The sequence below is a fragment of the Neltuma alba genome, unplaced genomic scaffold, assembly GCF_004799145.2.
Source record: "Neltuma alba isolate B1F8T4 unplaced genomic scaffold, ASM479914v2 tig00013568_pilon, whole genome shotgun sequence".
Classification (NCBI taxonomy): Eukaryota; Viridiplantae; Streptophyta; class Magnoliopsida; order Fabales; family Fabaceae; genus Neltuma; species Neltuma alba.
The window spans coordinates 126103-198191 of NW_021637769.1; the positions used below are offsets into that span (position 1 = coordinate 126103).

The following is a 72089-nucleotide window of genomic DNA, read 5'->3' on the forward strand; positions in this document are numbered from 1 at the left end:
ATTGTTAACTCAATTATTTCAGATCTATAACTCTTTTTTCAAAATCTATAATAGCTATGTTAATGATTCTATTCTCTCGCATATTCCGTCATTCTTTTCTTTCTATGTTAGTGCTTGTGCTCAGTAAGATAACGTTCACTAATGGCAATATCATGCTTTATAGAAGGAAGGACTTGCGCAAAATACACAGCATACAATAAGGAGTGGATAAAAAGGAACCCAAAAAAAAAAAAAAATCTCTAAGGACCTGGTTTAAAATTTAGTAAAACTATAAGGATGGAGAGATTAATTTTCTCTTTAGTCAACTTTTTTAATTCATCCAAATTAGTTACATAACTCTTATAACTAACTAAGACATCCAAAAAAAAAAAAAATCACATTGCAGGTAGGTTGTGTACAAGGGCACAGCAAACAGGAGATATCCTCATCAATGGCCGCAAACAAGGACTGGCATATGGAACATCAGTATGAAAAATACCCTTTAATTAGTTCATTTGCAAACAATAAATTCATGAATTAATTTCTAACAAAAATAGATCCCACAATAGAGGTTTTCTTTTTGGCCCCTTCAGGCATATCTGCCGCAAGATGATGCAATATTCACAACCTTAACGGTGGGAGAAGCAGTGCACTACTCAGCTCAATTGCAACTTCCTGATTCAATGACCAAGTCGGAGAAGAGGGAGAGAGCAGACTTCACAATCAGAGAAATGGGTTTACAAGACGCCATTAACACAAGGATTGGAGGTTGTGGAGGTTCTAAAGGAATCAGTGGAGGCCAAAAGAGAAGGGTTAGCATCTGTATTGAGATTCTCACACGGCCTAGCCTTCTGTTCCTTGATGAACCAACCAGTGGACTTGACAGTGCAGCTTCTTATTATGTTATGAGCAGAATTGCAAGCTTGAATCAGAAAGATGGAATTCAAAGGACTATTATTGCAGCAATTCATCAGCCTAGCAGTGAGGTTTTTGAGCTTTTTCATAACCTTTGCCTTCTGTCTTCTGGTCAAGCTGTGTACTTTGGCCCTGCTTCTGCTGCAAAGGAGGTTGGACCCCCCTTTTTTCTTTTTTATTTTGTTTCTTTCGGTCAGTTTTGAGTTTTTGGAAGTGTTCGTATGTTCATCTGATTCTAAAGTTGAATCCCATAATCATTCCGTTTTTCTTTCATCATCTGTCTGCAGTTTTTTGCATCAAATGGTTTTCCTTGCCCTACTCTCAAGAGCCCCTCTGATCATTTTGTAAAGACTATCAACAATGATTTTGATAAGGTAAATACAATTTGTAATTTTTTTTTTCTTTTTAGGGGAAATCGCTATGAAGTCCTAAGGAAGAAGAAAGGTAATTATCAAAAAAATTTGTTAACAAGCAAGCAGCATATAATAACAAGTTTCAATATAGGAAATGATGACAGGTCCACCATACTCACTTGTTATTGGGGTTTTTGTTGATTATATTCTTTCCTTGGGACCTCATGTAGACCTACTTTGTGAAAGCAGCAAAGAGATAGCAGGAAAGACCTGGTTCCCTTGATATATTCCCTATTCAACTGCATTGAAATGTGATTAATTTACCTTTTCTATTCCTAGGAGGACCCAGAGCAAGGATTATCCGAAGGACTAACCACAGAAGAAGCAGTTCATATTCTTGTGGAATCATACAAGTCATCTGCAATCAGTCACCAAGTTCAAGCAGAAGTGGTTACAACAAGAACAAGGGTAGGTGCGCTTGTATCTTTAAAGTGTGAACCCCAAAACACATGTAGACATTACAAAGAGAAATGCATATATATGTTGTGATCAGTTACCAAAAAAATCTCCAATAATAACCAAGCCTTTTGAATGCAGAATTCAAGTGCAATGGAGATGCAAAGCCATGCTTCCTTCTTCAAGCAATGCATCATTCTTACAAGAAGATCATTTTGGAATATGCATCGCGATTTAGGCTACTACTGGTTGCGTCTATTTATCTATGGTGGATTGGCTATAACTCTAGGCACTATCTTCTACAATGTTGGCTCAAGCAAAACAACTCAGGTAATAATACACAGAGAGAGAGAGAGAGAGAGAGAGAGAGTAATGAAGAGGATGATGATTTAGACAAAGTCACAATTCTAGATCATGAATATAGAGTTGCAACCAGAGACAGACTCAAACCTACTTTTTTAATGGTTTCAGGTAAGAGGCTCACTGCTCATGTTTGTGGCCACATTTCTGAGTTTCATAACCATTGCTGGGTTCGCTTCCCTTGTGGAGGACATGAAGGTACAGACTTTTATATGTATGAATATATGATTTTCCCATTTACATTGGCATAATTTATTGTCCCCACCATAAAGAAAAAGAGCATATTTTTTTTATTCTCCAGAAAGAAACTAATACTCCTTTGGTCTTTAATATAAAACCTATTTAACTAATTTGATTATATTAAAAAAATTAGGTAAGTTGGTTTATTATAAAAAAACATTACATGTTTTTTCTAAAACACCATAACCATCTTTGTTAGTATCTTCCCTTCCTTACTTACTTAATTATGATTGAGAGAGTATCTATAAGGGTAATTTAGGAAAAACTGATAAATATGATAAATAGGTTTTATATTTAGGACCAAAATTAACGTAACAATTAGGTCCTATACTAAAGACCGGAGGAGTTTTTTTTTTTTTTCAGGCTTTCAGCTTTCTTTAAGTGCAAGCAACTCCTCTTTTTGGCAAGCAAGAAATCTCTGATCTCTCTCAAGTTTGTTAATGCTGATATATTTTTTTTAGGTGTTTCAAAGAGAAAGACTAAATGGGCATTATGGTGTTGCTGCATACACAATTGGACACACATTATCTTGCATTCCATTCTTGCTACTAATGTCACTGATTCCAGGAGCAATAATTTATTACCTAACCGGACTTCATAGAGGCTATCAGCATTTTCTCTACTTTGCTTCTGTGCTTTTCATCTCAGTAATGTTGGTTGAGAGCTGCATGATGATTGTTGCAAGCATGCTTCCAAATTTCTTGATGGGGATGATCACCGGTGCTGGAATTCTGGGAGTAATGATGTTAACCGGTGGATTCTATCGCCTACCTGCGGAACTTCCTAAATTCTTATGGAGATATCCTTTTTACTACATTTCAATTCACAGGTATGCATGCCATGGATTGTTCAAGAATGAGTTTGAAGGTCTGACATTTACTATCAGTCAAGAGGGGAGGCCTAGGATCTTTAGTGGGGAAGAAATGCTGAGAAATTCATGGCAGATCGACGTGGAAAACTCGAAGAGGATCGATCTTTTGATTCTGGTAGGAATGGCAGTTCTGTACAGAAGTCTGTTCATGGTTATAGTCAAGATCCTTGAGAAGGTGAAGCCTATAGTTGCATCCTTCAACTTCAAGTGAGTTAGCATATTTATATGTAAGATTCTCACATATGAATCAAGGAAATTATATGAAAGAAGCCAAAGTGTGAATGGCTTTGAACAATACTACAATTAACAACAGAAGCTTGCTCAAGTCTGTAAGTAAGGACTTGAACAAGTTTATTCAGAGTTGCTTTTAGAAGGTGGTTTTCTAATTGTATATGTTTTTTAAACGAATAGGTTTTCATATGTTTAAGAATGTGCTTCCTTTAATTTAATTTAATTTTTTCCATTTTATTTTCGTTTTCAGTTATGTCTATTGGTATCTTGGTTTTTGTATAAGTGTTAGGCTGGACTTGAAAACCTAGTTTCTAACGTAAGACCAAATGTACTTTATATTTTGGAATGTCTCTTTGTTGTTGAATGGAACTAAAATAGTAAAATGCTACAAAAGCCTTTACGGAGTAGGGAAAAATACAAGGCTTTGTATTATTGTATTTTTATACTTTCAAATTTAGCAAAGACAATTAAAAAATAACAGTCTTGTATCTAATGCCAAGTCTGTGAACAATACGGCTTTCTATAAAAACATTTTTCTAGCAAACTATTGCATATTGTATAATCATTTTTAATCACTATACTACCTCCGTCTTTAATATAATATTTACTTAATTAATTTAAGTAAATTAAATAAATTAATTTTTTGTCAAAATTGCATGTTAGCTTTTCTAATATATCCTATTAAATTGTTTGCATTGAAACTAACTCTGAACACAAACTCTTTTAACATGTACAACCAATAGTGACAATTTTAGCAAAAAATGATAAGTATTGAAAAAAAATAGATTTATATCTTATATTTGCGATCAAATTCAGCCCCCAACTATTTTTTATATTAGAGATAGGAGGTAGTACTTTAAAATAAATAAATATATTAGTAATTTTATTATACATAATTTCAATAAATTTACTCGTATATTAACTTAGTAAACAGTAAAATTATATTAACAGGTATATTAAATACATAGTTTCTCTCACTCCTTATAATTTTTTAGAGGCTTTGTGTTTAGCAGTCACCAAATTCAAGAGAATGAACCTATTTTGGAATGAAATATGTACAGAAAATAGAGGGAGCAAGTATAACTATTATATGCTATACTATTAGCATCACAACATATCAATTCTACATCAATTATTATAAGATATATTTAATTAAAATAAAATTTGGATTGACACTTGTAACATCCTGCTTTACATAAGAAAAGAGGTTGATACTTCTAAAATATTGTTAATACCCCCATCAAAATATTTTTTAAAAAAATATAAGTATCCTCTTATTGGAGATAATATCAGGTATCAAATATGAGTATAATTTTTTAAAGATAATTTAAATCTTAATTTGTCATGTAATAACCAACTTATTTCATTAAATACAATCCTTCTTAGCCGAAATATAAATGTAAATATACATAGACAAACAAGTAACTCATGGGCTTAGGACTTGGCCCATAGGCTTATTAGGTATTCCAACTAACTTGCAGCCCATTTGGTGGCATGAAGCAACGAATTAATAAATATTTATCAATATATCTAAAATTATAAAATGTTACGCTGTTAATAAATGATAAATAACGTAACATTTTTTTTTTGCCAGAAATCCTATTGCTACCACTCTAATAGAAGGAAAAATATCTTAATAAAAAAAATGGCAGTTTCGGACCATAACCAATCTACTCCCTCAATTTTAAATAAAGGAATTGGTTAGAAGATTCATTTTAATTTAAATATGAAACTTCAATTTACTTTGTTTCTTAAGTTTCTTTTTTTTTTTTTTTACTTATATATGTTATGTTAAATGAGTTTCTATTAAGAGGCGGGTTTAATGAAAATAATTAAAGAAGATATTTTTAAAAAGCCAACACATTTTTAGCAAATAATTAATTTAACTAATTTTTTAAATTTTTATAAATTAATTTTATGCCTCCTATATTAGCTACTTGGGTAGTAATCCTTTCACTCCTAAATATAGAACCTAAATAATTTATTTTTAGAGGTTAAAATTTAATTAAGTTAATTATTTATAAAAAACTGTATGTTGATTTTTCTTAAATACTTTTTTAATTATTTGCACTGAAAACATCTCTTGATAAAAATCTCAATAAATAGGGGTAGTTTGAGAGAAAAATGTTATAGATTTAGAAGACAAGTGAATTAAAATTTTATGTCTAAAAGCAAGATAAATCACCTAATTAACTCCTCAAAGCTCATTAAGAAACATGATAAATGCCAAACTTGAATAATCCATATTATAATCCTTTTTTTAATAATATTCCGTACTATAATTGAATGACCCAAATTTAATGTCATCTTATTTTTATATTTTTAAGCTACAAAGATATGACGTTGAAGGTCAAATAAGGAAACCTTGTTTTGACCATGAAACTTCCTAACCCACCTAAATTTTCATAAACTAAAGAAACCTTCTTTCATTTTTATACGTCACTGGCTATATATTGTCATAATATATAAATTTAAAAATTCAACGTTTATTAAAAAAATTAATGACCAATAGATGAATAGAAAAATCATACCGGCATAAAATGAGGCCCAAATTATTATATAAGCCCTTAATATAAGAGTTAGTTAACTAATTTGAGGAGATTAAGGAAACTAATTAAGTTAATTATTTGTAATAAATAAATATTACTACTATGATCTTAAATATAAGAATTATTTTGTAGTGTATACACTAGAAAAAAGATCTTATATTTAGGAGCGGAGGAGTATCTTTTCTAAAATATTCTTGTTAATCAAGTGCGTTAGCTAGAATTGTTATTATTACAGGGACTACCTTAGGAAAAAATAAATAAATATGAGAGACAAAATGAATTAGGGTCTTATATTTAGGACCAAAATAAAAGTTAAATGAATTTTTATGTTAAGGATAGGATGTAGTAACTAGTTGACTAACTTGAATAGATTAAGAAAATTAGTTAAACTATTATTTGTAGTAAATAAATATTATCTTTTCAAAAATATCCTTGTTAATCAAGTATATTAGCTAGGACTGTTATTATTATGAAGACTATCTTGAGAAAAATAAATAAATATAAGAGACAAAACAGATTAAATATAATATTTAAGACTAAAATAAAAATAAAATAAGTTTTTATATTAAAGATTGGGCGTAGTACTAATCTGAAAAATATGCACATGTTACGTAAACTAATGGGAACACTTCATAGCAGCCTAAAGAATCATCCGTAATTTTCGTTCCCTCGATTTACAGAAACAGGCATTTGCTCAAATGTAAAAAATTATTTAATTATCGCACCCTTGCATGATATATTATTAAAATGCATTACACGTTCATCTTCTGGTTTTATCGCTTATTAAAATCCACATTCTAACTAAAATATTACTCTTTCTATCTTAAATATAAAATCTATTTTATAGTACAATTTATACAACAAAATATGTCTTACACTTAAGACAGGAGGAGTATTAATTTTTTTAATCCTCCAATCTTACAATGCAAATCCGGATAATTATTTATATAGATTAAAAAAATAGTTAAATTAGTTATTTGTAATAAATATATATTAATTTTTAAAAAATATTTATTTAATAATTTGCATCGGTAACTGCCCAAAAGAAAAGCCCCTTTAAGAAGTGCAATTAATTAATAAGAATAATGTGGAGAACAATTATAAATTTAAAAGACAAATTGAATCAAAGTCTTATATTTAAGGACAAAACAACATATCCACTATTTTTATATTTACAATCCAAATAATTTTATTTATTAAAATATTCAATCCGAGACTCCGAGTTATTATCTTTGATCGTTAATATGAGATTTAGTTAACTAATTTGAGAAGATTAAAGATGTTACTAAATTACTTATTTACAATGTATGCTGCATATCTTTCTAAAACACTTATATCAATATATAAGTAAGTTAAATTACTTTAGAGAAAAATAATAAATATAAATATTTTAAAATAATTTAGTAACTTTCTTAATATATCTAAATTAGTTAATTAGGTCTTATATTAAGGGCTAAAAAATAGTATTTTAAATCTAAGATACTCTTTTTGACTCCATGTGGCATGCAGATGAATGTAGATAAACATCATATAAGGAAACCCTTTTTGATTTTGCACGTTACTGACCATTCTCACAACATTGTGGAAAATCTTTTAGTAATGATCCTACGTTAAATCTTATCTTTGGTTTACTGGAAAGCAAAGAATTGGCACAAAAAGACACACAGGAATCTGTGTGGAATCAATCGTCTAAGAGCATTTGGAGGGAAGATTGTCGAAAAGTCCACATCATATTTTCGCTGTATTAGTTTTGCTCCAACGCAGTGACCAAAATTATTTGAGCATTATTGGATTCATCTATTGTTCTTTCAACCAGTAACCTCATCCATGCATCCTTATCATGCACACGTATGCTTGAGTGCTAAAATTACAATAATTGAACCCTGTCTAACACAATCCTGTTCAATGATTTGGTCATCTTACTTCGTGAAGTATGAAGTATGAATGAAACATAGATGAGGAAATATATGACCATAAAATATTTTGAGTTATGATACTGTAAGATTTATATATATGTATATTCCGTTGGTGGTTGGCAGGGACAGTCTTGAGGTAGGTCATCCGCTCAAGTTATGGAAGCAACCTCTTGCAAACCAACAACAACAATAGCCACAAAAAAGGGTTAAGCCTAATAGAATAAGTTAGTCTCTCACATCATGACAAACCAAAGTTCTAATTCTCATTAAAAGAGATATTTATATTTAGTGCTTGACAGTATTTCAAATAAGATTACTTTCAATAGGAAGAAATCTTAGTGTAGCCTAAAAAAAAAAAATAATAGACTTATTCCACTCCATAAGATTGACTACATAGATTGTACATCATGGGATTATGCTTTATCAATCCAAAGTGAATCTGACCCCCTTGCAAAAGTGCAGGGTACAACTGTGCACAATAATGGAGTGCTTTAAAAATGTCAAATGTTTTCTTCCTCATCTTTTATTCTCAACTTAAAATCACTTTTTTTTTAATACAATCGTCATTTTCCGGAGTCGTGTTTTATCATTTCTAGCATAGTTAAATTTGTCAATAAGAAAATCTTATTTTATATAGGCAAGGATGGACCAACAATTACGAGCACCTTAAATGGTCAAACCTTGTGCATCATAGTGGTGCCTCATTGGATGGTCATGCAGGGATGTAGACCTCATATTCATATTTATCCCACTAAGTGTGGTCCAATATATAAATTATATGATGTTATTATGTTCTATCAATTCAAAATGAATCCAACTCTCTTGCTAAAATGCACGGCAAAACTGCGCACAATAGAGAGAGTGGGTCCAACCCTCCTCCCAGGAGCTTTGTGCAACGGGTTGTTCCCCATATACCAATGATGAATGTGCCTAATAGAAGAGACTTGATACCCATGAGGTCTTGAACGTAGGGAGCGGAGAAGAACAAAATTTTAAGCCTGATAATACGGTGACTTTCAATTAGTACTCATCTTTTTTATTAGTGTCAAATTTTTTGAATGTCTTTGGTTCTTTTTATAAATTATGCTGCCATGTGGATGTCTCAACATTTAGTACATTTTTAAATAAGGACTCCAGGGAGTAGTCACCAAATACTCTTCTTGTTCTTAATATAGGATCTAATTGTAAAGCTAATTTTAATTCCAAATGTAAGATCTATTTCTCATATTTATCAATTTTTCCTAAATTATCTCTATAGATACTCCCTCAACCATAATCAAGTAAGGGAGGAAGGATATTAAGAAATATAATTATGATGTTTTAGAAAAAACGAGTTATATTTCTTATAATTAAATAAGTTACTTAATTTCTATAATCTAATCAAATTACTTAAAGAGGTCTTATATTAAGGATACTAGATATTTACATCAAAAGAAAAATGTCTTAATATTGTTAATCAAATAATTCCCAAGAGGTTGGATATATTATGAGAGAGTAGCTACGTGTGACCTGCCAAAGGAGACTATTCATAGTAAAAGAAGATATTTAGAGGGTAAGAAGGAGACTGGTCAATGCATCATATCCTTGATCTGTATCAATGGGAAAGACTTTAGCTTTGGGTGAAACTCTTCGCAGTTTTACTTTTCTTTGCTTTTTATTTTGTACTTTACCAGTTTTGTCAAATTTGTTTGGGCATTGATCGGACTTGGCTGTTGCATATCTTCAATTTCTATGCAGTTATGTAGAATAGGAATATGCCACGTGTTCATTAACTGTTCTGGTTCTCCCTCTCTTGTGATTGGTGTGATTTTTCTTTGTTTGGCAGTTACCAGGTGATTATATTTGACTGGGTACAGGAAATAATCATGCCGTTAAATCTGGGTACCATTTCGTCTCAGAGAGCTTTCACGTGTGTCAGAATGATTAAAGATTTATTCTATATCTTTTAAGGAGAAAAGGATCATATATGAAATTAGATCCTACCAAGCTTATTATAACCAGAGTAAGGCTCACGGCTCAATAATGTTGGATGCTTATACTGCCTTAGTTCTTTAATATAAAACCTCATTAACTGATTTAGAGAGATTAAAAAAGTTACTAAATTATTTTAAGATATTTATATTTATCATTTTTCTCTAAACTAATTTATCTTACTTAATACTCCTCTGATCCTTAATGTAGGACTCAATTCATGAGTTGGTTTTGATCCTAAATATAAGACCCATTTTTTATATTTATCAATTTTCTCTAAATTACCCCTATGAATACTCCCTTAACCATAATCAAGTAAAAGAGGGAGAGGGGTATTAAGAAAGATGATTATGGTGTTTTAGGATAAACGTGTCACTTTTCTTATAATTAACTAACTTACCTAACTTTCTTAATCTAATCAAATTAGTTAAATGGGTCTTATATTAAGGACCGGAGGAGTATATAATCTAATAATACATATAAGTATTTTAGAGAGATCATGTAACATATACTATAATTGAGTAATTTATTAACTTAATCTTCTCAAATTAGTCAACTAGGTCTTATATCAAGAACAATAAGTAATGAACTCGAAAATAGGCCTAGACTTGTGTATGGTTTGAACAAACACACCATGCCAAAACTAAATGAGGAAATTAAACTAAAGTACAATTTTTTTCCCTAAAACTAATATATGTACACACTCATTTTATATACATCTTTTCCTTTTAATATGTATGCATCCTTTCATATCTCATGCATCACACAACTTGTTAATAATTGCAGTTTGGGAATTATTGGATTCACAAGGCTGTTCTTGTAGAAGGCCAATCAAGAACACAGTCTCATTCAAGATTTGTAGCAGACCATCATGGAGTGAAATTGCTTTATCATTGTGCAACTGAGCCTGAAGCTCAGATGAAAACGATTGAGGAGGGTGAGGATCCATATATGTCATTCCTTTGGAAAAAAAAAATGATATTAATCTCTTTTGAGTTAAGCTAATAATATTAAACCTTGCTAACTTATAAAGTTAAACATGAGTCCTTTAAGAAAATTTCAAGCAAAAACACAAGCAAAAAAACACCTAACGAACAAGTTTACCAAAAGAATATTTAGCACTTGGCCAAGTCAATATAGATAGATCTAAGCCAAAAAGTATCATTGGAATTCATTTTACTGTTAAGTTTAATTGATTTTCATTTTTTAAACCTGTTTTTTTTTTTGGGCACAGGTTTTGTTGTTTGCAAGCTATTTCTGTTGAAATGGATTTCATCCAGGATCTTAGTTTTAGTAACCATAATTTTGCAACCAAAAGATGATACTGTGATTTGGCAACCAAAAATGGAATCTCAAGCTAAAGAGCCACACAAGTTCTTGAGGAAATCTATCTTACCAAGTAAAATAAATTTATAATAAATGTGTTACACATCTTGTCTGTCTTGACGAGTTGTTCTTACTTCTTAGTCGACACAACCGTTCCTATATATTCATCCTCTGCATTCAAGTCAGCCAAGCTCTCTTCCACCTTCCTCCCTTATATTACAGACACACAGAAAATAGAAAGTATTCCATGGCTTCCCTTCTTCATCAGCCTGTAGCACCAGAAAATAACTCTAAAGTTGTAGAACTACAAACCAGTCTAGACTTTATTACTACATTTGAGAACACGGGGATCCAGCCAACAGATAGAAGCAAAGGCACTCAGAGGGATGATGAGGCGGTTTTCATGACATGGGAAGACTTGTGGGTGATTGTTGGAAGTGGAAAGAATAAAAAACCAATATTGCAGGGTCTGACTGGGTATGCCAAGCCAGGACAGCTTTTGGCCATAATGGGTCCTTCAGGATGCGGGAAAACCACACTCCTTGATGCTTTGGCAGGTTCCACTTTTTTATGACACATCTCTATATGAACTTCAAAGTAAATAATATGCTGGATGATGCTGTTCTTGTATTGCTTCCAATTTCCAAATGACGTTCAAGCATATTTTGGGCATTTTCAGTTTGGAATTTTCTGTATCTTGATGTTCAGTTCTCCTGTTTAGAGTAGTTTGGTAACTGATGTGAAAACTACAAAACGATCCTTCGCAAAAGAAGGACCATGCTATAGACATCAAGTTTGACATCACATGTTTTTTCCCTCTTGACGCTAAGGATTAAGGGAACTTAAGTGGAAGGAAACTAACTTTCTATCATTTGTTGAGTTGATTAATTGGTTTAAGACTTAAGCAGTTGTAACGCATGCTTTTAACTATTATCGCAGGAAGATTAGATTCAAACATGCAGCAAACAGGGAAGATTCTAATCAATGGAAACAGACAAGCACTAGCATATGGAACATCAGTAAGAAAATTACAAAAGCCATGTCCAAAAGGTTTAACAGTGTCACTAACCTCACTCCCTTCCCATGCAAACACAGGCATATGTCACCCAAGATGATGCTATGCTGTCAACTTTAACAGCCGGGGAAGCTTTATATTACTCATGCCAGCTCCAACTTCCAGATTCTATGTCCATTGAAGAGAAGAAGGAGAGAGCGGACTCTACACTCAGAGAAATGGGTCTACAAGATGCCATCAACACCAGGATTGGAGGGTGGACTTCAAGAGGCCTTAGCAGTGGACAAAAGAGAAGACTTAGCATTTGCATTGAGACTATAACACGCCCGAAACTTCTCTTCCTTGATGAACCAACTAGTGGTCTTGATAGTGCAGCTTCTTATTATGTTATGAGCAGAATTGCCAGTCTAAACATAAGGGATGGCATTGAAAGAACAATTGTAGCATCTATCCATCAGCCTAGCAGTGAAGTTTTTCAACTTTTCCACAATCTCTGCCTTCTGTCTTCTGGTGAAACAGTATATTTTGGCCCTGCATCTGAGGCAAATGAGGTCAGGAGCTAGAATCCTTATTTACATCATTAAATATTTCCAAAAAAGCACAAGAAAAGCTGATTTTAAATTGACTTCCGAAGCTCTGCTTTGATTTATTGTAGTTCTTCGCTTCAAATGGTTTTCCTTGCCCAAGCCTCTACAATCCTTCTGATCATTTCTTAAAGATCATAAACAAGGATTTTGAGCAGGTAAGCTAAGTTTTTTTTTACCCTTGCCTGAATTTACAATGAACCTACAGCACTACAGCACACTCAAGCCTTTTGTTTAATGCTAGAGAAACTTTTAATTTACTTTTATCATTTCCAGGATCCTGAAGAAGGGTTTGGTAAAAGAGTAACCACAGAAGAAGCGATTAATATCCTTGTGGAGTCCTACAAGTCATTTGAAATTCGCCAACAAATTCTGAAGGAAGTGGGAGAAATAAGCGAAAGTGTAAGTTTAGTGTTACATTCATAGCAAAAACCATAACGCAGCAAGGATGCACAATTTTTCAAAATTCAACCATCAACAAGACTGAAATCCAAGAACTACTAACTCCTAAATGAACCACAGGATTCTGATGCATTTGGGAAAAAGAGAACCCATGCTGCACTCGTTACTCAGTGCCTTGTTCTTATAAGAAGATCTTCCCTGCATATGTATCGTGACATAAGCAATTACTGGTTACGTCTTGCTGTGTATGTTGCAATAGCTATAAGTCTGGGTACCATATTCTATAACGTGGGCTCAAGTATTGAATCTATTCAGGTAAGAGAAGTAAAGCAACATTTATGTGTGGCTCTTAATGCACAAAGTTTGCTATTAATATCTTCCAGTAAACTGCAGGCTAGAGGATCGCTGCTCACATTTTTTACTTCAGTCCTTACTTTCATAACCCTTATCGGTGGATTCCCTCCATTTTTAGAGGAAATGAAGGTAAGTTTTGTTCTCATTGTCTAATTTTCAAAAGAAAAACATGTCTTAGTTTCAAAGCATTGCACTTTAAGCAGGTGAGTTAGTCTGCTTTCTAAGAAAGGTGGTATTTTCTCTTAATATTAACCTTAGTTTGACTCTTCAAAAAATAAAAAGAAAATCCTGAAGTACCAAAGTACCCTATAATCAACTGAAGAATAGATTTAATCCAGAGCAAAAGGCAAAGATTCAAATGCCAACAAAAAACAAAAGCAGTACACTTTTGCATTTGAGCTTCTATTACATGACCCTAATTACATTATCCTATAATGTGTTGTACTCACTTTATCACTTCTTCTTGTCGTCAAGTCAGGTCTTTAAACGAGAGAGGTTGAATGGACACTATGGTGTTACTGCTTTTCTGATTGGCAACACATTATCTGCTATTCCATACATGCTACTGATATCTCTGATACCTGGAGGAATAGTTTATTGCCTTTCTGGCCTGCACAAAGGACTGGAGCAATTTTTGTACCTGACGTCTGTGTTGTTTGCCACTGTTATGTCTGTTGAGAGCCTCATGATGGTTGTTGGGAGCTTCTTCCCCAATTTCATAATGGGGATGATCATTGTTGGTGGAATTCAAGGAGTCATGATATTACTTGGTGGTTTCTATAGATTGCCAAACGATCTCCCCAAGCCATTTTGGAGATACCCTTTATATTATGCTTCATTCCACAAGTATGCCTTCCAAGGATTGTTCAAGAATGAGTTTGAAGGTTTAACATTTGCCACTGATCATGATGGAGGCAGCAAAACCACTAGTGGCAGAGAAATTCTGACAAACACGTGGCAAGTGGAAATGGGCTACTCTAAGTGGGTTGATCTTGCAATCCTGCTTGGAATGATTGTTCTATATCGGCTTCTGTTCTTGGCCATCACTAAGACCAAGGAGAATGCAAAGCCTATGGTTGCAGCTATCTGTTGTTCCCCAAGCAAAATCATGGTGACCCGAAGAAATTAGCACAAGAAGACATCCAATGTCACATTTTAAGGTAAAAAAACAATAGGTTGGTCAGAGGTAGCGCATGTGTTTCGGTTTGATTCTTCCTAAATTATGTAAGATATTGTTTGGACATGTCAAATTCCTACTGCAAGGGAGCATACAACCAAGAACTCATCAAGCAGTCACAATTTGTAATTATTGATATGGGCAAATTAATTACAAGTCAAGACAAGTGTGTCAAAGATATCTGACATACTTATATGTCTATGTATAAATACCTTGATCAACATTTTTTTTTTATATATATTTGTCCAAACCCATACGAGAATTTCTTCCATGAAACCCAACCCAGGCCTCATTCTTCAATCAATCGGCACCCAGTGTAGCAGTTGGAAGACATACATTCGAACACCGTTTTTAACATTTCTATTTCCTACTTCCCAAATCGCTACCACTATATGGAGACAATGGATATTTGACATGGACCGCATTTAATTTAAACCTAACTAATAAGCACGTTTTCCAAATTTTAAAAATAAGAAATAATAACATTTAATAAGCGGTATATATGTCCAATTTTTAACTTGACAACCCTTATAAGGTTAGTAGGTTACTTTACCCATCTTTGAAATTTGTTTTTTTGGGAGGAGGGGGGATTTTCATTTCATATAGGCATCTTGAGCCTGTGATACTTATTCATTACGAATAACTAATTTTTTTAATCTTTTCAAATTAGTCAATTAAGTCTTATATTATATTTAATTAAAATAAAATTTGGATTGACGCTTGTAACACACTGCATTACATAAGAAAAGAGGATGATACTTCTAAATATTGTTAATTACCCCCCCAAAACTATTTTTTTCATTGACACTAGTATCCTTTTATTAGAGGCATTGTTGGATATTAAATATGTACATTTTTTTTAGAGCGGATTTAAACCTTAGCATGTTATGTCATAAGAAACTAATTTATTCCGCTAGACTAAAGATTTGTTGGTCTAAATATATATAAATATACATAGACACACAACTAAATCATGGGCTTAGGACAAGGCCCATGGGCTCATTAGGTATTCCAGCAACCAACACATGAATCAACGAATTAATAAGGAAGTCTTTGGATAAAATCAAGATCATGATCTTAAAAGTACTTTTACGATATACGAAGTAAATATGTAGATGAATTTATCTCGATTTGTGAAAATGTACTTTTTAAGGAAGCCAAACACCCCTTAAATGTTTATCAATATATCTAAAATGATAAAATGTTACACTGTTAATAAATCATAAATAATATAATATATCTAAAGTTCCATGTAAATAGTGGGACTCCAATTAAGTTATAATGACCTTATCAATATAATTTGAGTAATCCAATGCTACCATTTTTGTGTGTGCCAGAAATGCTATTGCTACCACTCTAATAGGAGGCAAAATATGTTGATCAAAACGAGGGAGTTTTGGACCATAACCAATTACTTCTTTAATTCTTAATATAAAACCTATTTAACTAATTTGATTAGATTAAGAAAGTTAGATAAGGTAGTTAATTATAAGAAATATGACATGTTTTTCTTAAAATACCAAAATCATTTTTTTTAATATCTCATCTCCCTTTTCTATTTATTATGGTTGAGGGAATATCTATAGAAATAATTTAGAAAAAATTGATAAATATGAGAAGTAGCTCTTATTATTAGGACCAAAATTAATTCAACAATTAGGTTTTATATTAAGAACCGGATGAGTATTGCCTATTAACACGAAGATGTTCAATATTGAAATGATTAGATATTCCCTCTATTATGCTAAACGTTTCTGCCAACAATAATTGACTTAATTAATACCTCTTCCGATTTTAAATATAGGAGTCAATTAGTAGGTTTATTTTGATTTTAAATATAAAATTTTAATTTATCTTGTCTCTCAAGTTTCTAATTTGTTTTTAAAATTATACATATTAAATGCATATGTTAAAGGAGTTTCTATATTAAGAGGTGAGTTTAATGCAAATAATTAAGAAAAGGTATTCTCAAAAACTCAACACACATTTTTCAATGAATAATTAATTTAAATAATTTTTTTAATCTCTGTAAATTAATTTCATACCTCCTATACTAGGGACAGGAGAGTACTCCTTTCACTCCTGAAGATGGAAACTAAGTACTCTTTTAGTTTTATTCATAAGGTACTTCCAACATATTTTACACAGATTAAGAAAAATATTAAATTACATTAATTCTTCATTAAAATATAGTAACTTTTTAACTTTACCCCTATTTAATATATATACTTTTAAAAAAAAACTATCTACACTATAATAAATGAAGAACAATATTATACATTCATGGTAAAAATATAATAAAATGACTTATAAATAGGATAAAAAAAAAAACTTTTCCCTTTACCCTATAAATAGGACCAGAGGAGTAACTAATTTTTAGAGGTTAAAAAATTAATTAAGTTAGTTATGTATAAAAAGTTGTACGTTAATTTTTGAAAAAAAAAATACTTTTTTTAAGTATTTACATTAGAACTATCTCTTAATGAAAATATTAATGAATAGGGATAGCATGAGAAAAAAAATTATATATTTAGAAGATAAGTGAATTGAAATCTTATATTTAGAAGTAAAATAAACCTCCTAATTAACTCTTACATTTAGAATCTCATTATAAAACATGATAGATGCCGAACTTGAATAATCCATATTATAATCTCTCTCTCTCTTCTTTTTTTTTTTTTTTGCTATAATCGTCCATACTATAATTGAATGACCAAAATTTATTGTTATTTTATTTTTATTTTTTTAACCTACAAAGATATGATGTTGAAAGTCAAATAATGAAACCTTATCTAACCCACCTAAACGTTCATAAATTAAAGAAACCCTCTCTCATATTTATACGTCACTCGTAGATATTGTCATAATATACAAATTTTGAAGATTCAGCATTTCTATTTCTAAGAAAAATTAATGACCAATAGATGAATAGAAAAATCGTAACATCATAAAATGAGGCCCAAATTATTATATAATACCAATCTGAAAAATATGCAAGTTAACAACTTAAGAATAAATTATACTCGTAGTTAATTTCATTGCAGCCTAAAGAAGAGAAAATGACACAAAAATAATACTTAAACTTGGAAATGTCAAAATAGTCACCTGAATTTGCAAAATTCCAATTTAGTCACAAGTGAACAATTGGGCATTTACAAATTTACTGAAATGACCATATTGTCCTTTATTTTATTTATTGTTTTTAAAAAACCAAAATCCCCATTAGCCGGCCAGTCACTGGAGGTCCGAAGCTAGCAACGGAGGCTATCACCGGAGCTCCGGTGACTGGCCAACAATTGGTCATCGTAGCTTCGGTGGCCAGAAACAAATTTTTTTAAAATTTTTTTATAATTTCGGTATAACGGTTAACAATTTTTGTAATGTTATTAACAATTTCAGTATAGCAGTTAATAATAGATTTTTCAGACAATTCAACAATAGGTTGCCAGAGCTTTAGCGATTGATAAACCATATTTTTAATATGTTTAAAATGTGCATTTTGGGCTATTTTAGGGAATTGATTAGATAATATTTGCATTATTGCTGAAATAATATGTTAATACACATGGATTGAGAATATGATCAAATATAATATTTTATTAGTGTTTTGAATGAATTTTCAGATTGGAAATTATTTTCTGGATTTTATTTGAATTAATTACGGGGGCAAAATGGGAAAGAGATTTAATTCTGGGACTGAAGAAATGGCAAGATGATTTTGGGCCAGGAACAACAGATATAAGCTCAGGCCCAGCCCAAGTGAAAGAGAAGGGAATTCTTGAATAATGAAGTGCTGCATTTTGAAGGAATCAAAGAAAAAGGAAATTCTGTCAAGGACCGTTAGAAGAGGCTGGGGAAAAGGGAGCTCATCGTCATTTTCACCATAGATTGAGTACCCTAGAAGCACAGCGAGATCTCTCTCAATTCTTGACAGCTTCGTCTGGATTTCACCGTCTCTCTCTCCATCTCATTTTCTCCCTTTGAACTCTCGCCATCACAATCATTCATTTTCATTCCTCTGCATCACTGATTCAATGGCCGACCACCCTATGGAGCTCAGTAGAGTCCCTGTGATGATGAGAGGCTAATCATTGTGATTCTCCTAGAAGTCAAACCGAGGTAGAGTCTTTGCATCTAACAGGGAGTTTCTCTAAGATTCGTTGTTCTGTTTTGCTTTATATACTTGGATTGTATCAGTGTATTCATTCGGATTGTGGCTCCGAGATTGCTATAGCAGTGCTATGGTTTAGAACATTGATTTGAGAACTAAATTTAGCAATTCCATTTGTAATAGTTCTGTTGAACGATTGTATTCTCTGATTAAGACTAAGAGTGATCTTGGTTGCTGAGTCGAGTTGAGTTAGTTTTTGTGATTAATCTAATTTACATTCAAGGTAATGTGCAATTGCAATTGCTAAAGAGAATTTGGTTTTGCTAAGCTATTCTGTTCTACCAAATGAGTAACCTACTAGTAGACTGTTAAAACCTTGTCTCGGTCGAGTGGTTTAAAAGTCTAATTGTAAGAGAATTAAGCAGTGGTTGGGTTCGCACAATGACTTTGGCTGAGGAACTTAATGATCATAATTGGACTAGGAAGGCGAGGCATAGCTTCCAGGGAAAACACTTCATTCGTATTTGATATCCTATCACTCATTTTTCATCATCTCATCCAGATAAATCGGGAATTCATAAAGATCTATTCTGCAATTTTAAACCAAAAGATTAAACTGAATGATTGTCCTTTTGCTTGCAACTTCAATTTGTTAATTGGTGGATTACTTGGGAATTAAGAAATAAAAAGGCTTCTTCGTGAATCGACCTAGGTTAGGCTACTATTCTATATTTTAGCTTAATTTTAGTTTCTTTGAAGAGCCCCTATGGCAAGGCTTTTTTAGTAGTTGGAACCAATTTTTTTTAAAAAAATTTTCAACTTTAGTATAACAGTTAATAACTTTTGTAATGTTATTAACAACTTTAGTATAGCAATTAACAATAGGTTTTTGAATTTATTAACAGCATTACTGAAGCTGTAAAAATGTTATTTTTTAAATTTTCTGGAAAATCTGTTGTTAACTGCTATAATGAAGTTGTTAATAGCGTTACAAAAGTTGTTAACCGTTATACTGAAATTGTAAAAATTTTCAAAAAAATTGTTTCCTGCCACCGGAGCTCCAGCAACCAATTGTTGAATTTCCCAAAAAACCTGTTATTAACTGCTGTACTGAAGTTGTTAATACCGTTACAAAAGTTGTTAAATGTTATACTGAAGTTGTAAAAATTTTCAAAAAATTTGTTTATGACCATTGAAGCTCCGGTGACCAATTGTCGGCTAGTCACTAGAGCTCCGGTGATGGCTATCGCCGCAGGTGCCGAAGCTCCGACGATAGGCCGACAATTGGTCGCTGGAGCTCCGGTGACAGGAAACAATTTGGTTTTTTAAAAATAATAAATAAAATAAAGGGCAATATGATCATTTCAGCAAATTTATAAAATGCCAAATTGTTCACTTGTGACTAAATTGAGATCTTGAAAATTCATGTGACCATTTTGATATTTCTAAGTTCAAGTATAATTTTTGTGTCATTTTCCCCCTAAAAAATTATTGTTCCTTCAGTTTACAGAAACAGGCATTAATTAATTTTATTTTTCGCAAGATAATAACTTAAGAATATATTATAAGTATAACTATATTAAAAAAAATTTTGATCCTTTAAATTTGTCCTTATTTTGTTCAAATGTAAAAAAAAATTACTTAATTATCGTGCCCTTGTATAAGATACTCATGTTCTGGTTTTATCTCTTGTTAAAATCCCTCATTCCAACCAAAATATTATTCAAGTCAAAAAAACGAAAATATTATTAATCATTTAATCCTCCAATCTTAAAATGTAAAAACCAAATAATTAAATTATAAAAATTAGTTATTTATAAAAACAATATGGTAATTTTTTGAAATATTTATTTAATAATTTGCATTAGTAACTGCCCATAAAACAACTCTATAAGAAGTGCAACTAATAAGAATAATGTGGAGAACAAATGAACAATTAGAAATTTAAAAGACAAATTCAATTGAAACCTTACATTTAAGAACAAAGCAAACAAGTCCCATTATTTTTATACTTAGGATCGAAAGAATATTATTTATCCAAAATATTCCATTTGAATTACTGCTCTTGGTTTTTAATATAAGATTTAGTTGATTAATTGGGAGAGATTAAGAAATTGATTAAATTACTTGAAAATAACATATGCTGTATGATCTCTCTAAAATACTTATATGTATTATTAGATTATATATCAATTTATAAGTGAATCAAATTAATTTAAAGAAAAACGATAAATATAAATACTTTAAAACAATTTAGTAACTTTTTTAATCTTCATAAACTACTACTAATCATCTGGGCTTTATATTAAGTATTAGTATTTCAAATCTAAGATACTCTGCTTGACTCCATGTGGCATGTAGATGAATACAGACAAACATCGTATGAGGAAACCCTTTTTGATTCTACGAGACACTGAGTATTCTCAGAACATATATCTGCAAGTTTTTTAAAAGGGAGAATCAATCCACTCTGAGAATTCAACAGTAGAAAATCTTTGAGTGATGATCCTAAGTTAAATGTTTCGTTTACTGGAAAACAAAGAATTGGCACAAAAAGACATAAGAGGGATCTGCATGGGGTCTATCATTTAGGAGCATTTGGATGGGAAGATTGTTGAGAAGTCCACATCATATTTTTGTTGTGTTGGTCTTGCACCAACACTGTGTCCAAAAGTATTTGAGCATCATTATTGGACTCATCCATTGCTGTTCTTTCAAGTTGTAGCCTCATGCATGCATCCTATCACACACACACGCATGCTTGAGTACTAAAATTACAATAACTGAACCCTGTCTAACACAATCCTGTTCAATGATTTGAGTCATCTTACTCTGTGAAGTTTAAAGTATGAATGAAACATAGAGGAGGAAATATATGACAATGAAATCTTTAGAGTTATACTATTGGAATATTTGTATTCCATTGGTGTTTGGGAGAGTCTTGAGGTAGGTCATCTGCTAAAGTTGTGGAAGCAACTTCTTGCAAAACAACAACAATAATAGCCACTAGTTGTGGTTGGATCTAACGAAGTGGGCTAATCTCGTATATTGTGACTAATTAAGGTTCAATTCTCAAGAAAAAATATTCAAATTTAGTGATTGATAGTGTTTCAAATAAGATTACCTCAAATATGAGGATATCTAAATATAGCAACAACAACAAAAAACAATAGCTTTACTCCACTCGATGAGATTGACTACATAAACCTTACATGACGCTTTTGTGTCCTATCAATCCAGAGTGAATATGACAATCTTGCAAGAGTGCATGGTAAAACCGTGGACAATAATGAGGTGTTTACAAAATGTCAAATATTTTCATTCTCATCTCAATGTAAAATCACTTTTTTTTTCTCAATACAATTGTCAGTTTCAGGAGTCATGTTTTAAATGGAAAAATCATAAAAAAGACCGTCAAAATAGAAAAATTACAAATAAGGACCTGTTACAATATTAATGTGTTTTGACAATAACAGTATATGTTTTAACAACTTTTGTGAACGGTCCTTGTGTGCAATTTTTTAATTTTGCTGGTCATTTTTTGCAATTTTCCCTACTTTAAATGGCCAAACCTTGTGCATCATAGTGATGCTCCATTAGGTGGCCATGCAAGGATGTAGACTTCAAATTTCATAGTTAAGCCAGATAAAGCCATGACTTTCAATTAGTAATCTCTCATGTCCTTTTTATAAGTTCCAATCTTTTTTTTTTTTAATGTGCCTGGTTCTTTCTATAAACTATGCTACATAGATGTCTCAACATTTAATGCATTTTATAATAAGAACCGGAGGGAGTGGCCACCAAATACTAGATATTTATATCAAAAGAAAGATGTCTTAATATTGTTGATCAGATAATTCCCAAGAGGCTGAATGTATCATGAGAGAGTAGCCACGTGTGACATACCAAAAGAGACTCTTAATAGTACAAGAAGATTTTTTAGACGGTAAGAAGGAGAGTGGTCAATGCATCATATCCTCGATCTGTATCAATGGGAAAGACTTCAGTTTTGAGTGAAACTCTTCGTAGTTGTGCTTTTATTTTGTACTTTACCAACGTTGTCAAAATTTGGTTTAGGCATCTGTTGGGACTTGGTTGTTGCATATCTTCAATTTCGTTATGCAGTTACGTGGAATAGGAACATGTTACGTGTTCAGTAACTGTTCCGGTTTTCCCCCTCTTGTGATTGGTGTGATTTTTCCTTGTTTGGCAGTTACCAGGTGGCTATATCTGACTGGGAACAAGGAATAATCATGCCGTCAAATCTGGGTACCATTTCATCTCACGGAGCTTTCATATATATCAGAATGATTAAAGATTTATTCAAGGAGAAAAAAAAAATCATATATGAAATTAGATCCCAACAAGCTTATTAGAACTAGAGTAAGGCTCAGGGCTCAATAATGTTGTATGCTTATCAGCTTATACCACCTCAAGTGTTTAATATAAGAACCAGTTAACTAATTTGGAAAAATTAAGGAAGCTGCTAAATTACTTTAAAATATTTATATTCATTGTTCTTTTCCAAACTACTTTGTCTCACTTATAAATTGATATATAATCTAATTTTACAAAGATCATGTAATATATGCTATATTTAAGTAATTTATTAACTTCTTTAATCTTCCCAAATTAGTCAATTGGGTCTTATATTAAAAACCGAAAGTAGTATTTATTTATCTATCAACAAAATGTTTCCATATCACTTTAAAGATCATTAGTCACTCCAAAGCAAACTATTAGAATTGGGATTTTTTTGCTTGGACATCACACCATTCCAAGCCAGCCTTATAAAGCTATTCTCAACTTGAAAATAGACCTAGACGCGTGTATGGTTTGAGCAAAGCCACCACGCCAAACCAAAAAGTATAATTGTTTTTTTAAAAAAACTAAACACACACACACACACATATATACTCATTTTATATACATATTTTCTCTTTAATATGTGTACATCCTTTCCTATCTCATGCATCATACAACTTGTAGTTAATAATGCAGTTTGGGAATTATTGGAATCACAAGGCTATTCTTGTACAAGGCGAATCATGAACACTGTCTCATTCAATATATGTGATAGGCCATTATGGAGTGAACTTGCTTTATCATTATGCATCTCAGCTTTGTCCGACATCAGATCCTGAAGCTCAGATGAAAACGATTGAGGAGGGTGAGGGTCCATATATATCATTCCTTCTTTTAAAAAAATGATATTCATCTCTTTAAAGTTAAGCTAATAATATTAAATCTTACTAACTTACAAAATTAAAAATAAATCTTTTAAGAAAATTCCAAGCAAGAACACAAGCAACAAAACAACTAACGCACAAGTTTACCAAAAGAAGTTTTAGCACATGACCCAAGTCAATATAGATAGATCTAAGCTAAACAGTATCATTGGATTTCCTTTTACTGTTAATTTTAATTGATTTTCATTTTTTAAACTTGTTTTTGGGCACAGGTTATGTTGTTTGCAAGATATTTCTGTCGAAATGGATTTCATCCAGGATCTTGGTTCTGGTAATCATAATTTTGCAATAAAAAGATGATAATATGATTTAGCAACCAAAAATGGAATCTCAAAATAAAGAGACACAAGTTCTCGAGGAAATCTATCTTATCAAGTAAAATAAATTTATAATAGATGTGTTACACATCTTGTCCATCTTGACTAGTTGTTCTTAGTCGACACAACTGTTCCTATAAATTCATCCTCTGCAATTCAAGTCGGCCAAGTTCTCTTCCACCTTCCTCCCTTATTACAGACACAGAAAATAGAAAATATTCCATGGCTTCCCTTCTTCATCCACCTGTAGCACCAGATAATAACTCTAAAGTTGTAGAACTACAAACCAGTCTAGAGTTTATTACTACATTTGAGAACATGGTGATCCAGCCAACAGATAGAAGCAAAGGTACTCAGAGAGAGGATGAGGGGGTTTTCACGACATGGGAAGACTTGTGGGTGACTGTTGGAAGCGGAAAGAGTAAAAAACCAATATTGCAGGGTTTGACTGGGTATGCCAAGCCAGGACAGCTTTTGGCCGTAATGGGTCCTTCAGGATGCGGCAAAACCACACTCCTTGATGCTTTAGCAGGTTCCACTTTTTTATGACACACCCCTATATGAATCTCAAAGTAAATAATATACTGGATGATACTGTTTTTGTATTGCTTCCAATTTCCAAATGACGTTCAAGCATATTTTGGGCATTTTCAGTTTGGAATTATCTTTATCTTGATGTTCAGTTCTCCTGTTTAGAGTAGTTTGATAACTGATGTGAAAACTACAAAATAATCCTGCGCAAAAGATGGACCATGCTATAGAGATCAAGTTTGAAGGTGTTTATTAGTATCACATGTTTTTTCTCTTGATACTAAGGATTAAAGGGAAATTAAGTGTAAGGGAACTAACTTTCTGTCATTTGCTGAGTTGATTAATTGGCTTAAGACTTGAGCAGTTGTAATGCATGCTATTAACCATTATCGCAGGAAGATTAGATTCAAACATGCAGCAAACAGGGAAGATTCTAATCAATGGACACAGACAAGCACTCGCATATGGAACATCAGTAAGAAAATTCCGAAAGCTATGTCCAAAAGATTTAAGTAAGAGTGTCACTGACCTCACTCCCTCCCCCTGCAAAAACAGGCATATGTCACCCAAGATGATGCTATGTTGTCAACTTTAACAGCCGGGGAAGCTTTATATTATTCATGCCAGCTCCAACTTCCAGATTCAATGTCCATGGAAGAGAAGAAGGAGAGAGCGGATTCTACACTCAGAGAAATGGGTCTCCAAGATGCCATCAACACAAGGATTGGAAGGGGGACTTCAAAAGGCCTTAGCAGTGGACAAAAGAGAAGACTTAGCATTTGCATTGAGATTATAACACGCCCGAAACTTCTATTCCTCGATGAACCAACTAGTGGTCTTGATAGTGCAGCTTCTTATTATGTTATGAGCAGAATTGCCAGTCTAAACATAAGGGATGGCATTGAAAGAACAATTGTAGCATCTATCCATCAGCCTAGCAGTGAAGTTTTTCAACTTTTCCATAATCTCTGCCTTCTGTCTTCTGGTGAAACAGTATATTTTGGCCCTGCATCTGAGGCAAATGAGGTCAGAAACTAGAATCCTTATTTACATCATTAAATATTTCCAAATAAGCACGAGAAAAGCTAATTTTGAGTTAACTTCCGAAACTCTGCTTGATTTATTGTAGTTTTTTGCTTCAAATGGTTTTGCTTGCCCAAGTCTCTACAACCCTTCTGATCATTTCTTAAAGATCATAAACAAGGATTTTGAGCAGGTAAGCTTTCTACCCTTGCTTGAATTTAAAATGAAACCTACAGCAGCACACTCAAACCTTTTGGATGATGCTAGAGAAAACATGAATTTACTTTTATCATTTCCAGGATCCTGAAGAAGGGTTTGGTAAAAGAGTAACCACAGAAGAAGCGATTAATATCCTTGTGGAGTCCTACAAGTCATTTGAAATTCGCAAACAAATTCTGAAGGAAGTGGAAGACATAAGCAAAAGTGTAAGTTTAGTGTTACATTCATAGCAAAAACCATCAAACAGCAAGGATGCATAATTTTTCAAAATTCAACCACCAACAAGACTGAAATCCAAGAAATACTAACTTCTAAATAAACTACAGGATTCTGATGCAATTGGGAAAAAGAGAACCCACGCTGCATTCGTTACCCAGTGCCTTGTTCTTATAAGAAGATCTTCCCTGCATATGTACCGGGACATAAGCAATTACTGGTTACGTCTTGCTGTGTATGTTGCAATAGCTACAAGTCTGGGTACTATATTCTATAACGTGGGCTCAAGTATTGAATCTATTCAGGTTAGAGAAGTAAAGCAATACATTTATGTGTGGCTCTTAATGCACAAAGTTTGCTATTAATATCTTCCAATGCACTCCAGGCTAGAGGATCGCTGCTCACATTTTTTATTTCAGTCCTCACTTTCATAACCCTTATCGGTGGATTCCCTCCATTTTTAGAGGAAATGAAGGTAATGTTTTGTTCTCATTAATCTTTGAAAGAAAAAATTAAACGTGTCTTAGTTTCAAAGCATTGCACTTTAACCAGATGAGTTAGTCTGCTTTCTAAGAAAGGTGGTATTTTCTCTTAATATTAACCTCAGTTTGACTCATCAAAAAAAAAAAAAAAAATCCTAAAGTATCCTATAATCAACTGAAGAAGAGATTTAATCCAGAGCAAAAGGCAAAGATCCAAATGCCAACAAAAACCAAAAGCAGTACACTTTTGCATTTGAGCTTCTATTACATGACCGTAAATACATTATCCTATAAGTGTTGTACTCACTTTATCACTTCTTCTCGTCGTCGTGTCAGGTATTTAAACGAGAGAGGTTGGACGGACACTATGGTGTTACTGGTTTTCTGATTGGCAACACATTATCTGCTATTCCATACATGCTACTGATATCTCTGATACCTGGAGGAATAGTTTATTGCCTTTCTGGCCTGCACAAAGGACTTGAACACTTTTTGTACCTGACTTCTGTGTTGTTTGCCACTGTTATGTCTGTTGAGAGCCTCATGATGGTTGTTGGGAGCTTCTTATCCAATTTCATAATGGGGATGATCATTGTTGGTGGAGTTCAAGGAGTCATGATATTACTTGGTGGTTTCTATAGACTGCCAAACAAACTCCCCAAACCATTTTGGAGATACCCTTTATATTATGTTTCATTCCACAAGTATGCCGTCCAAGGGTTGTTCAAGAATGAATTTGAAGGTTTAACATTTGCCAATGATCATGATGGAGACAGCAAAACCACTACTGGCAGGGAAATTCTGACAAACACATGGCAAGTGGAAATGGGCTACTCTAAGTGGGTTGATCTTGCAATCCTGCTTGGAATGATTGTTCTATATCGGCTTCTATTCCTGGCCATCACTAAGACCAAGGAGAATGCAAAGCCTATGGTTGCAGCTATTGGTTGTCCCCCAAGCAAAATCATGGTGACCCGCAGAGATTAGCAATTAGACACCCAATGTCACATTTTAAGGTAAAAAACAATAGGTTGGTCAGGGGTAGCGCGTGTGTTAGTGTTATTTTCTTCCTAAATTATCTAAGATATTGTTTGGACATGTCAAATTCCAACTGCAAGGGAGCAAACAACCAAGAAATTCTCAAGCAGTCACAATTTGTAAATATCTATGGGGAAAGTTAACTATAAGTCAACATTAGTGTGTCAAAAACTTCTGATATACTTATATGTCTATATATAAATACCTTGATCAACATTTTGTTTTATATATATTCTCCAAACCTGTATGAGAATTTCTTCCATAAAACCCACCCCAGCCGGCATTCTCCAATCAATCAGCACTCAGTGTAGCAGTTAGAAGACATACATTCAAACACCGTTATTAACATTTCGATTTCCTACTTCCCAAATCGCAACCATTGCCTATAACTTGATAAAACCCGCAGTTACTGTCAAGGAGTTGGACAAAACACAACTTCATAACTATTTGCAAATTACAAATAACAAATGACGATAGCCAATGAGAATACAATATAGCGAATTTATAACAATCTCATCATTAATGCATTATTTATTCTTTTACTAGCAACACAACAACTTTTAGAAGAAGACAAGATCATGAAGCGGAACTCACACTTGAGGGAACGGCATGGAATGGCCAACTCAAATGCTGCATTCCGTTGTCTGGGTAACGAGCTGTTGGGTTCTACCCTTAAACTAGGGGCAAGGAAGAAGGAACCAGAACTGCCAGTGAAGAATGTCATCAAATTATGCCTGATACTTCAATTCTTTATTTCCGTTTTTACATAATATTATGATTATGATATGATAAACAGTCTTCAAACTAATTAAACTAATCAGAAAATTAATTAAAATTCATACAAAATTATATATAGCTGGACGCAAATTGGATACATTGACCTTATGTGCTTTTCCTTTTCCTTCACTTTCGCATGGCCGGTTACGGTCAGATGCAGATGGCAATCAAGGCACCAAGACGCCGAACACGCGCGGCGCAGAACCTCTCCATTGAAACTCCTCTCCACTTACCCTCCATTTAATTAAATCGCAGCGTTTAGGATGAAAAACAGACAGGGCAATTTTCTCTTTTCAATCTAGAGTCGTGCGTTGCAAATTAATTTCAATCTCCCCGTATTTTTCCAGGTGAGCGGGAAATTCATAGTTTTGCCTCCGAAAACCTTCGCAGGTCGTACGTGGGAAGAAATTGTCGAAGGAAGAAGGGCGTTTGCTGGTTCTCACTTGTATTCGTTGGCTGCTTTCTTCACTGGGCATATACCTCTGTTTTATACGTCGCACTTTAAACAAGTGCACCTTTAGGAAAGTGAATAAATATGATGCAGAACATGCTGGAATCTACTTTATAAACACTTCAAATACAAATAACAAAGCTTGCTATAGAATTGTACATTATATAATGATTCATGCCCCAAACCAACAAAGGCAAGTTGATCACCAAAAACCAAAGCTCATGCTGGATTTTAACCAGGTTTGTAGTCTTTATCTGGTTGTCGATGTTTCTAGAAGAGTCATGAAAAAATGGTAGAAGGAAAAATCCTCACCTCAATCACTTTCCGAAATCTCTATTTGAACGAACTCTGATGTTATCCTGAATAATTCAACCATCTGGTGCCTTATCATGCTGTGGTAGATTCTCTTATGACTTTGTTATTGTGAAGATTTAGGCGCTCAACTTCTGCTCAATTGTGCTTGCTGAGGCGACCGCGGGCGACAACAAGAGGACGGTGATAGAGAATCCGGAGGTTCAGCGCCGCGCCGAACCGCACTAAATGCCTGGCAGCACAACTGCACCGGCCTAAGGGGTGTTTGGCACCCTAAAAATGTTTTTCCGAAACATTTTTTTTATAAATCAAGATAAATTTCTTCATATTTTTATTTTATATATCATAAAAATATTTTTAAAGGGTTACTTCTAATAAAATAACACACTCTTCAAATTTAACGGCTGATACTATCCACGTGTTTAAATTTAAATATTATGTAAATCCAATAATGTCCCATAATTTCTAGGGAGTATATTTTTTATTTAGAAATCATTTTTAATATGTTTCACAATATCTAATTTATAAATATTACGAATAATCACCTAAGCTTTCAAAATTAATGCAAATAAAATGTCAAAATATTGTTCCAACTTTCAAAACTAATACAAATCAAACATTAAATACTAATGATGTATAAAAAGAAAGCTTAAACACTAATAACTTGTTGTCAAAACTAGGAGGAAAAAAAAAAGAACTAAACAAAACAGACAAATCAAAACATAAAAACAAATCAGTTAAAAATTAGCAATATCAACGTGATTATCATTTTCATATTGTTTTTACGTTATGTGCACTCTAGGCTTTGTCTCTGCTCCTACTGCTTACAATCTTTTGGCTTTTATTCATGACTTTGATATTAACCCATTTTTGAAGTTATATTCATATATATGTGAACATATTATTATATATACACGTGTAAAAAAACAGATGTAGCGTACTGTGCTATTTAGTTTAGACTCGTGAACATGGCAGTGTACGCGCGATTCTTTTTTTGGGAGGTCATAGAGCATAAAAAGCGCAATAAAAAACATGACTCAAAATATTTAAGTGAGTTCCCACGTAAAGCCAAGCTCAAACATCTGATCAAAGGCATGCTCTTAGGTACATATGTGATTTATTTTTCAATTTATAAATTTATCAAATAAATTGGTTTGCTTTGTTTAGAGCTTTCACTTAAAAAAGAAATCATATTTTAATAACTTTTTAGGTTTTCAACGACCTGTGTTATACGACACCTGTTTTTTTTTTTTTTGGGACTTCAACACAGACATTGAAAATTCTTTATCTTGCGAATGAGTTTTTGAACAATTGCAATGAGCATGAAAGGTCATCTGCTCGAAAATCAATTACTTGATAACGATTATGGAGTATGCTGCCTTGTGATGGGACAAGATGGATTCATTGTTTTTCCACTTTTCCCCACTCAAAGTCATGGGTCTTGAGGGTACTATCAAAGATCAGTATAATAATCACCGCGCACTTGGATTAACTGGTTAGGAGGTTGTTCCAGCTTAACTAAAGGTCACGGGTTCGATTCTTTGGACACACAACAGTGCAGGTGGTAGGGTAGCCGCCCATTTGGGTCCTTCAACTCCCAATTCGGATTAGTCTGGTTTGTAATTAAATAGACTCAGATGGGTTGTCCGTTCCTGAGAGGTTGGCCAGGATACCGAGTAAAGAAATTCAAAAAAAAAAAAGGAAAAAAGATTGGTATAATAAGTTTGTTTGTGACCTTGTGAGTTGTATCAAAGTCATGGATGCATTGTTTTTTCAGTCTTTCCCATTTATGTTTTCATTATTATTGTTATTATTTAAATTTAAAGTAAAGCATGTAACTGGTTTTGTAGCCAAGTTTTTTTTCCCCCCTCTAAATTGAGAGGCTCGCACAAGAAATAATAATAATTAATGATTAGTGAGTAATAATGATATTAACAAAGCTCAGTATAATTGGTAGATGACTGGATCTCTCAAACACAAAAAAAGAACAATAATGATAAATTACTTCAAAAATTTATCAAGTCTTGATTATAAAAAAAATAAGTGGGTTTAAATGAATTGGCTGGCCTTTTTTTTTTTGCTTTTGCTGTGATAATGGGCTGGCTCTTTATTACAAATTGATCCTTTTACTCTTGAGCAACCCCTAAAATACGATATTATCTTCCAATTAAAAGGTGTGAACGGCCTGTCTACGTGGGAATTAGCACCGGTCCTTCAAGGTTAGCGGGTTTAAAAAGGTTGGCTTTTCAGGACTGAAATTTTAAAAATACTCCAATTTGCTAGGCCTGACCCTTAAGCTACAGGGTTCAGGGCCGACCCGCGGGCTTTTGGTCCGTTTAAGAAAAAAATGCTATTTTTTATATTTCTCATATTTTTTTATAAAAAATAAAAATAAACCAATGAAATTGTTAATAAAAGACATAAATATGAATAAAATTAAGTCACAAATACAAAATATCATCATATATAAATATCTATCAACATCTAAGAACATTTAAAACATTCATTAACAAGCTAACAACATACAAAAGTTTTATCTCTAATGCAATTTTGCATAAATAAACACTATCATTAATCTTTTGAAACTTCTTCATGACTATAATCAATTACTCTTCTTCATAAATATAATTTTCTTTCGTAACAAAAATATCAAGTTTTTCTTCTTTATAAGAATTTTATTTTTAAATTTTGCAATCTAACTATTATTTTACTTTAATGTGCGAAATATTATTGTTGAAACTCATGAATTTCTAATTCAAATTATAGAATCACAAGTTATATAAGTATAAAAATACTCTATTATCAAATATATATATATAATTTAAAAATATCAACACATATAATATAAATCAAATCATTATTAAAGTCCAAATTAACCCATTTTTTAAAAATTTAATTAGATAAATTATTGTCTAAAACTAAATAAGTCAAATCATTTTGTAAAATTTAATTTTAAAATGATAATAATAACTAAATATTTGAAATATTATTAACAATATAAAAAATTAATAATATTAGAATTATATAAAAAAATTTAAAAAAATATAAAATAGCCTAAACGGGCCGGCCCTCGGCCCTCGGCCCTCCAAGACCGGTCCTTTTAAGCCCTCGACTCTCCATGGCTTATTTTCCATTTGAGGGAAAAAATTTCAAACCCGGCCATCATAATTTCAAGACCTAAATGGACTGGCCCGACGTCCTCGACCTGTTTTTCTAACTCTACTATCCATTTTATTGGCTTTTAATATTAACTCTTGTGATAATTATAAGATCTTATTTATAATCTATAAATAAGGTCTTATAATTAGAAGCGGAGGTAGTATATTATTTGTTTCAAAAGAGAAACCAAATTAAAATTAAATAAAATTTAAGAAATAAAACTAAAACTTTAACATGAGATTTTTATTTTTGTGACAGCGTGAGTTTTTTTTATTATGCGTTAAACCTCGTTTTTGCCCAAATAAAAAGTCTGTTGAGCACGGAACCAGAAGGGGGAAAAACACAGCCAGGGGAGGGTCAGAAGGGACTCGCCGCTTCTGAGGCAGGCGCTGGTGGTTCTCTGTGACGGAGGAGACATGGAAAATGACGACGTCGACATGCAAAGCGCCGAGAACAATGAAGCAGTAATGCTTCCTTCTCATCTAGTTTATTTCTTTGACTAAAACCTCGGTTTTAATTTTGTGTTATTTATGCAATCTAAAACCCTAATAAGGCCTTAAAGAATCAATGTCAAATGTGATTGATGTAGGAATTGGATGACATGAAGAAACGTTTGAAGGAGATGGAAGATGAAGCTGCTGCTTTGCGAGAAATGCAGGCCAAGGTGGAGAAGGAGATGGGCTCTGTGCAAGGTGCTAATTTTTTTTGTCTTGTTTCAATAGGTTTAGTTTTTCTTTTAATTATAATTTTCAATCATGTAGATTACTCCTTTCTTGCGGAGAAATTTGGGTTTATTTATTTACTGTTTTTCTTCATGCGAAATAATGTGTGTTATATGAGCATTGGGTTGAATTGGCCATGCCTAACTGAGAATCAATCCTAGTTTTCTCATTCTGAACCAATAATATGATCCCTAATTCCTTCTTCTTACCCTCTTAAGGTTTTTTCTTTTTCTCTTTTTTTTTTTTTTTGTGGGGGGGGGGGGGAGTGTTTCAAACCAGTTCTTACTTATGAGCTGGCAATTCAGAATTTGGTTGTCACTGGGGCATGGTAATCCATTGCGCACTATGCAATTGATTTGTTCATACTTCACAGGTTAAGAATTTGGATTTGTAATGAAAAGTTTGGTGAGGAAACTCTAGCTTGGTTCTGATTTTTGAGATAAGACATTTCATGCACTTACTTGATCTGTACATATTCTCAGCTTGATTCAAGCTGGACTGTATTTAATTGGAAAAATAGATCATGAGAAGTTATCCTTTGTTGCTGAAATTATATTTTATCAGATCACATTCTTTTCTTGCTTTTGAATGAAAGAAGAAAGGATTTTTCTCTCTTTCTTTCTGAAAGGGGGCTTTTTCTGTTCTCTCTCCCCTCCCCCCCAAAAAAAAAAATTATCATTCTTTTTCCCTTGTGCTTTGATGCTGCATATTTCTTGATAAATGAAATTCAAAATAGTAAAATGATGATAATTGTGTTTTGTTTAATTGGTCATTTTCATTTAGCACACAACTATGTTTGTGCTCCTTCTATATTGATTCTTATCTCCTAATAGATCCCGCTAATGCTGCTGCAAGTCAGGCCAATAGAGAGGAAGTAGATTCTCGGTCAGTCTTTGTAGGCAATGTGAGCTCCCTTGCCCCTGTTTACATTATCAGTATCATTATCTGTTCTATTTCATTAATTGATTTATTCTCATCAGTCATTATTATTTTTTCTGCTTCTATCTAAGTTTCGTGATTTTAAAGGCCTTCTCCTCTTTGCAGTGAAGATTTGAAATAACACAACACGGAGCTAGGTAGAACTTAGGGTAATTTTAATAAAGCCTACTAAGAGATAGATGAGGGCAAAGGAGGAAAGGGGCAGGGAGTCTGTTGGTTAGATAACTAGTTTGATGTGAGAATTTAGTGACAAGGATTTTACATTGAAAGTTTTTCTCTCAGTGGTCACTGTGAAGAAATATAATAACCAGATGATGATACTTTGGACGCTAGAATAGGACTGACTTATTGGTCACTGGAGGACCATCGTTTGAGATCAAATACCACAGTTGAATTTGGTATGTGATAAAGCAAATTAAAAAAAAAAAAACTGTGTCAGCAATCAACAAGTCAGTAGGTGGAGCCTACATGCTCGCTAGTGGCCATTCTTAGGTTTTTTTCCTGGTGCATGTTTCTTTTCCTGCATAGGGATGCCGATGTAGTATCAGCTTTTAGCAGGTTCTTGTTGGTGTTTATTAGCCAAATTGTCAGAGTTCTGTGTCTGCTGGTGATGAAATTTCATTTCCTTCCAACCAATGACTGAATAATTATTGGATTGGATTTCACCACTCTTTCTTGGCAAATCATGATATTCATAACACTAGTATGGAACTTTTAGAAGACTGAGCATTTAATTTGTATCGTATGATTCATGTAACCAACATTCCTAAGTAGATAAGGCATGTTGTTGTTGATGTTGAATGCACTTCCAAAACCTTATTGTTTAATTTTGTTTTAATTGGTGGCAACTTGCTTTGACAAAATGCTTAACAACTATTTTGCTGCGTGCTGTCATCTACATGTTTTCTAGTTTATCAATGCTGCATTTCGAGGAGAAAAAGGTGTATCTATTTTTTAGTGGGAAAACAATTTGACCCCAAAAAAAAAGAAAAAAAGAAAAGAGAAAGACGAATTGGAGGGATTGATAAGATTCTAGGAAGAACTTGATTTCCTGGTTCTGTGAAGATGCATATTTTGATAGAAAGAGAGAAGAAAGGGAATAAGGTACGAACGAAAATGGAAAATGGTAAGAATTTTCAGTTAGTATACTTTCCGAGTTTTTGTAATGGAATGAACAGAGAAATTAGATTGGAGATCAAGAACCTGCATTCATAATGTTGAGAAGACCACATTCTTCAAAGTCCCAATGACCATCTGCGGGCATCTTCCTAATTGCGAAGCAAAAGGCAGCTCTTCGCCTGGAAGTATGCAGGTTTTCTTTCCTTATGGTGAGGGGACTTGACATTCTTTTTCTTCTTCTGGGATTAGTGGGAGTTTCAGTGTTTCATCTTAAATTCTTGTTTGCTAGTCCTGTTTTATATAATCCACTAGAAAGACTAGAAAAATAACAGAGAAGAACGTGGTGAAAAGAAAAGTTGCTGAACACGTAGAGGACTAATTATCCAGACACTTAACTGTGGCTATTTTTCTGAAGTCGCATGATATCTTTGTGAGGTCTTCTTATTGAAGTACAATAGAAGTAGCTATTGATGAATTAGCTTTTCCTAAATTCATGGGTGTCCTAAAAAGAGAATATTCAGATTCAGAAACTGTATATAGTGACGGAGTTCCCACATCAATGATGGACTCAGTTTTTGACGATGTGATTTATTTTTTACTTTGTTATTCTCAAGAGACTATGGAGAAACTACATGCACATATATCGTTGCCTAGAAGAATGCTGGAGAGATTCTGATACAACCCATGCAATGCTCCAGAAATTATAGGAGAAACACCCCCTTACCTCTATTAGCAGTGATGGGACAGATGCTTTATGGAACTAACAGTATATAGAAAAGCAGATTGGACTAGCTGGTCTGACTAGTTAACCAGTGAATTGAATCCTTGTCCACTCTGGAAACTCTTAAAAACTGGCTATGCAATGAGTTGGTCAAAGACCAGAAAAACCGGTCAAAGCCTGTAAAAACCGGAAAACTAGCTAACCAAATGGTTCATCTGGTTGAACCTGTCATGGTACTGAAGTACCAGTAGTCTGCTCTTCCTCCTTTTTATAGCCTCCCACTCACTATTCTTCAGGTTCCATACATGATGTGGGACTTTAGTTTTGACTTTTTACTTGTCCCTTTGCCTGCAGCAGCGAGACTTGATTATTGGGTGTTGCATGCCTTTCATCTAATGCTTCATTTTTAATTTCTGATGATTTGCTCTGATTAGCTGTCGTTAATTCTCCCAAATAAGATTTTGATCTGGCTTGGTTTTCTGGTGCAATGAAACACTAAGACCTCATGCTTCACTCTCTTCCACGTCACAGTTCCAGCCCTTCAAATTAGCATTATGTGAAAATACCAGTTGGTTTGAAATGTGGAGGTGGAGAGGGGAAGAAATTCCATAAGACTCACCTAAGTGGCTGTGGCCATTCAAGCCTCCATACAAGGGGTTGTAGCGGTTGACGGCATGGTTGATTGTCTCCAAGCTTTTCTCTTCTCTTGCTTTTGGGTTGGATGATGCTTTTACACAGAAGCAATTCATCTGTAGGGCAAAATGGCTTTACAAAGAAAAGGGAAACAACAATAAAAAAGGAAAAGTACACATTAGATTTTAGAAACTAAAATCCTTCATTTGTAGGGCAAAATGAGGGAAACAACAATAAACAAGGGAAAGTAAACAGAAGCTATTTTAGAAACTAAAATCCCTCATTTGCCTAAATTTTATCTTGTCATAGTCCTCTCATAGTCCAACTTTTATTTACTCTTCCTTAATGAAATTCTAGAAACTTCCACCAAAAGCAGATGCATCACCACCCCCCCGGGGGAGCGGCTTGGGGTGGGGCTCTTCTCCAAACCACCTTGAACCATGCCCTACTGCATATTCCAGTTTCTCCCATACTTTCTATGGATATTTATAATTTAGCAACAATTGACCAATAATATTGTACTGTTATCCTCGACCTCAAGGTTAGTGTTAACTGTTAAGGAATACTAGAAAAATTCTGGCTATCTTCTGATTACATTTTTTTGGCTACAATTGTTTTTCTTGATGTTTTATGGTATGTTGGATTTGAAATTCTTTACAGGTAGACTATTCGTGTACTCCTGAAGAAGTGCAGCAGCATTTCCAATCATGTGGAACAGTAAACAGAGTCACCATTCGTACTGACAAGTTTGGACAACCCAAGGGTTATGCTTATGTGGAGTTCCTTGAGGCAGAGGCTGTTCAGGAGGCGCTTTTGCTGAATGAATCTGAGCTACATGGGCGTCAGTTGAAGGTTAGATTAAGAGTTTTGATTAGTTTTAAACAAAATGTAGTGCTTCCCTTATTCCTACCTCGGTCTTATTTTTGATAATTTCAGGTGACAGCCAAGAGGACGAACATACCTGGGATGAAGCAGTATCGTCCCCGCCGGTCCAATCCTTATATGGGGTTCGAGGCAGAACCCCATATGCACCTCCTTTTGCCTATTCTCCATCTCCATATGGATATGGGTACGTTGTCGTGAGTTCTTACCTCCCCTGTGGGTTTTGGTTTCAATGCTACTGGAGACTTAATAATAGCCTCTTCTGTTGACTGCAGGAAGGTTCCAAGGTTTAGAATGCCAATGCGTTACAGCCCATACTATTGAAAATCCATTTCTGCAGAGGCTGTTCTATTTGATCTATGAATGGACATAATGGTGCCTTTCTTCTTATGTTTCCCATTGGTGATGATGTCTTGGGCATAAGATATGTAGGGGTTTTTCTGACCACCTCTCTTGATGTGGTCGGTTTGAGTATTAAACCATGATACAACAGTGAACTTTGTAAAATTGTGGCGTTTGCATTTACTTTGCTTTGGTATTATTTCAATGATGTCCTTTGTAAAAGTTGCCCTCGTAAATGTGGTCATATATTTTTCTTCTGGTAGTTTATTTTTCTCCTTGCACAAATCGCCTGGTTATAATGCTTCAAGCAGCATCTGATAATCAATAGGTTCTTCTATATGGAGGAAATAAGCAAGTACTCGAGACCACCTCATGAGTATATGGTCTAAACAAAGAAAGCATACATGACAAAATAAGATGTTACTTGTCTGCATAAGATTTAGTTAACTAATTTGAATGAATTAAAGATATTAGTTACTCCTCTAATATTTAATATAAGAGTTGTTTAATTAATTTGATTAGATTAAGGAAATCAGATAAGTTAGTTAATTATAAGAAATATAATATTTTCTAAAACACCATCATCACTCTCTTAATATCTTTTTTTCTTCTTTTACTTGATTATGATTGAGGGAGTATTTATAGAGATGATTTAGAAAAAATTGATAAATATAAGAAATATATCTTATATTTAATACTAAAATCAACTCAACATGTCCTATATTAAAGATTGGAGGAGTATTAAGATATTAGTTAAATTAATTAATATGATATATTTTTAAAAAAAAACATTTTAAGTGTTTTCTTAATTCCCTCTTCTTTTTCTTATTTGATTATTATTGGAGAATATCAATAGTATTAATTGAAAAAACTATAAGCACGTGAAATGGACTGTGTATATAGGGTTAATATTAATTCTCTATTAGGTTTTACGTGAAAGATGAGTACTTTTGGGGGGGGTGTTGTGATTATTTAATAAATTGCATCCTTTGTGAATTATGTTTCTGAGATAAAAAAGGTGAATTGTGGTTTTCCTCCCACTTTTGAGTCAATTGAATAGTTATATAACTTTCTTCTAATAAAAATCATCTAAATACTAGAAGACAAGATAGATGAGGTAATTACAGCTCGCGAGTATGTAATCATACTTGAATCATGAGAAACAATTACGAAAATTTTTGTCTTTTCACGGCAACAATTAATTTAACACACTCTTAAGACGTGTAAATAATTGGACCTTTGAAGATTCTCTTCGCTCTGATTTTATTTATAAAATTTTATCAATTAGTATTAATGTAAGACCCTTTATAAAATTTAATGAAATATTTTATAAACTCATTTCAATTAATGTCCATACCAATTGAAGAATAAATCTGAAAATCTATAAAATTTTCTGACATTTAATCAATTCCAATACCATATTCGGTTCTTAATATAAAAGCTATATAATTAATTTAGAAAGATCAAAAAAAATTAGTTAAGTTAGTTATTTGTAACAAATATGAGTTGATTTCGTTAAATTATCTTTATCCAATCATATATATTGAAATTATATTTGGATGAAATACTTTATAATCAATAAGGATATATTTTTTTACAACACATTATAAATTTTGAAGACAAAGTAGATTGAAATCTTGTTTTAAAACTGAAATTAACTTTTATATTTAGAACGAGAGGCATTAGTTAAGAATCGGTGGGAGTAAACATTTACACAAGTCATCGTTCATGAATGCGAATTCCTGGATGAATTTCTGTATGCCCCAATCGTTATCTTGTGAAGTTTGACTTGGATGAACAAACATACAATTATGTTAGGTTTGGATTTTATTGAAGCCTCCAATAATATGTTTTTCTTCTTTCTTTTTTTCCTGATCAATTAAAACTTTGGAAGCTTTCGCATTCAAGGATGAATATTATAATATAGTTATACTTCACCTGCATTGAAGACTAAACTGGAATATTCCATGATTCTGCAAAGACTTTCTGGTAGGCAATTTTAGATATGGATCAGATTTTTTTTATTAAAAAAAATTCAAAGAAATAATTTTAGTATTTTTAATAAATGGTTAAAATTATATTTTTAAAAGAAAATACCAATATTATATAATATAAATATATAGCTATTTATTAGGGGATAAAATATTATATGATATCTTTGACATTCCGTCGTTCTGTTTCAGTGTGTCAGATTGGAAACCCCTGTAAGGTGTTGACCCTCATCTCTCTACAATCTCTCTCACTCTCGCGGGAAGCTATCGCCACCGCTCTGAAATGGCTCTCTCTGCTTCTTCGTTAATCACCAGCAAACCCTTCTCTACGCCGCGGCAATACTCTCCCCGCCACCCTCTTCTCCTCCCCGGCGCCGCAACCACCCGCCGATTCGTTGTTGTGGCCAATTCCGCCGAACCTGCCAAGTCGCCGGCCCCTTCCAAGGCCTCTCCGGTGCCAATTTCGACCCGATGGGCGCTCGATAGTTGGAAGACCAAGAAGGCCCTGCAGCTTCCTGAGTACCCTGATCAGAATGAGCTCGATCTGGTTCTCCAAACCATTGAATCTTTCCCTCCCATTGTGTTCGCCGGAGAGGCCAGAGCGCTCGAGGATAATTAGGTCAGGCCGCCATGGGCAAGGCCTTTCTGCTTCAGGGCGGGGACTGCGCTGAGAGCTTTAAGGAATTTAATGCCAATAACATTCGTGACACTTTCGTGTTATTCTTCAGATGGGTGTCGTCCTGATGTTTGGTGGCCAAATGCCTATTATAAGGTTTTTTTTTTTTGTTGCCTCCTTTTCGTTTGATACCTTTCTTTCTTTAACGATTTCAAGCATGATGAAATTGGGAATTGGGAATTTATTTATAATTCGTTGCAGCTTAGGTCGGTGCTTATATTCATATGCCTGTTATAAGAATGTTGCATATTCTTCCTCTTGATAAATGTTTTAAAACTTCGGCTTTTATCTTATAAGGGTCAAAAGGGTAGGGCTTTTCGTGGGAAAAGAAGGCTATAATTGTTGGGGTTGAGCAGGATCTTCCATTAGACGATTAATAAAGCTGATATAGGCTATGAGTGTTTTCTGTTTCCAGATTGGAGATTCTTATCACTCACTTGATAGTTTGGAACTCATAGGATGTGGGATTGACAAACTTAAATTCTTGGGTATGCTGACGTAGGTGGGAAGAATGGCGGGTCAGTTTGCGAAGCCAAGATCAGACCCTTTTGAGGAGAGGGACGGAGTGAAGCTGCCAACTTACAGGGGTGACAATGTGAATGGGGACGCATTTGATGCAGCATCAAGAATACCTGATCCTCAGAGGTTGATAAGAGCCTACTGTCAATCAGTGGCTACTTTGAACCTTCTGCGTGCGTTTGCCACAGGAGGGTATGCTGCCATGCAAAGGGTCAATCAGTGGAATCTCGATTTCATGGAGCACAGTGAGCAGGGTGATAGGTATATTATACATCTTTCCTGGTTCAATTTAGACTTCTTTCTGGTTTGGGTTATCGGATTAACACCCCCCTCCCCCCACCACCCCCCCCCCCCCAAAAAAAAAATTCAGAGCTGTGTGGATGAATGTTATTGTATTACACCCCTTTTGCAGCTTGGTATCTCCATTATTCTCTGTCCTCTTCATCCTCCAATCTCCCCATCTTCTTCCTTCTTTGAAACCAATCTATCGATCTCTTTCTATCTTTGTTGTTGTTTAAGCAAACGTATGGATGTTTTGGCTTGCGACATTTTGAGCATAGGAGGGGCAAATGATCTCTATGGCCTTTTATCCTGTGCTTTTTTATTTTGATCTATTGTCCTGTGTAGGACTGTGAAATGTATGGAACCTTTGACTTATGCCATTTAAGCAAAAGTATGGATGTTTTGGCTTATGGGCAAATGATCTCTATGGCCTTTATTTTGTGCTTTTACTATTTTGATCTATTGTCCTGTGTAGGACTCTGAAATGTATGGAACCTTTGATTTATGCCATTTTGCAATTTATACATTTGCTAGTTGATTCAGTGAAAAAACATTTGAATAGAGGAGATGGGTTTAATTTGTTCTCTGGCCTTTAATTTGGCAGAAGACGATGAATGGCTGATGTGGAAAAAATTGGGTTATCAATTTTGTTTTCAAATAGCACCCATCCATGTCATGCACGCATTATCTGCAGTCAATATATGACTACAGATTATCTGCATCTGAAGGAAATGTAGCTATCCATTATAAGGAAATATTCTTCTGGTTATGTGTTGTATGTTTTAAAAGTTTTGAGATGGAGAAGCATACTTGGATTGAATTTAATACTCTTTTGGTGCTTAACATAAGACTTATTTAACTAATTTGATTAGATTAAGGAAGTTGGACAAGTTAGTTAATTATAAGAAATATGACATATTTTTTCTAAAACACCATAGTCATCTTCGTTAATATTTTCCTTTCTTCTCCTACTTAATTGTGGTTGAAGGAGTATCAATAGGGATAATTTAGAAAAAGTAATAGATATAAGAAATACAAGAGGAGTAATAATTATGTTCTTTGTAAATATTTTAGAAATGACAGTAGCTTCAGTTTTCTTGTACATGCAACTTAATTTGGCTAATCTGGTCTAGTTTCTTGTCACATACCAGCAATCGTTCTTTTACTTCTAAAGATAAATTAATCATTACAGATAAGTGGACAATTTTGAATCTCAAGTTGTTTGTGCTCGAGGATTTTAGTTTTGCTTGCTTTGTGCTCTTTCATAACAGGTACCGTGAATTGGCTCACCGAGTCGATGAGGCCCTTGGATTTATGAGTGTTGCTGGACTTACAGCTGATCATCCAATCATGACCACAACAGACTTTTGGACCTCTCATGAGTGCTTGCATCTCGCTTATGAGCAAGCACTTACTAGAGAAGATTCTACCACTGGGCTTTTCTATGACTGCTCTGCTCACATGCTATGGGTAGGAGAACGTACCCGTCAACTTGATGGTGCTCATGTTGAATTCTTGAGAGGAGTTGCTAATCCACTTGGAATCAAGGTGCATTTGTTTCCTATTCCTTATTTATGTATAGGAACTTTTGTTTATTATTGTTCCAGGTATATCTTCATACGGTATTATGTTTCTGTTTTACGTCACATCATCTGCTCATCACTATTACTTTTATAAGTTACATCGAGTAATTATTTTGTAATTATCTGTTACTACTTCGTATCTTTAAGCATTTGACCTATGCTTCTATTTGAAGGGTCTTCTGTGGTTTGTTATAAATTAGTTACACAAGCAGAAAAGAAGGAAACAACTACTAAAGACCTACTTGTCTTTCAGGTGAGCGATAAAATGGATCCAGATCAACTTGTTAGGCTGGTAGATATATTGAACCCAAGAAACAAGCCTGGAAGAATTACTGTGATAGTTAGAATGGGAGCTGAGAATATGAGAGTGAAGCTTCCTCATCTAATCAAGGCTGTTCGCGGAGCAGGTCAAATTGTCACTTGGGTCAGTGATCCCATGCATGGAAATACCATCAAAGCTCCATCTGGACTGAAAACTCGCTCTTTCGATGCGATAAGGGTAATATTGGTTCCATTTCCAATATTATGTATTCCTCATGATCATAGATTATTCGGCACGCACACACATGCACTAACTAGTTAAAAATATGGTCATGCAACCTTAAACTTTTTTTTTTTAAATAATCATAGTTCATTGGTCTTAGTTTTGTTCATACCATGCTTGAGGTCCTGTCACTACTGTAACTTCTCTCTCAGCAACTATCTAGCTCTCAAAAATGTTAACACAAGGTTTTGCCAGATACCACCTCCTAGTCCCTAAGGGAGGTGGTATTGTGTTTTCTATCGTCATAGCTTAAATAATCTTATGCACTGCCTGTTTGATCCGGGAACTGCTTTGCAGTTTAGCAAATTTATGGTTTAAGTTCACGTGCATTCTTTTAACAACATTAAGTTGATTAGAGCTCTAATGTCTGCACAATATCTTCTCCTATTTGTTTTGGCCGTTTGTCTATCCCTACATTATCAGTACTTTCTTTTTTATGCACAAGATCTGTTTCTCCCCATCTTCTGATTTGCTCACGCAATTGAAGTTTTGTTGCATCTAAAAATGAAGTTTGATCTTGTTGATAGGCTGAGGTGAGAGCATTCTTTGATGTGCATGATCAAGAAGGGAGCTACCCAGGAGGAGTTCATTTAGAAATGACGGGGCAGAATGTGACCGAATGCGTAGGAGGCTCACGAACTATTACTTATGACGACTTGAGCTCACGTTATCACACTCATTGTGATCCAAGATTGAATGCTTCTCAGTCTCTTGAACTGGCATTTATCATCGCGGAGAGGCTACGCAAGAGAAGGATGAGCTCAAATCAAACCCTGCTTTCATTCTGAGCCCAGAGGAGGAAGGAGTCTCTGCTTTGTTCTTGGATCAAAGCACAGGTACTGGTGTGTGAGTGTTAGCTGCTGAAATGAGTGCCGTAAGATCTGTAAGTATTAGCAATATTTGGATTGATCTATCTATGAGAGTATTACAGGGGAACCTAAACCAGTCCATACAGTAGTGAGTTTGCATCGGACAATAATTGCAGAATTTTGTACTAAGGTTGTATTAGTATTATTATGTATATCTTGGTTTGTGGGATCTGGTATGAGAGGCAGTTGAGTGACATCTTATGTATGAGCAGATTGATATTTATATTCAGATGTTCAATGAAAGAAAGGGAGAATTTCAGTTACGAACTGCAAAAGACAATTTATATCAATCAAGGACTAAAATTTTCTGAAATTTCACTGCAGGACCAAAGGACGAAATTGAAATTAAAATTTAGAGTGAGATTATAATAATGCCCCTTCCTTTTTATTTTATTAAAAATAAATATTAACCGGAGATACTGTTCTAGCCACTGAAGGTCAGAGGTCCAGTCACCGGCGCTCAAGTGGCCACTGTCGGGAGTTTGGCCACCAGTAGCTGGAACAGTAGCTCCGGCCGGCCTTCGGTGGCTGAAATTTTTTTTGTTTAAAACAAGGTGGTCAAAGGAGGGTTTGAACCCATGACCCCTTAGCACATCAAAAAGTTTACAACCACCAAACCAAGCAACCCATTCAAATGTAAGATGCAAATAAAAATATATATAACAAAACAAACGCAACTGTTTTAATATAAGTGAAGAAGTGAAATTAGACGATTTATAAATGGAATTCAGCAATTTACAACAAAAATTAGACAGTCTACAAATAACATAATAGAAGTTATGATCCCAAATGCAAGTGTTTAAGTGCAAATGAGCAAGTGAAATTTGAAAATTTACAACAAAAGTTTATGGATTTACAACCCAAATTTGGCAAACACGAGAGAATGCACAATCCAAAATGTAAGTATTTGAGTGTAAGTGAACAAGTGAAATTTGACGATTTACAAGTAGATTTCAGCAATTTACAACAAAAATTAGGCAATTTACAAATAACATAATAGAAGTCATAATTCCAAATACAAGTGTTTAAGTGCAAATGAGCAAGTGAAATTTAAAGATTTACCGCAAAAGTTTATGGATTTACAACCCAAATTTGGCAAACACAGAAGAATTCACAACTCAAAATGTAAGTGTTTGAGTGTAAGTGAACAAGTGAAATTCGACGATTTACAAGTGGAATTCAGCAATTTATAACAAAAATTAGGCAATCTATAAATAACATAATAGAAGTCATAATCCTAAATCTAAGTGTTTAAGTATAAATGAGCAAGTGAAATTTGAAGATTTACAATAAAAGTTTATGGATTTACAATCCAAATTTGACAAACACGAGAGAATGCACAACCCAAAATGTAAGTATTTGAGTGTAAGTGAACAAGTGAAATTTGACGATTTACAAGTGGAATTCAGCAATTTACAACAAAAATTAGATAATTTACAAATAACATAATCGAAGTCATAACCCCAAATGCAAGTGTTTAAATGCAAATGAGCAAGTGAAATTTGAAAATTTACAATAAAAGTTTATGGATTTGCAAGTGAAATTCGACAATTTCCAACAAAATTAGGAAATTTACAAATAACATAATGGAACTCACAATCCTAAATATAAGTGTTTAAGTGTAAATGAGCAAATGAAATTTGAAGATTTACAACAAAAGTTTATAGATTTGCAAGAGAATTTCACTTGCTCATTTGCACTTAAACACTTGCATTTGAGGTTATGACTTCGATTATGTTATTTGTAAATTGCTGAATTCCACTTGTAAATCGTCAAATTTCACTTGTTCACTTACACTCAAACACTTACATTTTGGGTTGTGCATTCTCTTGTGTTTGTCAAATTTGGATTGTAAATCCATAAACTTTTGTTGTAAATCTTTAAATTTCACTTGCTCATTTGCACTTAAACACTTGCATTTGGGATTATGACTTCTATTATATTATTTGTAAATTGCCTAATTTTTGTTATAAATTGCTGAATTCTACTTGTAAATCGTCTAATTTCACTTGTTCACTTATACTCAAACAGTTGCGTTTGTTTTGTTATATATATTTTTATTTGCATCCTATATTTGAATGGGTTGCTTGGTTTGGTGGTTGTAAATTTTTTGATGTGTCAAGGGGTCATGAGTTCAAACCCTCTGTTGGCCACCTTGTTTTAAACAAAAAAAAATTCCAGTCATTGGAGACCAACCGAAGCTACTGTTCCGGCCACTGGTGGCCGGACTCCCGGCGGCGGCCACCTGAGTGCTGGTGGCCGGAACAGTATCTCCTGTTAATATTTATTTTTTAATAAAATAAAAAGAGAGGGGTATTATTGTAATCTCACTCTAAATTTTAATTTCAATTTGGTCCCTTAGTCCTGCAGTGAAATTTCAGAAAATTTTGATCCTTGATTGATATAAATTGTCTTTTGCGATCCTTAACTGAAATTCTCCCATGAAGAAATTATGTACTGGCAGGTTCAAATTAACGACACCCACAATATAATATCGTTATATTCTCTTTCTGTTGTTTTTTTTTTCTTGCCTAAATCTCTTGTTATTTTGTTATCCCCAGTATGGATGTTGTATATCCTTTTTTCGGTTTTTCCTCATTGTCTCTTCATTCCATTCTATCACTCTTTCTTGCTATTAGTATGTTATATTCACAAATCACAATATAACAATCTTTCTGCTACTATGTTATATCCATATAGATTAGTTACATCTTTTACTATATTCTGATTTATTTTATTTTCATATTATTGTCTAACAAAATACTCCCTTCTGTTCTATATATAAGTTTCAAATAACCAAATCACATTTGATAAACTAGTAGTTAAAATTAGTTAAAAATAATAAATAAGTCAGAAATTTTTTTTTTAAAATTTGCCCCTATTTATTAAAAGAGTAAATGAGAAAAGCAATAAATAAAAAAACAATGAAAGAGAATATATGGAGGCGATATTAATGAGAGAAAGAGAGTACTAAATACAGTCAACGGGTAAAATAAGGAAAAAAAAGTAATAAATACTCAAAAATAAAGTTATATTTTGAACCAGACTCTTCTCAAAAATTAAAGCTTATATATAGGACTAGAGGAGTAATATGTTAATTTGTAACTATCTCTATAACTAACGAAATGCATTAACATACGCAACCAACCTTAATCAAGTCTAGGCCAGAATTATGCATCCTTCAATGGCTACACGATACACATTATTAAATCTTGTTTGCTCGGACCAGTTAATTAGCTTCTTAGTATGGCAGTTTAAGGGAAACATAATGATCCAAAGTAACTCATATTTTAATTTATCAACACTTTCTTCAAGTTTTCGCATTTTATGTTTCGTGCAAAATGAAGTCTTTATATAAACCGTTCAATCTTTATCGTTAATGGCCACTAGCTTTCACCATTCAAGTGTATAAAATTTTATTCTTTCAAGTCCAGTCGAGTGAGAGTGCTTCTTAAATGTTTTGAACAGCAAGTCCAGTCGAGTGAGAGTGCTTCTTAGGGGGTGTTTGGATGAAGTCAAACTATGGTTTGGAGAATAGCTTCTGAAGAATAGATTTTGGAGAGAATAGATTTTCTGAAAAAGTGATTCTGATAAAGTGAGAGTGTTTGAATAGTTGTTGTCAGAAGTGCTTTTTTATATATAGAAATTACTAAAAAGAATATAAGTTTAAATGATAATTACATATAAGATATATTTCATAATATATGTTTATTTGAAGTAATAAATTTGTAATAATATATATTTTGGCAATATAATAAATAAGACATAAATAATATAAATAAAAAAATTAATACGTATATATATTAATAAAATAAGTAAATATGTTTTTTGTAAAATAATTTATTTTGCCAACAAAAAAATATGAGTATTTCTTACCAAGAGCTCAATGAAGAGTGAAGAAGGAAGCAAATAATTGACGCCTGCTCTATGTAATATGCCCTGGGCTCACCACCAATGTTCAATAATTTGAAGCAAAAACAGCTCCTAGTGGCTTTATCCAAAACCATGGTTCTGGAGGGCAAAACCATAGTTTCCCCCAAAATCATGGTTTGAGATTTTTATAGGGTGTTTAGCAAATTTTTTTTCCAAACTATGGTTTGGGAAGATAGCCAATGTTTTAAACAGATGAGATTTATCAAAACCTCAAAAAATCAAACACAAGAATAATTATGAAGAAATGAAAAACTTAAGAGCATATAGAGGTAAAAAGAAATACAGTACAGCTTTTTACCTATTATGCTCATGACATTGACGTATATGGATACTTGGTGATTGAAACATATGCTCATACTTTACGAACATTTATCATGATGAAAAATCAGGGCAAATTTTTGGGCAACGACAGCATATGACTTTTGTCAAAAATTTGATGATGTATATAAATTTTCTTGAATTATCTAATAATTTTATTTTATGTATTTTTATTTATTTTAAATATCTTATTTTCATTTTTTTCCTTCTTAGTATCTAGAGACATGATTCTTGGCATGTTTGAAATATAAGATTTAGAGGTAATTTAGGAAAATTTAACTCTTTAATTAGAATATCGTGTTAATTGCATTGGAGGACGATAATTTTATTCTAAGAGGTGACTCCATTTTTTTCCAAGATGGCTGGTCATGAAGAGGGTTAATTATTGGATAACATTTGAAGAGGTAAACTCATATATTTCTAATGCCACCGTTTTTCTGTCAACGATATTCGTATACGCAGACTTGAAGATGTCCAAATTTGTGTTAAATTACATATATATGCCTCTAGCTCACAAGAAGTTAGACATCTACACTTGTGCATATGTATGTCCAATGTTATTAATTTTTATAGTGATATATATGATCATCATGAAAAATATGGATATGCATATCAGTATTTGATATTTGAATATTATGATTTTACCTTGAAGCATTTTATCAACCAGAGAGAATGATAATTTTATTGTCAAAATTTACGACTTTAAGCAACTAATAGGGCATACTAAAAAACAAGATACATAGACATATATATACGCACAATTATACACATATATAACTTTTTTTATATAACTTTTTTTGTTAACTTTTTTAATCAAATTAGCTTAGAATTAGTGGAAGAAGGATATATGCGTGTGTATATTTAGGATCAAAATAAAAGTCAAACAGGGTTTTATATTAAGGACCGGAGGTAGTATTAATACTAGAACTCGATATCATATTTTTTGGTGCCAAAATAAATATACACACCATATTTGGAATTTAAATTAGACGTGAATGAAGGCCGGCTTTTGTAATACCTTGGTATGTTTAATTCATATGGGTAAACTTGATGATGTCCAAGTTTGTGTTAAATTGAATACTAGAGATAATGTCGCTAAATCAGAGAAAGTCAGACATGCACACGTACATAAATGTATGCCTAATATTTTTAATTTTTATACTAAAGCATATAATCATCATGAAAAATATGATTTTTAATATCTGAACATTGCGATTATACCTTTTCAATCATAAAAACATGAAAAAAGAATTATGAAATGACCATTATAGCCCTGGTCGGAAGGCAAAAAATCTCCCTGATCCTCCTCTTTCTTTTAATGCTTCCCAACAGTACATTACTATTGCTTATTAGAATCCACCAAAATACATAGCAACATAATCAAACCCAAAAGCCCAAAATATGAAAAGAGAATTTGAAGATGAGGATTAAAATCAAATCTAGAGAAGAATGTTAGTAGGGAAGAAAGAGATATGAATGACGAGTATAGTGCAGAATTTAAGAAGGAAAAGATGACGAATGTGAACAATGGTGGTGCAGTGAACAAGATTGTGGTGCAGAAGAACGATGTCTACAACCGAAGAAGAATGACAGTGGTGCAAGGAGGAACAGGTTGGTAGTTGTAGGCAGTACAAAAGTGTTGCGAGAAGGAGGAGAACATCAGTGTTGAAAACTTCGTGATCATTAAAAAAAAATGGTGGAGGAGTGCCGCTAGTGGAGGAGATGTTGAAGATGGAGAATGCTGGTGGAGGAGAGGAAGAGGCTGGGAGGAGAGGCACACGAATTGGGAGGGGTATTATGAGAGAAAGGAAGTGGGAATGGGGATTACATAGGTCCATTGATGTAAACCAAATTACAGCATTTGAGGTAATCTTTTTTACATAATGTAATCTCATTTACATTACTTTGGACCAACCAAACAATAGGAATAGCAAAATGCATTGGGATTACAGGGAATTCACTTACACATAATCGAACCAAACGGGCCATAATGGAATCTATAACAAAACAAAATGAGTTACAAGTGGGACTGCTCTACTTCTAGACATCACTAGTGAAAAGGAGGAAGGTATCAGTAATCAGCTTATGCGTACAGGTACGCAATGTGCAGCTTGACTGCCATGTCATACATTACTAATGGAATCTATAACAAAACAAATGAGTAACGAGTGGGACTGCTCTATTTCTGGACATCACTAGTGAAAAAGAGGAAGGTATCAATAATCAGCTCGTGTATAGGTACACAATGTGTAGCTTTATTGCCATGCCATACATAACACTAAAGTAGCAGCGGGCGGCCATTTGGAACTTCTGATTAGTGCCAGTAATACAGGTTGGGTCTGGCGGGCTTGCCAATCTTCCAAGGTGCAGGCTATTCTAACCCGCTCAACTTTTCTTTCTTTCTTTTTTAATTTTTTTATTTTCATGCAATTCCCAATATATTATATAACATAGTTAGAGAATTTTGATCCTCAAATTCCACATTAACATCGCCTCATTCATGTAATTACATACGTAATACACACATAAAAGATTTACTTAATTAATTTGAATAAGAAAAATAGTCAAATTAATTATTTAGAAAAAATGTGTTAGTTTTTCTAAAATATTTTCTCAAATTATAAGTTAATCCTCATACTGTTTTAATTATAACCCACTATTTAAATTTAAAACTCCAAATCTAATTTTAACATTTCAAACTAAGCTCAATCTATATAAATAATAATAATTTTTTTGAAAAAAATATTTAGACAAGCTAGTGGGCTACTTAAACCCACACTATTTTGGTCCACACTACTGCGGGTTAGCCCGTATCCGTACTGTCAGTCCACATTACTAACTCTAATCTTTCATAGTAAATATGAAGCTCCCAGTCTCACTGAAAATTTCCCTATTTTCTTCCATATTGTGTACTCTAAAAAATGTTCTCACTTCGTTCTGCTTTCCCACATATCTAGGCAAAGAATACAAGTGAACCAAGTAACCCACTCTAATTGGTGGGTTACTCAAATTTCTTTCTATTCGTTCGGGTTTTATCTTCCACAGTTTTGTTGTTGAACTGGATTAAAAAATTAAATTTAATATGTTAATATTTAAGAATGTTTTTATTAACATTCAAAATCTTAATATTATCATTTTTAATGGAAGACCTAGTTAATTAATTTGAGTAAATTAAAGATGTTTGTTAAATTAATTAATATGACATGTGCTTTTTAAAATACCACATGCATCTTTCTTAATTTTTTTCTTTCCATCTTCTACTTAATTATTGTTTGGGAAAAAAATTTAATAGGATTAATTTTGTAATAAATTGATAAACATGTTAAATAAATCTTATATATAGGACGAATACCAACTTCCTAATTAGGTCATATATTAAGGATTGGAAGAATATTTTTAAAATTAAAGAACAAAATTAAAACCTTCTATGAAGTTAAAGGAATAAAACTATATTTTAGCCTGAATGAAAAGGAAAGCCGTGATTTGTAAGGCTTTTGTCATTGTATTTTAGTTTTAATCGAAACTTCTCTTCTTTTTTATACAAAAAAAATTTAAGTGACTTAAGTCTGGAAGCTCAGTAGGATCAAGATATACCTGAAAAGTTTATTTTCTTCCTTAATAAGTATTACTATATTCGATTATTAATATAAAATTTAATTTGTAATTTAACCTTAAATTCTAGTTGCTATATTTGAAAAGGATGGGCAAACTCAGCGCTAAAACTACTTAGCATTTTCCTTTTTTGGGGCTGGCTTCGTGTATTTTAGGAAGATGCCCAGAAATATGGGGGAAAGTTCGGCAATGAGTGATACAAGGGAACCTAAACAAGTCCAAACAGTAGTGAGTTTGCATCAGACAACAATTGCAGAATTTTGTGCTAAGGTTGTATCATCTTTGTGGGATCAGATATGGGAGGCATTTGAGGGATATCTTATGTATTATTAACAGTCACAATGTAACATACAATTCCAATATACATTGTTTTTTTAGTCCTACACATAATACCCATTTTATAATATAAATTACATAATAAAATAGGTATTATATTTAAGATAGGAAGAGTATTATGTTGTTCCCAATATATACTGTGCCCCCACCCCAAAAAAAAATTAGTATCATTCCATTCTATTCTATCACTCTGTTTCTTTGTTGGTTATTATGTTACTCCTCTGGTTCTTAATATATGACCCAATTATTAAATTAGTTTTGATATTAAATATAAGACTCATTTTTTATATTTATTAATTTTTTAAAATTACCTATATAGATACTCCTCCAACCATAATTAAGTAGAAAAGGAAGATAAGATATTAAGAAAGATGATTATGGTGTTTTAAAAAAAAATATCACTTTTCTTATAATTAATTAACTTACCTAACTTTCTTAATCTAATCAAATTAGTTAAGGGTGTGTTTGGATGAAACTAAACCGTGGTTTGAAAAAGTGATTCTGGAGAATAGATTCTATGGAGAATAGATTCTGAGAAGTGAGAGTGTTTGGATAGTTGTTATCAGAAGCACTTTTTACATATACAAATTACTAAAAAAAAGACATAAGTTAATATGATAATTACAGAAAAAATAGATTTTAGGATATATTTTAATTTGAAGGAATAAAATTTTTAATAATATATTTTTTATTAACATAATTAATAATACATAAGATAATATAATTAATAAATAATTAATATGTATATATATTTATAAAATATAAGATTAAATATGTTTATAAAAAAAATAACAAGATACATATCCTATAGGCTCTCACACTTTCTTTTTTTTCTCCAAAAGCAAAAAAATTTTGCTTTTTCCAAAACTATGATTTTGGAGCCAAAACCATGATTTTGATTTTTAGGTGGGTGTTTGAGTGATTTATTCTCCAAACCATGGTTTGGAGTACCACCCAAATACAACCTAAATAGATTTTGTATTAAGAACTAAAAAATACATCAAAACATTTTCTGGAACCCGGAGGAAGGACAAAGGGACCCCTTTTTTTTTTTCCTAATATAATATGTGGAATTCATGGTCATTAGTTTTAGAAAGAGGGGGTTAAAAGAGAAGCTGAAAGGGGATTAGGTGAAGAGAAAAAAGTTTTGAAGTGGTTGAAGAGCTTATCTAGAGCCAAGAGTACCATGATTTGATTGGAGACGGAAAGACAAAGCAGGAATAGCTTATTCCGGTCCCCCACACCCCAAGCAGGACCCCATTATTCCCTCTTCCTGCTGTTTAACTTAGCCAAACAATATGCCACCTGTTATTCCTATTTCTCTGCGTAGCCCACTGTTCGTCCCCCCTCTCGCTTCGCTTTCCGTGCTTGTTCCCTGCATTTGTTGCTCCTGCGATTATTATTTTCTCTTTCTTTTTCTTTTTCTTTTTTGGGTTGGACCGTGTGGAATTCTCTGGATGTGGGGTGATTTTTTTTTTATTTTTTAAAACAATTATTTACACCAAATTTTAATTGTCTTGGTACACCAAATTTTTTTTGGAACTGTTCATACACATGCTTTCGGGAAGCTTTAGGAGAAAGACGGGCTTGATTTTGATGTCATGCGATGTTTCATTTGTTTAATAAAAAATTAAGATATAAATTTGTTCTAAAAACTTTATCAAAAACTTTGTTGAATACAAATTTCTTCTAAAAATTTAAAATTATGAGAATAATATCTTTTGTCATTAAAAATCTAATATTAACTGTTAAAATAATAACATTCAGAATTAATATTTTTAACAATATAGAAAAATTTTAGAACAAATTTATACTAAAATTTTTTTTCGAGGATCCAGCATTCCCAAATGAAAATTTCAGTTGACAAATTTACATTTGAACCCTTGAATAAAAATAAGACGAGTACAAAGATTAAAAAACACATCATGATAAATTCCGTTTTAGAAAACAGGAAAATTAGATATTAAAAAAAAGTGTCAGAAATAAGCAAACAAAAACTAGAAAAATATTAGTCAATGGAATGAGATTTTCAATAATAACATTTGAATGAATAAGAGATTATAATTTGTCATGGGAATGAATGTTGCTGAAGCACTGAATCTGTCACCAAGGTTTCTTGGTAAATTCCATGAAAAATTATAATTCATTATTCAAATTAAGATCTTTCACAGAAATAGGAAGTAAAAAATACTCCTCTAACCCTAAATATAGTCTTATATTTAGGATTGGAAGAGTATTTAATAAAAATAGCTAGGGTTTTAATCAATACGAAAATTTGATTAGAAGGGGATTATCATTTTCCAATGCAAAAGGTAGCGACCATGGGATAATTCTTTTGATTTGCCTTATTTTGTTAGTTTAAAACTCTTATGATATTTATTGTCCAATTTTAAAATTAAAAAAAGTTATTTTCAAAATACAAATGGCTGAAAATCGATGGTAAGAAATGATAAATAATCCAAACCAATCAATTAAAAGACAAAATGAACATTTGCCTATATCATTCAAATGAAGACTCGATTCTCAATTATTGCCAGGTCAAAAAAAAAAAATTCTCAATTATTGCTTCTCAATATTCAATTATCACCTTCATTTTGTTTTAGGTGGCATTAGGGGTATTCAAAGCTAGTCTATCCTGATCATCCTCTTTTGGCCCCGGTTTTATTGAGACAGGATGGACCAGTCTTAAAAGTTTTTAAAAGGACAAACCGAGACAGACACGGGATGAGATCGTCCCATCCCAATCCCTTTTATTTTTTTTTACTTTTTACCTTATTTATATATATTTTTTAAAGATTCGAGACTATTGTATAAAATTATGAATATATTTATTTAGAGCTTTTATATTTATTGATGATTAGAATTTCTAGCAAGTTTTTATTGTGTTAAAAGTTTTTATTTAGAATTTTTAATGACTATAATATGTAATATTTTGAGCTTTTATTTAAGAGTATCTAAAGAAATTTTAAAAAAAAATGTTTTTACAAAGCCTAAATTCAAAACACTACAATTAAGGGAGGAAAATCAGATTTTATTAAAAAATTAATAAAAAATATTGGGACATTCCAGTCCCGTCCTGACTGGGACAAAACCAGAATGAGACGAGACATGGGATAAAAAATCTATCCCATTACTGTTTATCAGACAGAACAGGAACAAGTTTATTTCGGCCCCAATCCGTTTCATGAACAGCTCTAGATGACATAATTTCTTTTTACTAATTTATTAACATAATGATCAAATTAATATAAAACACAAAATAGTTTATAATAATACAACAGTAGTACCTAGCTTCTTCATTTTCCCCCAACTATGCTTATGCATTTCAAAATCATAAAAAGTATTCTTATATTATATTCTTGCTATTATACAATATTCCTAGCCTTTCTTATTCCTCGTTCTCCATATTTTTAACATGACCTTTTCAAGTAACAGAACTTCCACGTCACACAAAACGACAAAAGCACCTTAGGATGCTGTAAATTGCAAACCTTCCCCTGCTCCCGTTCTTACGATCCCATATCTACAACCGTTTACCAGATCCTGCCGCGTGTGAAAACATACTTTCTCAGTTTAATCCACACCCTTGTTCCCTGTCCCCGGCTCGTCACCTCACACGAGCGTCTTGCACGACGATGAACGGGGGTCCCACATCGCCGGCAGCAGATACTTCCGCCCGTTCGCGCCGTTCGCATTGTAGCTAGCTCCGGTTGTCTTGTCCTTGAGAACCCGGCCCGGATAACCCGGGTATGACCCGCTTCCGAAAACCCCGGTGCAAGCAGAGACGGCTTCGAGAGGAGCCGTCGGTGGGCCCTGGAAGTACCCATTGTTGAAGGGGTTCGTGACAGTACCGGCCAACAGAGTCGCCAAGTTAATGATCATCCCGTCCACTCCGACGTCGCCGTTCGGAGCCACCAGAGGCGGAGTTTGGGGACCATAAATAGGCTGGTGGAAGGGCCACGCGCATTGGCCGGGACACTGGGTCTCAGAGTTCCCAACCCAGATGTAAGCAGTCCGTGGCTTCCCATTCATGGGTCGGGTCGACCTGTGCGTGCCACACCGACTCATACAGAACCCATCGACGGCGACATCCTTCGCCGTGAGAATAACGTTAATGGAGTTGAGATCGTTGAACTTGGAGGCCAAAGCCAGCAAATGGCTCCCACGAAGCGACTTCCCGAATGAGTATTTCTCATACAGAACTTGCTTCCCGACGATAAGCGAGGAGGAGCCTCCCTTGTAGTTCTCGGTGGTCTTCCACCAGGACGCGGCGGAGGGAAGCGGGGTCCGCGGGAAGCCCAAGGAGTGGACGAAGTCGACGATTATGGATCGCTGAACCGGAGTGAAAGAACCGTACCAAATGAGATTTACGGTGATCTTGCCCTTGAGGAGTTCACCGTTGTGGTACTTAAGAACCAGAGGCTGTTGCTGAACCAGAGCCCCAAGTGCCGGCTCGAGAAGGAGAAGAAGAACCAATAGAGAAGAAGGGAGAGTGGCAAAGCGGTAATTAAAGGCCATAGCGAAGGTCAAATATCAGAGTACAGGACACGAGTGAATGAGATGGGAAAGAAGGGGCGAGCGGGACTGTGTATTTATATGGGAAGGAGCGGCCGACAGCTGTAAGAGCAGAGGTGTCAACATCAGGTCAGGCCACGTGGAGGTAGATGGTTGGTGGAAATATGTGTAGAGGAGCCAGGCTGTGAGGTGCCGGAATTGAACGACGTGGCAGTCTAAGGTGACGGCGACGTCGGGTGGCACCCATAGAATATGAGGATATGAAGCGGGAAGTGGGGTGAGATTACTGATTTGACCTTGTGGGCAGATTTTTTCAATCCCAAGAATGGGGCATCGCAATAGAAAAGAATGAATAAAATAAGGCGTGAATCTCATATGATGCTTCAAAATTTAGGCATTATTGACCAAATTGTTTTTTTTTGAAAATTAATTAATAATATTAAGAAAAGGTTAAGAATAGAAGATGTTGCGTAGGGAGAGGGGGGAGAAGCGGGATTTAGAAGCTATGCGTGTGGGTCTGGGGAGCCACTATTTTTAGGTGGGGCCTCCAATAACAATTCAAAGCGTATTTTAATTTTCCCCAGAGGAATCCAAACTCAAAAGCAATGTTTGTATAAAAATTAGGATTCATATAATTTTGTCCCCTAAAATTTAGACCTATTTTAATTTTGGTGCTCAAATTTTAAATCCATAGAATAAAATTTAATTTGTTTTAAAATATTAGTTTTTGAAGATATAACAGTATTAAAATCAGCTGAAACGTTGTAAATAATATTAAATTGGTGATATAAACTCACTAAATACTACCTCCGGTCCTAATTTTAAGAGCTAGTTGATTAATTTGAAGAAATTAAAAAATAAGTTAAGTTAGTTATTTGTAATAAACAGGTATTTTCTTTCTTAAAATATCCTTGTTAACAAGTTTATTGGCTAGAACTTCTATTATTAGAGGGACTATTTTTAAAAAAAAAAAGCACAAATAAAGGAGACAAAATATATTTGAATCTTATAATTAGGATCAAAATAAAAATTAATCGAGATCTTATATTAAGGACTGGAGATAGTAGTATCCAACTGGATTTTGTGTGTGGATAACAAAGGGAAGGAAAAAAAAAAACACCTTCAAAACACAATTGTTTAAACCTTTTTTTCTTGTTTGTTGTTCGCTTAAAGAATTGTTTACCTTTTGAAAACTGTTTTTTTTTTTCTGTATAATTGTTCTTGTTATCTATACAAGATCCAATTAAATATCATCTAATGAATTCCTACCATTATTTTAACATTGCGTATGATATTTCAACAAATTTTAATACTGTTATATCTCTGAAGACTAATATTTTAAGACAAACTAAATTTTAAAGATTAAAACCACGTGTTTGAAACAAATTTTAAGAATAAAAAATTATATTAACCTGAACAATTACTATGAAATCTCAAAATGAAAAAGATAAACACCAAAAAAGGTATGGGGGTGATGCCCAAAATCATGGTATTGTTTATGCAACACGTAAGCATATTGACATCAAATTTGAGTTTAGAATGTCATTTAAGCATAGATATTAGCGTCATCATTAAGATGATTTCCTGCTAAACAAAAATATATACTCCTTCTGGTCCTATTCATGAGTTTTAAATTTGAGAAGTACTATAATCTATTTTATAAGATTTAATTTTAATTTGTCTTAACATTTAATATATTTTTTAATAGTGTCTTTAATTATTTCTCTCTTATCATATTTTGTCACATATTTTATTTCATCATTTTTAACTAATTATTTGATATTCGTGAGTTAGTTATTTAAAGTTTATAATAAGTACCAGAGAGAGTAATTACTTATATATCTCATTTACATGTCAACAAATCACGATGCATTTTGAATATGATGAAACCTATTAATAAGTTAATTTTTTACCTTACGATGGCCACTTATTATTAGATAGTAATTTGTAATTATAATTTATAAATACTTTTATAAATATTTTTTGAACTCTATAGTCCACCTTAATTTTGCTCACCTCATTTTAATTTTTTTCCCAAGGAAAAGGAAAAGATAGAATAATAGGAAGGGACGCGTAAATGGAATAAAAGTGAGCAAGGAGGAACAGAATTGAGTGGGGACTGGGGAGTGGCCCAGCTGAAGGGGACGGTGCCGACTACTAAAAAACCCAGTGAACCTAAAATCCCACTAAGGACTCCTGCCCTGCTCAGGAGGGACCCCCCTCCCACCCCCTCTTTAATTTTCCCATTTTATTCGCACGTAGCTCACTGCATATCCTATGTTATCCCTTACGTAAAGAAATAAAATAAATAAAATGCTACTTTCTTAAAACCTAATTAATATATATAAATGGAAAACCTAATTAATATATATCCATTGCTGTTTAGGCAAGTTTATTACCGAATTTTTTGTTATTATCAAAGGGTAAATCGCAAATTTTCCAAAAAAAAAGTCTCTGAGAACGAAACTCATCGAATTGAATTTCTCATGTTCAAGGTAACTGATGCACTCATATATAATTGTTTTAATAAATATATTAATTTTAATTTTGATAATATCATTTAGAGAGTATTTGGATTCACTTTTTAAAAAAGAGTTTTATTTCAAAATACGTAAAAACACTTTTTTAAACTGTTTTTTGGTGTTTCCAATCACCCCAAGTTGCTTAGCCATATTGCAAGAGCGGGATAGATCAACTAGTGCAAAAATACACAAGGTTTGATATTAATTTATGCTTTTACCAACTCTATCCAATCTTAAATACTCCTCAAGTCCTTAATATAAGACCCGTTTAACTAATTTGATTAGATTAAGGAAGTTAGGTAAGTTAGTTAATTATAAGAAAAGTGACATATTTTTCTTAAAACACCATAATCATCTTTCTTAATATCCATTCTCTCTCTTCTACTTAATTATGGTTGAGAGAGTATCCATAGGGGTATTTTAGAGAAATTGATAATATAATAAATAGATTTTATATTTAAGACCAAAACCAACTTAATAATTGGGTTATATATTAAGGACCGAAGAGAGAAAGAGTTAAGAGTTAAATAACTAATGTGGAAAGATTAGAAAAATTCCATAAGCGAGTTATTGGCAAAAATATGCTAGTTTTTCTAGAATACCAATTTTAACAACCTGCATTCGAAATTACTCACTTAAATAAAAAAACTTTTTAATATATGCAACCAATAAAAATAGTATAAAAAATATGAATTAAATTGAAATTTTATATTTGAAATCAAAACAATCCAAAATTATTGATAGGCCAAATATGATGTGCGTACAATAATGACCTGGTCACTGTGCTATAACCTATTATTAGCAGTAATAGAAACAAGACAAGGAAGGAGCCAAAAAGTCCTAAAAAGAAGGCAGAGGTTTGAAGTGAGTAAAAGTTGGAGGATAATGATAAGAGTGTAGAAAAATTCAAAAGTAGGTGTGTCCGACCATTAATGACATATTTGTTTTGTTCGGTTTTACGCCCCCACTTGCCTCTAGCAAACCCACTACATTATTTATTCCTCCCTTCCATTTCCCTTCATTTTTTGTTTCCTTTTCCTTTAGGTGGAGAAAACAAATCTTCCAAATTTAATTTTAAATACAAAAGCCAGTAAAAATATTGTTTTTAACATGAAACGTAATGTTTAATTTACTTTATTTATTAAATTTATAAAAAATTTCCATAAATTCTTCTTACTGATTTCATGTATTAAAGAAATATTTCATCATTAGGAAAACTGACGTACATTTTTTCTATAACTAACTAATTTGAATAATTTTTTAATATTTTAAAGTTAGTTATATATATTTCTTATATCTAGAAAGGAAGTAAAATAAATCAAGGTGAAACTGTAAAAATAAATTATCCATTACCTAATGGAAATCGGTGAAAGAAAAGCTCACGGGTTGAGAATGAAGAAGCCTCTCGTAAGCTTCAAGTAATCCATTTTGTCAAGGTTTAAGAAATTTCATTAACGTGGATGGTAAAAAGATAACTACAAGTATGTACTCTCATCTACACCCATTAACGTATAAATCTGATGAATAATTAGTCAATAATATAACATATTTATTATATAGTTATTAAAAAATTGTAATTGAACTTTACAGGAAGTTAACTACATCCAATAACTTAACAAAACAGATTACTCTAAACAACTGTACTCAAAATAATAAGTAAATGTAACCAGTATTTTCTCTGATCTCTGCCTCTCTTTTGAAACACAAGTCACTAATTTACAAAATTTAGACAACATCATCATTATTATTTTTTCAAGTTTTCCCCTCTTTATGATATATTCCAGAATTAAGATGGTAAATACTATCTCCGGTTCTAATTATAAGAACTAGTTGACTAATTTGAAGAAATTAAAAAAAAGTTAAGTTAGTTATTTGTAATAAATAAGTTTTTTCTTTCCTAAAATATCCTTTCTAATCAATTGTATTGGCTATACATATTATTATTAGAAAGACTACTTTAAAAAAAAATGTATAAATATTAGAGACAAAGTGGATTAGGATCTTATATTTATGACTAAAATAAAAGTTAAATAAGATTTTATATTAAAGACAGGAGGTAACATGTATTAAGAGAGATAATTAAGACGGGATTAGAATTTTTATAAGATCAGTAGTTCTGAACGGTTTAAAAACATCAACTAATTTTGAAAAATTTCCATAGTTGATTTAAATTATTTAAAAGTGACTTACATGCATAAATGGAAAGAGTTCTATAAATAGTAAGCTATTTAATCACTATGTATATATTAGTAAAATTGTTTTTAAAAAAAATTACAAGATCGTTGGAAGCAGATATAGGTAGAGACCTAGAACCCGAACAACCATACTTCATCGATTTCATATTATATCTATGCTTTTTAATATACTTTTACTATACTCATATTTGAATATAACAATTTTAATTTCTCTCTTTCTAGCTATAACAATAATTGACTTGCTTACCCTATTTTGCTTTCTTTAATCTAATCTAATTTCGAACAATTTCCATATATATATATACTCCCTCCGTTCCTTATTATAAGAGACATTTGATGCTTATAGCATGTTCCTAAATATAAGAGACACTTAAAAGTTGTCTCTACTTTTTTGTGTTGATTTCCTATTTTACCCATATTATTGTCTCCAACTCACACTCTCTCTCCTTTCCACTTCTCTTTCTTTTAAGAATTTACTATTGTTCTCTCTCATGCTCTCTCTCCTTATTAATGAGGGCATTTTTGGGAAAAAAATTATACTTTTTACATATTAATTGTTCTTAACTAATTTTAACTGTTTTTTTTATCAACGTAATTCGGTTATTCGTCTCTTATAATAAAAAACGGAGGGAGTATATATTAACTTTGAAGTATTCACCCTCCTCATTAATCACAATACTTACTATTGCCTCCATTGAAATCCAAAATCCACGGGATATTAAAATACCTTATTTTCCTTCTTTTTTATGAAGAATATAATGAATGAAATGAAAGCGAGGACATTTATTGGTCGCCTAACTTTTGAATAATGAAAAAGAATGAGTCAACTTATGTACCAAGCGTGCACATATTAATTGTGGCTACGTTCATGCATGGCATTCCAATCATTGCTAGGAGGATGAAGCATTTAATATTATCAAACGTAAGTATATAATTTATCGATTGCTTTTATAAATTAGAACAACAAACTCATATCATCCCCAACTTTCGTGCTTCTAGTCGTCATGGTCATAACTAATCTAATCAATAAATGAATATATATTTAGAACAAAATATTTTTAACCATACTGAAACATACTGAAAGTAACTTATAAATTAGACCCGACGCATATAATACAGGCTATTAGTCATAAAAGCATAAACGTACAAGGTAATTAATTTATTTCAAGTTTCCTGTCAGATGTATGCAGGGACCATTATAGTTGGTTGTCTTATAATTAAGTAGAAATTTGTATATTTCCAAATTTGTTGGGTAATATATATAATAAATAGTGTCATTTTCATCATGAGATGGCCTTGTATGCATGCGTGGTGATGATAGAGATATATATAGTTGTGAGGCCTATGCGTGTTTCTCATTTAAATGCAAATTGGGGGACCATTAGGCAAACTTAAATTCCCTCTTAATTATTCGTCCCTTCACCTACTCTTTTTACAGCTGCAACACGCCTTGCCCAACTAAGTCTTCGTCGGCTTCAAAATCTAATTTCGGAGATGTATGTTTGATTCAGTTGATATTATATTTAATACGGCAATAGCAACAAGAACACTTATCCAATTAGATAAGGTCGGTTACATGAATAGCATGCTGTCATTGTGTTCTATCAATAACAAAAACTCTGGATATATTATTAACTAAAACGTCTGATTTAATAACTTTTTGTTTATTGTTCTCTTCGGTTTTCATGAACATCTTTCCAGAGGAATCCATGTTATCCGATCTATGCTCTTCACCGGCATCTCTAAATAGCCTTCTTTGTGCAAATATGAACCACCTAAAACTATTTTTCTTTTTTTATCATTTTTTTCTGTAATGGATGTAACGCGCAACTCTTCCTTATAATGTTCATTAAGAATCTCATTTTTAATTGTATGGCCATACATTTATCAATCTCATTGATCAACATCCTCATTTTTGTTATCTCAACTTTATGATCTTATTGTCCTCTTGAAAATCCAGCATTATTAACTACCATATAGCATTGCTCATATTATATTTAGTATAATAAAGAAAAAATGAAAGCTTGTTTATTATATTTTATACAATGAATCAAATTTTGAGTAACAGAGCACCTACAGCTGTTGAATTTTTTTAAAATGAATTTTCAGAATATTTGTGTTTTTTAATTTCCATATTTTTCTTATATTTGTTTTCTCTTAGTTAAGTGATATCTAGACACTTAATTATCTCATTGAATCGTTTTTTTATTGCTTTTTTTTTTGTAAAACATTAAATTTGTTTAATTTGTTGCCCTCTTTTCTTTTTCGAAGTCAGCAAAAGTTAGATAGACACTGTTTATAGTTAGTACAATAAAAATACTTTTGTCGTGCACCTTGTTGAAAGATTTTTGAATAGATGGTGATAAGCATTGAAATAACTTAAGTTAATTACAAGTTTGCCAATTTTCTCACCATGGTGTTGTATAGACGTCAATAATTTTTATATTCGTGTTTTTCACGCATATGTTAAAACTGTTTTTCACTTATCACTCTTATGAATTAAAAGTTATCCTTGAATAGCCTTGCTTTAATTATGTATTTACATTTTACTAGCAAAATACTCCTCCGGTCCTAATTATAAGACCCAATTGACTTATTTGAGGAGATTAAGGAAGTAAGTTAAGTTGGTTATTTACTACCTCCGGTCCTAATTATAAGACCCAGTTGACTTATTTGAGGAGATTAAGGAAGTAAGTTAAGTTAGTTATTTGTAATAAATAAGTGTTGTCATTCCCAAAATATCCTTGTTAATTAAGTGTATTAGATAGAACTATCATTATTAGAAGGACAATCTTGGAAAAAAATGCATAAATATAAGAGACAAAATGGATTGGGGTCTTATAATTAGGACCAAACAAAAAGTCAAACGGGGTCTTATATTAAGGACCGGAGGTAGTATAATAATAAGTGTTGTTATTCTTAAAATATCCTTGCTAATTAAGTATATTGGCTAAAACTATTATTATTAGAAGGATTATCTTGGAAAAAAAATGCATAAATATAAGAGAGAAAATGGATTGGGTCTTATAATTAGGACCAAATAAAAAGTCAAATTGGGTCTTATAATAAGGATCGGAAGAGTAATTGACTATTCAGCACTAATTTTGTTTTCTAATGATTTGGTACAAAGGACTAAAGCATGAAAGAAACGATTTTCTTAGTGAATAACTTAATAATTTTCACTCAATACAAATTCAACGTATTTATGTTATTTTCATGCATATTTTTTTCATGTATCAGATGAAAAATTGAAAAATAAATAAATAAATGGCATTACATGAAAAACGGCGGATAACGCAATTTGGTATAAGTTTTATATTATTTATATAAATTAATATCTTTAAGATCTTTTATGTCTTAATCTCACCTAAAATGAAAGACAAATAATTTAATCTTATATAAAATTAATGCATTAAGGGATTTTATTTTTAGGATGTTCTTCAAAGAAATCAAACTTAAAATAACCACACACAAAAAGCATCAATTCAATTGCTATTTGATTGTTTGGCCCAAAAAAAAAATTAGATTGTCATGGTGTCATCGATTCTGCCATTATAGGTTTGTATATAAAAATGAAAGAGAAAATTCCATTAAGATAGATTCTCAATAATAAATAATTGTAGAAATTAAAACATATTTTATCTTTGGAAAAATTACACTCAGGTCCCACAGAGCACAATTAATATCAAAAGGTCCCTCGAAATCGCAAAATGATTCTGAAATCCCCAGGGACTTGTGTGTAATTAATTCTAATTGTGAAATTACATAGTTACCCCTGTTAATTTGAACCTATTTACAACCTCAACAGTGGCTGTTAACAACCCGAGAAGAGGTGGTTAACAACCTCAACAACGCCCCTGGCATTCCACAGAGTGAGTTGTCATGAGCACTGCCGAGGTTGTCAATCATGTCTTCTTGGGTTGTTAACAGCCACTGTTGAGATTGTAAACGAATTGCTGCAATAAAATTAGAACCTATTTACAACCTCAACAGTGGCTATTAACAACCCGAGAAGAGGTGGTTAACAACCTCAACAACGCCCTTGGCATTCCACAGAGTGAGTTGTCATGAGCACTGCCGAGGTTGTCAATCACATCTTCTCGGGTTGTTAACAGCCACTGTTGAGATTGTAAACGAATTGCTGCAATAAAATTAACAGGGATAAGTAGGTAATTTCACAATTAGAATTAATTACACACAGGTCCCTGGGGACTTCAGAATCATTTTACGATTTCGAGAGATCTTTTTTATATTAATTGTGCTTTATGGGACCTGAGTGTAATTTTCCCTTTATCTTTCTAAGGCATCATCATCATCATCATCACACACACACACACAAAATAAAGGTGAAGTGTTTAATTAACATCTAAAGCCAACAGGAAACGTCACTTTGTGAGATATATATATATGTATATATATTGTATTAAAACTTTATATGATTTGCAGAGTGGGTGGATAAAATGTTTTCTTAATTATATATGGTAGTATTTTAACCTAAAAAGACAACGTTCATGCATGAGCGTCGAATATGCTCATTCCAATACTCTAAAAGAAACAAGCACATCCAATTTCTTTATGATTTTATTGCAAACCGCAAAATTGTTTATATATAGAATCATGTTTTATAGTGTTAAGAATCATTTTTAGTTAAAAAAGAAGACAATGATTAAGAACTATAATCATGAATCAACCTTTAATTAACTTGCATGCTCTGAGCTACTTTATTTACCTAAAACAAGCATAAATAATTAGCAACACATTGGACCCCCATCCCTTTAATTAATTTATTTTAGGTGTATTTTAAAATTTTGAAGTGTCTTCCAGCCATATGTGTTTGTTATGCTATATAATATCTCAACTAATAAATTATTAGGAGAATTACAATGAGGTTCTAAAGAAAGAAAATAATTACGAAATGACAAAATAAGTTTCAGAAATTGTCATTTTTTACTCTGAAACTTATCATTGTGGGCTGTTTAAATTGTTATTAGGACTTTTTAGTAATTATTTTCCTTCCTTGAGACCTCATTATAATTCTCCCTAAATTATTTCAATATTTGGTGCTCTTCTTGGTCTTAACTATATAAGATAGGTAACTAATTTATAAATATTAAAAAAATTAATTAATTTAGTTATTGGTAAAAATGTACGTTGATTTTTTTAAAAATATTTCTTGTTGATGGAAAACATCGTTTAATTTATTGTTATATTTTATCATGAATTTTTATTTGTATTTAATTTTAGGATTCTAGAATGTTTCCTCTTTAATTTCAAGTATTAGAGTTGAGCTTATGATAACTCATTACGTTTCATCTTGTAAACGCCTTTTGATGAATTGAATATGTAACAATGAGGCTTTTTCTCTTTCCTCTATTTGTTAGATCTTCCCTCTTCACTTGTTTCTATATGTCTCTTCCCCCTCTATTCTGTCTTTCTCTTTTCCTGTCCTACATTAATTGTAGGGGAGCTTCCATGTTTGTACAGAAAAGATGAACAAATTTATTAAAGACTTTATTTCGTAGAACTACCTGTATACGTCTAGTTTGTATCATTATTGATAAGTTAATTTTTTTTTCCATAGCATATTTGTTGCCAATCAAAAGTAAACAATATTACTTCACCAAAAAAAAAGAGTAAACAATATTGATATTATTAGATCAAAACTTCAGCCTCGGAATGTGACTCAAGCATGCATGAAAATGAAAGCTATGGATTATAACAGCTACGTACTTAGTAGGAAATTAAGGCATAGCCAGCTGGTTCGGTGTGAACACTTTGAGCCAATTATTAATGACGCCTATAATTTAGAAAAAGATAAATATTATATCTGAAATTTTTAAATAAAAAATTTGTGGCAAGAATCATGAAGCTAAGTACCCACTATTCTTGTAAACTATGTTTTCTTTAAAACGTCTTATTTATATAACTCTACCTTATCACTCTATTAGCTATTTCTAAGTCACTTATAGGGAAAAAAAGTTTGTTTCTAAATATAAATCACTTGTAAAATAATTAGTAAGCTTTTTTTCAATTTTATCCTATTAATTAAAATAGGCGAGGTAAAATATAAAAGAGTATTTTTTTAAAATACCCTTCCTTTAATAGGGGCAAAAAGGTAAGGGTTTAAATTACAAGTGACTTGTAAATAGAAACATAACGTTACAATTGTTTTTTTGGGATGATTTTAACAAGCACTTCTAAAAGTTTACCTTCTAAGTTGATTCTTTTTTTTTTTTTTGAAGTTTTTGAAACTTCATGCCATGTGATGGAAAAACATAATAGTTCAGGGTCATTAAAAAATAACAGAAGCGCATAGTCGAAGTGAAAAGACAATATTATATTATATTAAATAATCTAATATGGGGGGAAAAAAGGTATCATTAATATTGGTTCATAGTGGATTGGCGGTGATGATCATGATTGCTCGTAACTTCAATAAGAGCAAAAGGACAAAAAACGAAAAGAAAATATTATTTAGTCTCCTTCTTAGTTTACTAGATGATAAGACTTTTTTAGAGTAATTAATGAGTAGAATCTAAAAAAAATTAAAATAAAGGAGAATTAATATGAGGTCTCAAGAGAAAAAAAACAACCACAAAAAACCTCAATAATAAGTAAAAAGTTGTCATTTCATATGTTGAAATTTGTCATTGGAATTTTTAATAAGAAAAAAATGATAAAAAAAGTTAAAAATTTGTAAATGTTAAATAAAAAATACTAACAAAAAATTTTGTTATTTGTAAATTCAATATTATCAACGTTAAATAAAGTATTATTAATAAACCTGATTTGGGATTTAGTAATTTTCAGTTTTTTTGTCATTCTCCCTTTTAATAATCATGTTTATTTTTTGAAATTTTATAACAAATCTCCCTTTGTGATGCTTTTTAAAAAATACTCTTAGAATTTAATGATTAAAGTTTTACGCGTAAAGATTAGAATATCCTAATAAACAAAAATATTATTAAAAAGAAATAATTAATATGAAATACAAGCGCGAATTGAACTTTATATTTAGAGCCTAATTAAGACACTAAAATGTACTTTATGTTTAAAAATCGAGAAGGAGTAATTGATTAATGTCAAACATGGCCCCGACTTATAACCCCACAGATAATAAATCCAAACAAATCTTAATTAATGATGACTTATCAACAAACAAGAAGCTGTGTGATGGAAATTCCGGTCAAGATTGGCAGAAGAAATTAATTAGTTAAAAAATTTAGTGGAAATTTGATTAAATCAATGGTTAAAAAGTTGACTTGGACAATTAAAATCGGTCTGAACTCCTTTTTTTCCCCCTTTTTAAAGAAAGATTATTAAAATCCCTAATATTTATAGCATGTGAATTAATATCTTTACATATTAAATTTAATGATCGATAGAATCAAAAAATATTTATCTGTGTAAATGATGTGTTTTTTTTTTTGGCCTTGAGAAAAAAGAATAATAAAGAGAAGTGACAGAATTTAACAAGTCTCACTTAAACTTTTTTACCCCAAATGTGTGATACTGTACAAAAATATTTAAACATTATTCAAAATGATTGTACATTTTTCTCAAAAAAATGTTGTACTTTATATTTTTCCAGAAGAACTCATCGAATAAACTTTAAATGCATATACGTTGAAAGGATCAAATCAGGATATTGATAATGAAACATCAGAATTAATTAATTCATATATCATCCCATAAATAATTAGACTCCATAGGGTACCACACATTCGATATCCAGCCTGTTTTGATGGCTAAATGAAATCTGTCTTGTTATGTCCAATTAATTTAAAATTAAAAAAACAGCCTCTAGCACTCACTAATATCCAGTTAGTCATATAATTTAATCAAGCTTTTTGATTAGATTAATCCAAGATGAGCAAGTGGCCGTGCACGTTCGTCAAGCCAGAAATCCTAGAATAGATATATATGTTGATTATGAGGAAACATTATCTCTATTTTATAACCTCACCTAGTCACAACAACACACTAATGAAATATTAATGAGAAAACTAACTCATTTATCCTTTTATGCTCAACTCAATTATAATTCAGTCTCTAACATTGATTCGGTGCAACTCATCGGTCTTTATAACTTAACCATCTCAAAGTTGGTTTCTACATTTTTAAAAAAATAAAATTTTATGTTTCATAACTTTAGAACTGAAGTTTTAAATGATCAGAATCATATACAGAGAAACTAAGTTGTAGTGAGTTAAAGTTTAAAAACTAAGTTTTAACATAAAAATTATAAGAATTGAGTTATACTGCGTGCAATTTTAATGAGTGAGTTTACTGAGTCAAAATCATGTGAACCTAAATATTACTTTTTTTTTTGTTTTTCAGTATTAATTAATGTTGAAGATGATTTGGAATTCCATGGGTTGTGATCTTTCTAGGAAGCAGCTTAATAAAGTAAAAAGAGCAAGTTGCGGAATAAAGTTGAGAGTTCAAAGTGAAATGAATTATTGAACGTAAGAAAGGACCCATATATTGACTTCCAAATTGGCTTCTTCTATACATTATTGAGGAGCTGAATTCAAAGTCATACACAAAGTGGCATACTTCTTTAGACATTTTAGTCTCTTGGGAACTACGCACACACACATCAGATCTCACTTTAGTACACCATAACAACAGCTAAGATTATTGAACTTTAACTATTGACATGCCAATTAATGTTTAACGTTTATATACACGCCTATACAAGACATCTAATATTGAATAGGGAAAATGATATAAAAAAAATTAAAAATTGTAATATTTTAATTTAAGCACTTAAGACTTCAAAATTTTAGGGAAGGAAATAATTTATGCAAATGTAATTAAATGACAAAATTGCTCTTGTATCAAAAAGTTTATTAATAAGTTATAAACTAGTAATGATAAGTGTTAAACAACAATGATGAGAAATGTTTTCACAATAACAAGTTATTTATTAATAAACTATAAATTGACAATAACAAGTGTTGAATAACCAATGATAAGAAATGTACGGATAATGATAAGTTTGATAACTTTTTTTAAAAAAAAATATGATACAAGAGTATTTTAGCCATTTGACCATATTTGCAAAATATCAGATCAAATATCACTTCCTTTCATGAGATTTTGACCTCTTAAGTGTTTGAATTTAAATATTGCAATTTTTAACTCATTTATTTGGGTCATTTTTCCTATTGAATATTGATATCAAGCAAAGAAACTGAGGACTTTATTTTGATTTTAAGTGTAGGATGTTAATTTGTTTTATCTCTCAAATTTATAATTTTTTTTCAAATTATTTTTATTGATTGCACATGTTGGATGAGGCTTTTCAGCTATGGAATTATTTCTTAATGCAAATAATTAGCAGGGTAACTTATGAAAACTAATACTTATTTTTTTCAACAAATACTTACTTATTAGAAGATATTTCTAGAAGTGATATATAATTCTTATTATATTTCACTTGATGGGGGCATTAATTACTGTACTTAACTTCACTAAGTTTAATCACGGAAAAATAGACATTATAAAGAGCATATAATTTTTTAAAAATAACATAATTTTTGGCCAAAAACAACATCAATTACTATCATTTTTAATGTATTAATTTTACTTCTTAATCTACCTAATAAAATCCTGAAGAAAGACACAAAAAGAAACGGACGAGTATTTAACAAGTTTGTCAAGTTGGCTACTTCTGGATAGATGGATTGGCAATAATGTACTACCCCATATCCTTAATATAAGAGTCAGTTAACTAATTTGAGTATATTAAGTAAACTAATTAAGTTATTTATTTGTAATAAGAATGTGTTGTTTTTTCTAAAATATCCTTACCAATCAAGTGTATTGACTAGAACTATCATCATTATAAAAACTACTTCAAAAAAACAGATAAATGTGATAGACAAAGTGATTAGAGTCTTATATTTAGGACCAAAATAAAAGTCAACCGAGCTTTATATTAAGGACCAGAGGTAGTATAATATTTGAACTTTAATTATTAATTAAGACTATTGGCGGACCCAACTATAATTAATGAAAGCTTTATCTTTGACTCGTAATTAGGATTAAAATAACAAGAACCTTATCTTCACGTATTCATTATTTAGATGTGATTATTGTTTGCTTGCTTGCTCCACCACCAACATTGCAAAACAGCTTGCTCTCCCTTTAGTTTGGGTAGTAAGGCACGTTGTTCCTTAATATAATCTATCTCTAATCCGTTTTGCTTTATTTTACTTTAATGTGATTCTTTAATTTTACTTTT

General features: G+C 32.4%; 3 protein-coding genes, 1 long non-coding RNA gene and 2 pseudogenes across 4 annotated transcripts; 4 read left to right on the plus strand and 2 right to left on the minus strand.

Annotated features, from left to right (window-relative positions):
- Positions 1–588: 588 nt before the first annotated feature.
- LOC114738275 (ABC transporter G family member 11-like) lies at positions 589–3708 on the plus strand. Its single transcript, XM_028926317.1, has 6 exons — positions 589–1046; positions 1182–1268; positions 1587–1715; positions 1845–2033; positions 2175–2261; positions 2765–3708. The coding sequence occupies exons 1-6, from the start codon at positions 663–665 to the stop codon at positions 3383–3385; spliced, it is 1497 nt and encodes a 498-aa protein (XP_028782150.1). The 5' UTR covers positions 589–662; the 3' UTR covers positions 3386–3708.
- A 7706-nt stretch (positions 3709–11414) lies between these two features.
- LOC114738287 (ABC transporter G family member 2-like) lies at positions 11415–28099 on the plus strand. The gene is made up of 16 exons (XM_028926328.1): positions 11415–11724; positions 12107–12186; positions 12263–12733; positions 12838–12924; positions 13043–13168; positions 13289–13483; positions 13562–13651; positions 14001–14597; positions 24674–24908; positions 25303–25382; positions 25463–25933; positions 26037–26123; positions 26230–26355; positions 26476–26670; positions 26751–26840; positions 27184–28099. Exons 1-16 carry the CDS (start codon positions 11415–11417, stop codon positions 27832–27834), a joined length of 3891 nt encoding a protein of 1296 aa, XP_028782161.1. The 3' UTR covers positions 27835–28099.
- On the minus strand, positions 23728–25519 carry LOC114738288 (uncharacterized). The gene is made up of 2 exons (XR_003739519.1): positions 25437–25519; positions 23728–23950 (listed from the first exon to the last, which is right to left on the minus strand). It is a non-coding gene; the product is annotated as an uncharacterized LOC114738288 (long non-coding RNA).
- Positions 28100–32903: 4804 nt separating the features above from the next.
- Positions 32904–38209, plus strand: LOC114738268 (polyadenylate-binding protein 2-like; annotated as a pseudogene).
- A 1934-nt stretch (positions 38210–40143) lies between these two features.
- LOC114738286 (phospho-2-dehydro-3-deoxyheptonate aldolase 2, chloroplastic-like) lies at positions 40144–44681 on the plus strand (annotated as a pseudogene).
- An 11123-nt stretch (positions 44682–55804) lies between these two features.
- LOC114738271 (protein EXORDIUM-like 2) lies at positions 55805–57135 on the minus strand. The gene has a single exon (XM_028926311.1). The coding sequence runs from the start codon at positions 57121–57123 to the stop codon at positions 56218–56220; it is 906 nt and encodes a 301-aa protein (XP_028782144.1). The 5' UTR covers positions 57124–57135; the 3' UTR covers positions 55805–56217.
- Positions 57136–72089: the final 14954 nt, after the last annotated feature.

What these genes read in the sequence shown, in the direction of transcription:
- LOC114738275 (XM_028926317.1), top strand. Translation starts at nt 663, where the DNA reads ATGACCAAGTCGGAGAAGAGGGAGAGAGCAGACTTCACAATCAGAGAA. An exon ending in TGGTTACAACAAGAACAAGG is followed by an intron (nt 1,716 to 1,844) that starts GTAGGTGCGCTT and finishes TTTTGAATGCAG; the next exon opens with AATTCAAGTGCAATGGAGAT. An exon ending in GCTCAAGCAAAACAACTCAG is followed by an intron (nt 2,034 to 2,174) that starts GTAATAATACAC and finishes TAATGGTTTCAG; the next exon opens with GTAAGAGGCTCACTGCTCAT.
- LOC114738287 (XM_028926328.1), top strand. Translation starts at nt 11,415, where the DNA reads ATGGCTTCCCTTCTTCATCAGCCTGTAGCACCAGAAAATAACTCTAAA. An exon ending in ACTCCTTGATGCTTTGGCAG is followed by an intron (nt 11,725 to 12,106) that starts GTTCCACTTTTT and finishes CTATTATCGCAG; the next exon opens with GAAGATTAGATTCAAACATG. An exon ending in ACTCCTTGATGCTTTAGCAG is followed by an intron (nt 24,909 to 25,302) that starts GTTCCACTTTTT and finishes CCATTATCGCAG; the next exon opens with GAAGATTAGATTCAAACATG.
- LOC114738271 (XM_028926311.1), bottom strand. Translation starts at nt 57,123, where the DNA reads ATGGCCTTTAATTACCGCTTTGCCACTCTCCCTTCTTCTCTATTGGTT.